At 38.3% G+C, this 52,985-nt stretch overlaps 2 protein-coding genes across 3 annotated transcripts in view; one reads left to right on the top strand and one right to left on the bottom strand.

Annotated features, from left to right (window-relative positions):
* Positions 1 to 11,703, bottom strand: part of GMFB (glia maturation factor beta) — a 16,585-nt gene extending 4,882 nt beyond the window's left edge. Inside the window, exons 1-6 of the mRNA XM_090270904.1 lie at positions 11,578 to 11,703; positions 5,204 to 5,300; positions 3,635 to 3,684; positions 2,517 to 2,566; positions 1,939 to 2,021; positions 863 to 936 (exon numbers count right to left, since the gene is read on the bottom strand). Coding sequence (XP_090127030.1) covers positions 863 to 936; positions 1,939 to 2,021; positions 2,517 to 2,566; positions 3,635 to 3,684; positions 5,204 to 5,300; positions 11,578 to 11,580 — 357 coding nt within the window. The 5' untranslated portion in view covers positions 11,581 to 11,703. The remainder of the gene's footprint in view (positions 1 to 862; positions 937 to 1,938; positions 2,022 to 2,516; positions 2,567 to 3,634; positions 3,685 to 5,203; positions 5,301 to 11,577) is intronic.
* An 8,735-nt stretch (positions 11,704 to 20,438) lies between these two features.
* CGRRF1 (cell growth regulator with ring finger domain 1) lies at positions 20,439 to 45,530 on the top strand. 2 transcript variants are annotated; one of them, XM_090272049.1, is made up of 6 exons: positions 20,439 to 20,682; positions 31,687 to 31,826; positions 38,713 to 38,890; positions 39,046 to 39,193; positions 44,004 to 44,111; positions 44,345 to 45,530. In XM_090272049.1, the coding sequence occupies exons 1-6, from the start codon at positions 20,579 to 20,581 to the stop codon at positions 44,663 to 44,665; spliced, it is 999 nt and encodes a 332-aa protein (XP_090128175.1). In that variant the 5' UTR covers positions 20,439 to 20,578; the 3' UTR covers positions 44,666 to 45,530. The 2 variants fall into 2 exon arrangements, with proteins under 2 accessions (XP_090128175.1, XP_090128176.1); XM_090272050.1 differs by lacking the exon at positions 44,004 to 44,111.
* Positions 45,531 to 52,985: the final 7,455 nt, after the last annotated feature.

Raw genomic sequence — 52,985 nt, forward strand, 5'->3', positions numbered from 1 at the left:
CTATTAGAAATTATATAATGGAAAATGAAGAACTCTTAATAGATTGAGTAGAGTGGCTTTTCTAAAGCTGCCTACCTTTTTTTTTTTTTCCTTCTTAATCTGCCTATCTTTTTAATGCTATTTCTTCTGATGAACTTAAAATTCCCATTCAAAAACACATTTGGTTCAAGACTTCTATCATTCTATTTTCAACTAATAAAAAGCTTTGACTAATTTACTGCTCTGTGCTAGATAATGTTCAACTGCATAAAAGATACTTAACTCTTCAGATTATTTTAGCTATGGCTCTGTACAGCAGTCCTCTCTCTTCAGGGGATACATTCCAAGCATTCCAAGACCCCAGTGGATTGTCTGAAACTGCAGAAAGTATGAAACCCTATATATACTAAGTTTTTCCTATACATATGTATCTTTTCACTTAAATGAAGCACTTTACAGCTTCTCTTCAGCATATCTGAATTGCTAGCACCACTAACTACCCTTGCGCTTTGGGGCAACTATTGAGTAAAATAAGGGTAACCTGAACACAAGCACTGTGGACAGTGATCTGATAACTGAAACTACTACTAAGTGACTCACAGGTGGGTTGGGTATACAGCTTGGATATGTATACACTATATCCATATTTGCTGGACAAAGGGATGATTCATGTCCCAGGCAGGATGAAGATTTCACCATGCTACTGAGAACCGTGTGCAATTTAAATTAGAACTTATTTCTGGAATTTTCTATTTAATATTTTTGGACTATGGTTGACCACGGGTAACTGAAACTGTGGAAAGCAAAACCACAGATGGGAGGAGAACCACTGTCTTCTAAGTGAAAGTATTGTCTTAACAAGCAAGTCAAATATAAATACCACCTTGGTTAGCTCAGCTGTTTGGACTAGCTTATTCTTACTTCCAGCATACATCATCTGTTGTTCAGGCTTACATCCTAAAAGAGAGATTTATGTAAAAATGAGACTCAGGTTTTGAAAAGTAATGGATTTTCATTATTTACCTTTTAAAAATGACACTTTAAGGATTTCCTATACTTTCAAGTTGATAAAAACAAGTCTAAATTTGATTCTGAGTCTTACTTGCATACTGTACAAAGAGACATAGTCAGAATACAAATAAAAAAGATTTAAGTCAGCAAAAATAAATGAGGCTAGACTTCTATAGATCCTGACTTTTAAATCCTTGCAAACACTTAAAAACTTTTTAGCATTTTCTTATTTTTGACTTTAAATATCAAGTTCAATTTTATGGATGCCTAACACAGATAAGGTTTTGGGATGGTGATGGGTCAATGGGGTCGAGAGATTTGCCCTGAAAAAAGTTACAGTCTGATTACGTATTAAGTTAAAAATATACTGCAGTATGTTTTAAGTACTAAATATATGACACAAATAATAAAGTTTAGAGAAGAGTTCATTGAGTAGAGATTTTATTGTGGGCTTTAATGGTGGTACTAGTGAGAGTTCTGGTGATACACTAAATACCAATAAGCCATTTTAATATCCAATGTAAGCTACTTTGGGACTATTTTCAAGATTATAGGTATATTATGGATCACTACTATTTTAAAGATAAATAAAAATATATATCATGATACACACAAAGTTCACACTTAAAAATATGAGAAAATGTACTTTTGATATTTTAAAATGTCATTACATTTCAACTTCCTTAAAATGTGTGTATGATCTGACCTAACAATTATACTTGTAGGAATTTATCATAAGAAAATAAGCAAATTCTATGAGATGATGCTTTGTAGTAATTTATTTCTAGGGATGCATTCACACGTGCATTCATATGTACACACAAGTCAATTTAGGTTTACTCAACATTTTTCATCTTTAAAACAAGCATACAATTATTTGTCCAGTATTAAAAATATGATTTTATTAATTATATCAGAAACAAATATGCACTAAAGAAATTCACTTACCAACAGGACTGGAGAAAATAAAACACAGAGGATATGAAACTCTTCCATCATCATGTTGATATTTATAACTATACACAATGAAGGTTTTTCTCAAGTTAAAGAAACTAAAAGTACTACTCTATTTAAGACAAGTACTTACCAAAAAAGTTTTCAAACAGACACCTGGGGAGCTAGTGAGTGGTAAATTTCTAATATACCCAGTTAGGCCACACCTTCATTATTTATTATCTTTCCACAAATTTTTAAATAAGCCCCATGATAAGTTATAAAATCATATAATCAGTCAAAAATAAATGTATTAGAAGTATGGATTTAATATGGATATTCTAATCGTTCTCATTTTCATTATAAACACATAATAATAAATGGATTTTTAAAAAGGAAATAATTCATCCCATTAATACATCAACTTTTCATTTTTCTTGGCCCACTATGTGCATATATATTTTAATATGATTGTGATCATGGTGTAGCACGAAATTTGTAAAATATGTCTTCTAAAAGTTGAAAAACTAAACTATGAATTAAATTTGACCACTAAAGAAACAAATCTTTTCAAAGCACTAAGAAAAGGATATCGAGGTTGCCGTTCAGGCAGTTCATCTTTAAGTTCATCTGGTGAAACGCCCTAGCATAACAAAGAAAAACAACTTTTAAACAATTTTTTACCTATATATCCCTAAGAGATACACCAAGCACTCAATCTACTAATAGGTACAAATTCATAACCATACACCACAACATAAAATTTTATTTTACTAAACTGTACACAAGCTGAGGTTCCTGAATCCTTAATCTAATGAAAGCCCACTGCCCACCCTTATATCTAATGAAAGCCCACCCATTATAACTAAATATGGGGCTGAGAGGCACAGTAGTCTGTGCTCATGTTCCAGTTGTCAGGAAATACTGAGACAAGCCAACCCCTCAGAAGAAACACATCTGATTTGGGGGTAGGGGAGGGCAGTTAATTTCTTTTCACTCAAAATTAGTTACTTAATTTGACAAAATAAATATTTAGGTTATAGGGCTTTAGTTTTTAATTACTAGCCAAGCAATTTAGAAGCAAGCTATAAAGTCAACTCCATGATTACTGGACATACAGCCCTAACTTCTACCACCTGTTACACTGATTCATTGTTTTAAAGGTGATTAAATTAGCAAGACAAAGCACTACACAGTAATTAGCACATGTTTTTCACACATAATGAGCATATATTTAAAGGTGCAGAACTCATTTTAGAAGTACAGTAGTCTCTATATCGTGGTTCACTTATCGCGGCCTCACTATATCACGGGATTTTTAAAAATATTATATTTCATTATTTACCACGGGATTTTGCGGTACTGTATATGTATGTTGTTGAAGTTATGTAGGTTTAAGAGTGTAGAATATGTTTAAGAGCATAAGTAGTGTTTATAAAAGTATGGAAAAGGTTAATAAGGGAGTGGGAAAGGTTAATAAGGGACTGGGAACAATTTATAAGTGTGTGGGAAGGGTTTATAAAGCCTTAAAATATATATAAATACTAAAATAAATTTAAGGTTCCTACTTTGCAGATTTTCACCTATCGCAGGGGGTCTGGAACATAATATCCACGTTAAGTGAGGGAATACTGTACATGTGTAACTAATATAACATCTTTAGGGCAATAATTGCTTAACTATAAAACTATATTTAGCTGATCAAACAAACCTCAAGCTCTTCATCCAGTACCACCAGGCGTTTATCCTTATCAATCTTCACTACAATAAAAAGACAGTATGAGTAAACTGTGATTCTAATGTGACCTTGATCTACCCAACCCACAGAGTCTCAGCCCCCTTTTTGGCATCTAAAATTAAAACAGCAAGAACACAAGCATAAAAAACTGCATTCACAGTTTAAGTTCATGGTCTATTAACTAGCTTAGCTTTTCAAGCAGTTAGTATTTAAAAGCTTTACCCATAATTTCCATCACACTTTGCTTATTTAGAACTTCATGTGAACTCCTTACATTTACTGTATATATGGAGAACTTTGTACTTCAAATGCAACTTCTTATATAATAAGAATAGGCCTGAAAGGGTGACTGTGACTGAGACTGGTCTATGTAACATGGTTAGAACTGTAAGGTAAAGTGAACCAGGAGTCAGGATAAAACAACGGTCAAATTCCCAGCTTCTCCAGGGTCAGGATTTCATGGTGCAGTATGAGCATTCTGAGAAAGTGAATTACAAAGAGCAGTGATACCTATATTTAAATATATGTAACATAACCCAAAGCTCAATTAAAATGTGTTAATCTATGCCTCTATTCTTTTCTATCACTCAGAAAAGTTGGCCATTTGTGGTTTTACACTAATTTCACAGTAAATCCTGTGAGAAACAATATGATCTCAAATAGCTTTACCCTTCTGTGGCAAAATGGCACTGATACACATTTTCACCTTTAAGAACAATGTTTTTCTATGCTGTAGTAGTTATTTGTAATAGAACCAGAATTCATGACAAGTTGTCACCACCTCATTCATTCATATCTGCCAGATGCATCTTGGCTAAGCATAGACTATACACTTGCATGTTTTACTCACCACCTCATCCTTCCTTTATATTTCTAAATTACTACCCACATATTAAATATTACCTAAGAATATAAAAGAAACCTGCGTAACATAATATACAGCACACAGTGGGAGAGGCAATATTCAAATCATTCATTCCATTGTCGGAAGTCAGTGATGCTTAAACATAGTCTCCAGGAAATTGGAGTATGAGTCCAGAATTGAAATAAGGGTGCAAATTATTTTGAAAACCAGGCTAAACTTTACCATTTTAGATGTAGGCAAAGATCTGTTTGAGGCTGAATGGCTAGGCTATTTTTAGTCCCCTGAGAAGTTAAAGGATAGAAATGGATGGGTCACAATCCATGACCAAGTGACCAAGAAGATAATCTCCTCCCGTGCTGTGTAGGCAGCGGAGGGGTAAGTGGAACATTCCACCTGTTCTGTGATATTAGCTGTTACTTATTTTTTAAAGTAATCTAGTAAAAAGGAACTTTATTTAAAAAGAAAAATAAAGGGAAAAGGAGTCATGAACAATTCAGTTTGAAAAGGGGAATGAAAAAAAACTTTACTTAAAGTAATATAAAGGTTCAATTTATTAGTGTAGCTAAAGTAATCTAAAAGGAGGAGAATTAAATATAAATGTTCAGTTTATTCAATGTAGCTTTAAGATTAAAAAATAACCTAACACCATGTAACTGAAGCAATCACTTTTAGCTTACTTATAATGGCAGCATTGTTTGTTTCTTTGCGAAAACGAAACTTCTTCAGTTTTTCCACTAAATCTTCAGCAACATCACAAACCACTAAAGACTCACTCTAGAAAAGAAAAAAAAATCACATATAAAAGCCATGATTTCAATATATGTATATGTTAAATGTTAAAAAGGTATACTGAAATCTACATATGCCACAATTATGTGAAAAGCATCGACATAAAATATATGAACACTTAAAGAGCTTCTGAATCTACCAACCTTTGTATCTACATTACACACATTTGTTCATCTTATATGTAGGGTATACTTTAACTTTCTCTTTAGCTAATAAATATCTCAAAAACTCGACATATCATAAGGTGTAATTTTATCAGAGCTGTAGAGGAAGAGAAGAATGTGGGAATAATCAAGGATCACTGTCTGTTGTTAGAAAGTATATATATTTTGTGCCATGCAAAAAGAACAGAATAATCATCCCACTGTATTTATAATTAATAAGACCCTAATTCACTTTTGGGTCTCACAACTATGAAAAATATACAAATAAACAGAAGCATGAAAAATAAAATCCTAAGAGTAAAGACCAATAACATTTATATCTTAACTAAATGACTGCAGGAAGTTTTTAAAAAGATATTTTTATTTTGAGAGAGAGAGGGGAAGGGAGGGAATAAGGGGCGAGGAACATCAATCAGTTGCCTCTCACACTCCCCCAACTGGGGACCTGGCCCACAGCCCAGGTATGTGCCCTGACCAGGAATAGAACCAGCAACCTTTTGGTTTGTGGGGACGGGATCCTACCCACTGAGCCACACCACAGGGCAACTGCAGGGATTTTTAAAAAGGCACTATTAAGAATTATGATCACAAAACCAGATAAGACAAATATAGAAACTAAAAGAAACTTTTACAAATTGTGAAAAAACATTAGAGACGCTTCTCCAGAAATCTGGTAAGAAAATGATCAAAAGCACTCTTTTTTTAGTGGTGTAAATGTATTACTGATTGCAAGCATGAGGATGGGAATCTTTCTTTTCTTTTCTTTTAATGGTTAAAGTTTTGAGCACATAAAAATACATTATAGTATAGATATGCACCAATCGCTCAGCTTCAACCATTATCAACACATAGCCAATCTCATTTCATTCAACATCCTCCATACTGCCCCATGGACTATCACACAGCAAAGGCCAGAAAGCACTTCAACTGCAAATATTTCAGTATGTACCATTAAAATGACACTATGTGCCTTTAAAAAATAAGGACAATAACATCTCACCTAAAACATCTAACAGTAATTCCAGTCTAAAATATTCAGATACAGTTTAAATTTTCCTCCCCGTTCCACAGTTTTTCTTTTCACATGTTTAACTGAGTCAGTTTCCAAGCAAAGCCCACATATTTTGGTTTCTTTTCATATATAGCCCCCCCCCCTTCAAGAAAATTAAAATCGTTCTGGACCAATGCTAAATACATGTCTCATTATAACCCAAAAGAATTAAGGCTTCCAATTTTAAGTTAAAATAAAATTTTAATAAAAGCCTGTTTTTCGACCTTTTGCTGGGTAAATTAAAGCATATGTTAAAACAAGAAATGGCTATCAATTTCAAATTGCCCTTTAAATTCAGAATACTGGTAAATATGTAAGATGTGATATACCATAAGATATGCTATTACACATAGAAAGTACATCTCACCCATAGGTACTATCCAATCAGGCTCCTCTAGAAGTCATGTCCAGCTATCCTTTTAGTTGTCTTTAGAGAAAGAGACGCTAAGTCTTATGGAGCTTCCTGAAGGCAGAATTCAACCCTAGTCTATTTTTTTCTACCTTCCAAGAAAGATATAGAAGTCAGAAAAGGACAGTTTCCATTCTCTTCTCAGCCAAAGGTAGAACCCACTAATGAAACTAATAAATATTTTAGATTTCTGTTTAGGCAAGGACCAATTTATCATGAAACTCTTATCTTCCAGCTCTGATCCCCAGCGCTGCTTGGGCAATCCTGACATTCTAAGGATCAGAAACCAAGTAAAAACAAAAAACAAAAAACAAAAAAAAAAAAAAAAACACCTTAATTTATATAGCTCTCTCTCTCTTTCTATTTCTTTCCTTTTTTTTTTTTTTTTGCATTTACACTCTTCCATTTGCACTCCTCCTAATACCATAAGGCCAAAACATTTTTATTATTATTTTTATCCTCACCAAGGGCATTTTTTTCATTGCTTTTTCTAGAGAGAAAGAAGAAGGGAGAGAGGAACATCAATGCAAGAGAGAAGCATTGATTGGCTGCATCAGTATGCGCCCAGAGCAGGGATCCTAGTCACCTGGACCAGGGACCAAACCCACAAGCCAGGTTTGTGGCCTTTTGGTTACGGTACAATGCTCCAACCAACTGAACCACCAGCCAGAGCAATAAGGCCATAAATTTCTTCCTACAAGTAAAAGGACTCAGGCTCAACCAATTCTAATTGCTTCCAGTTAGTAGCAGCATTCAGGTGTAACACCCTGAAAACAACTTTATATGATAAATTAACACAAAAAGTTAAATAAAAAATCGAGCCCAAGCGTGCATTTATTGGTTTATCCATACAATGAATATATAATGAGTGCCAGCTCCATGCTAAATTTGAGAGATATAATAATATAAAACATATAGTCATACACCACATAATATTTCAGTCAACAGCTTACTCATATACAATGGTGATCCCATAAGATTATCATGGAGTGGAAAAATGCTTATCGTCTAGTGATGTCTTAGCTGTAGCACAATGCATTAGTCACATGCTTCTGGTGATACCAGTGTAAACAAATCTACTGTGCCACCAGTCATATACAAGTATAGCATACAGTTATATATAGTACTTAATACTTGATAATGATAAACAATGACTATGTTACTAGCTTATGTATATACTACACTTTTTGTTATCTTGGAGTGTACTCTTTCTACTTACAAAAATAGGTTTGCTGTAAAACAGTAGGCCATTTTATGCTGGCAACAGCTTCATACATCTCATGTTTACAGCATCTCTTGATTGCATCCTTTTCTCTTGGGCTTGAGTTAACTTCATGTTGTTTTAAAAATTTGGTGTGGCCTAGCTGTATAGGGTTTATCAGGTCCACAGTAGCGTACAGTAGCATCCTGTACATTCATTCACCACTCACTGACTCACCCACAGCAATGTCCCGTCCTGATTGTTCCATTCATTGTAAGTGCCCTATACAGATGTACTACTGTACCGTTTTTTTGTTTTTGTTTTTTTTTTTTTTTATCAGCATTTATTTTATTCTGCATTTATGCCCAGATTGTAAGATTTTTTTCTTCAGTTCCTACTGGGATAGCTTTTTCTTCTGTGCAGCCTTCTCTTCTGATTTAGGAACAATCTGCTCTTTTTCAATAAGGGTCATCTCTGTGTGGCAGGGAGAGCTCATCTAAGGGTTAATCCACATAGATTAACTGTGAGTTCTGCGCTGCATCTTGGGAGCTTTGTTTACCTGGATGTCCTCAATGACCAGTGAACCTACATCTAAACCCTTAAGCTCAGCATTACTCTCTGCATTTTAAGCCAGTGCAGCAAAAATTCAGCACTCTATCTGGGCCACTAACCATGGGTCCAGCCCCACTGTTTGACCTGGGCACACCTACCAACTCCACCACTGTAACGACAGAATGGCACACATTGCTTCTGTAAAGTGATATCCTTCAGATACTCGGTGGCTTTGCAGATATGCATGCCTTGATGGCCTGGGCAGTTACAGGAGTGTTCTTAAAGTAAATACAAAGATTTGAACTTCTTGATTTGTAGTTTTCTTGGTCAAGTGAATGGTGAATCATTTTCAGAGGTCACTTATGGGAAGAGCCCATTTTATCTTTTATACCATATTTTTACTGTACCTTTTCAATCTTTAGATATACGACTACTTACCATTATGTTACAACTGCCTACAGTATTCATTCATGCCATATAGGTTTACAGCCTACGAGCAATAGGCTGGTTATACCACATAGCTTACATGTGCAGTAGGCTGTACCGTCTATGTTTGTGTAAGTGCATGCTATGATGGTCACATGATGAAATCACCTAACAATACATTTCTCAGGATGTATACCTGACTTTGAGTGGCACATGACTATAAATAAAAAATACAAGCCTACTCTCAAGGAGCTTATAGTATAGTCTAGTAGAGAACAGACCTACATCACAAGAATCAGGCAAAACAAACAACGAACAAACAAAAACACATATACTTATTTGTACCTGTGATAAGAGCTAGGAAGGAGAGACGCAGGATGCTCTGAGAACTTCTGACTGGTGAAGAACAGCATGGCCACAGGAGGCTTGCCCGAAAGTGGCATCTGAAGAACTAAAACTACCTATGCAAAGACCCCTTGATTCAAGTGAGCACGGCACATCACAGAGAATGAAACGCCAGTGTGACTCAAGCACAAAGAAGGAGCCGAAGACATGGTACAAAAAGAAGTTGGTAGGAGCTGGACCACATAGGGCCCAGTGAGTCACATTAAGTATTTTGGTCTCCATCCTATGAGCAAAAGAAGCTACTAAGGTGTTCTAAGCAAGGGAGGCTGGTCGGTGGGTAACAGAAAACACGATGAGATTTGCATGCAAGAAACAGGCAGAGAGCAGGGATGAACTGAGCAAGACTAGTTAACTGACGAGACTAGGTCAGGTGAGAGATGAAAAACCACTTAGCCAGGCTGATGAGGATAAAGAGAAGTAAGCGAATACTACTACTAATAATTAATATGTGTTAAACACTGTGAGAAAAACACTGTGCTGAACAATCCCATGAGATGGGAATATCACCATTTTACAAGAAACTAAAGTTTAGAGAAGTGTCTTCCCCGAAGTTACGTAATTTAGTGGCGCCAGGATTCATCCCAGACAGCCTGACCTCCAGCCCACTCACCCTCTTAACCACTACAAAGGAGCTAGTGACAGACTGGATATTGGGGTGGGGGGTGGGTTAGGATAAAAGGGTTACCAAGAGGATTCCTAAGCTTCTCACTTGTGTAGCAGACTAAACAGCACTACCTTTCACTAAGTTAAGGTTTGAGGGGAAAGAGCATGAGTTCTATTTTGGACAAACTGAGGTGGCTTTGGGGAACCCCAGCAGGGAAAAGCTTCTCAGGAGATGTTAACTAAATAGTGGGATACATAGATCTGGACTAGATCTCAGAAGAAAAATCTGAGATACAATTTCACAAGTTATATGCATACAGGTGGTAAATTAAAGCTGTGAGTGTAGGTAGGAAGAAATGGATAAAGAATACAGAATGGAAAATGAAGCACTGAGATAGAGCCTAGGACTCCTACTGTGATGTCCTAGGAAGGAGAACAGTCTGCATGGAACACGACTACCAGAAGCGGGAGAAAAACAAAAACAGAAAAACAAAACAAAACAAAAACAACAGGAATTCTGTGTCCCAGAGGTCAGGAGCGAACAGAAAGCTTCAAAAAGGAGAGTGGTCAACACCCTGGAATGCAGCTGAGAGGTCAGATAAGAATTGAAGAGTCCCTTAGATTTAGTAACCATAACAATATCTATTGGATGGAAGTGGATTGAGAAATGCGTGGGAGGTCAGAGATAGGTCAGTGGGGTTTGTATTGTGTTTGTTCCGAATTAAAGAAACAAATATATTTAAAAACCTGATAGGAAAGACCCAGAGGATCATTTTGGGCAACTGACTTAATTTTCCACTTATTTTTGAGCGCCTAGACCCAGCAAAACTGAAGATCTTTACAGTCACCTTAATGCCAAGCGCCAAGGCTTTGGGTCAAAAGATTTCCAGCTGCTGTAACTCGAAGAAAGCAAGGATAAGGAGAAATCTTTAAAGGGAAGAAGCCAAGTGACGGCGAGGCCGAGAGAATGAAAGCAGAATTCGAGCGAGCCCTCCGGCAAAAAGCTGCCAGGCGGAGGGTGCCTGCCGCCTCCCGGCCCCCGGTAGTTTGGGGGAGCCCTCCACTGGGCCAGACCGCTGGCCTCTCCAACACTTCAGTTCAGAGGCTGCAGCCCTCCACCCAGAAGGGCCCTGAGAGGTCGCCCCCCGCACTGACCGCATCTTAGTCTCACGGCCCGCTGCGGCTGATTGGGGGGTGGGGGGGAGCGGAAGGGTCTACCCGGGGCCCAGCTGGAGGAGGCTGCTGGCTGGTGGACGCTGCCCCTAGGCGGGGCTGCAGCAGCGGTGACTAGGGGAGGCCAAGTCTCAGGCTGTGAGCACCAGCCAGCGTTCGGGCGGAAGCGGCCGCCGACCCACCCCGGGCGCTGCCCGTCGAGTCCGGCTCCTGCAAACAGGAAAGCCCAGCTGGCTGGCCCAGCCCTCTGGCCCCCACCCTCCCCGGCAGCAACTCACCATTTTCCTTCCGGCAGCCAGCAGCCTCTCGGCTTCCCTCGGGCCCCTTTAAGAATGGCACCTCTGCCGCCTCCCTTCCTGCCCCGGCGCTTGGCAGAGCCACCCCCAGCGATCAGCGCGGCCGTTGCGGGCAGACACGTGACCGCGGACGGTGGGAGGCGCGGCTCAAAATTAGCCGGAACGCGGGAGCCTGTACGCCCCTGCCTGGCTGCGGCTGGAAAACTGTGCCAAAATGCATCCTTAAAATTCAAGATCAATAGAATTTGGTTCAGTTCAATAGACTTTTCTGTATCAGGGCTTTTCAACTTCAGCATATTGATATCCGGAGTCCAATAACTCTTCGCTGTGGGTGGGCTGTGCTGTGCATTGTAGAGCGTTTTGCAGCATCCCTGGCCTCCACCCACTTGAGGCCAGTAACACCTCCCCAGTTATGACAACCAAATGTCAAATGTTGCCAGGAGGCAGGGGTGGAAAATCATCCCCAGAAGAGAACCACTGTTATAAATTAATGTACTAAGCTTTGAGCCACAGAGGAAGTGCCACATTCGTCACCTGGGTCAGCTCAGCTGGAGCAGGCTTCAGGTAGCCTCCTATCATTTATTGTATAAGATGACAGAAGCCCAGCATCTAAGACCATGAGAGTTTTTTACCAGAGGCACTTAGAAGTCCAATGGGTTCAAAGGCTTAGGTTCTGCTTAGGTACTATAAGATTTTTCACAATTCCTGTCATCTATGGGATCACACCCAAATTACACATTCATACAATTCTGTTGTGCAGTGATTGCCTCAAAGTATGAAACTCAAAGTTATGGCGCTTATTATAGTCCTATTGGTGTCTCCAAAACAGAGATAAATATGCCCTCCAGGAAATAATGTGAGACATAGAAAGGTCATATAAAATGAATGAATGGCATTGGCAGCTGCGAGAAAAATATAATGCAGATGATAATTTTTGAAAACACGTTAATAAATATTGCTTTTTTTAATGAAACCCTCTCATTGGTTGGCCAGAAGCATGTATCAGACTCAAAGGAGAAACATAACTGGATGTTGGGAACGCAAAATAGAAAAAAGCAGCTTTTGACTACCAAAATAGGGTGATGAGTCCCAAGACACACAGTGGTCTTGAAAAAGCCAGACATAATTGGGAGAAAGGTTTTATAAAATTTTAAAGTTACATTTAAATTTCAAAATCCAAACCTTGGCAAAATTATAAGTGTCATTTAGTACTGAGGCTATGACAAAGAAAGTCCCTGTTGAATGGGAAGGAGGAAAAGTCTTTCCACTCTGGTCTGGTGGAGGGTGGGAGGGAGATGGAGCTTGAATAAGTACAGTAGCCGGTCATACATACCCAACCTGTTCTGGTTGAAGCCTCAGAATGGGGGACAGGGAGGGATTATAGAAAAGCACCCAAATAGATGTGCTTTTGGAGAACCTGCAGAGAATTGGTAGTCTGCTCCTCTAAGAAAGGAGGAGAGGCATTGCGTTTGGCCCTGCACCCCCCGTGAATATGACTCAGGAACAATAGTGTTCAATGACAGAAGTGGCCTACTTTAGTATCCTAAGATAACTGCTGGTCCTCAGTGGCCTGCAGGTGACATGTGGGACAATCTACATATTCATAATTTCCTCAAAAAATAAAATTGGAGATGGTAAACAGTCTGGTGAACCAGCAGAGCTAATAGGTCATGGTGCATTAAAGCTTTACAACCAGAAGTAAATGGCTGTACTCTGGGTCTCAGGAGTAGTTGCCAGCCAGTGCCACACAAGGCCAGATAAAACCAGCTTTACCTCACTGAGGACTCACAAATGTCATGCAGAGCTGAGGCCTCATTTTCTCAACCCTACCATGAGATCATGTGAATACCCAGTAGAGAAAGTATCCCTAAAATACCATCTTAGGGAGAAGCAAGAGAAGAGGCAGGAGTGAGAGAGACTAAGAATTTTCCTGAAAGAGACCAGCTACCCAAAGGGGCAGGTGAACTTGAGGAGACTAGGATATCTTTCTTTTTATCTTTTTATCTTTTGATAAATTTAGGCTTACTGGTTTCCCATTGTCCTCTCTTTTCCTCCCTTCTACTATTCAGTGGGGTGAGGCTTCAGGAGCAAAACTAAATCAGTTACAGATAATAAAGAAGAGCCACTCTTTCTGTTCAATTGAGTTATACATTTTTTACCCTAATATAAATACTTGAGGCTGCCAAGTTATCTCATGGAGAAGAATTTCCCTCCTTTTGTCCTTTCCCTCCCTTCTTCCCTTCTTTTCATAAACATGTGTTGAGACACTACAAGACATATGTTAGGTACTTTTGGCACATACATCAACTATTTGTCATTCCTGCACTCAGGGAACTGGGAACGTAGTAGGCTGCATAGACTAGTGAGCCAATGCTTTCGCCAGGGTCAGGGAAGCTCTATACAGGTCCACACTGGATGTTACGGGAGAGGCCCCTCCTCAAGGGTTGGGAAGTGTTCAGGAAGGCTTCCCAAAGAAGGGAGCTTCAGAGATGAGTCTTATGGATACCTAGAAGTTTGCCAGGAGGAGGAGGAAAGAAGAGCTTTTCAGGCAAAGAAAAGAGCATATGCACACAGCTGTGATGATTAATTTTGTCAGCTTGACTGATCCATGGGGTATTCAGAGTAAACATGATTTTGGAGTGTATTTATGAAGGTATTTCTGGAAGAGATTAGCATTGAATCAGTGTACTTGGCCATGTATTGGGTTCACCAAAAAGTTCATTTAGTTTTTTCCATAAAATAGATGATACATTTTTCCTTTTCATCACTATCTTTATTGACACTGCACAAATCTTTATTTTTGCATTTCAGTTGTTTTTACCTTTCTTGAAATAATAAAGCATAATATGCCAAAAAATGTTGTGTATTTTCTTTCATCTTCAATATTAAAATGGCTACACAAAAATTCACTAATTTTGATTTTTTAATATGCTTTATTGATTACGCTGTTACAGTTGTCCCAATTTCTTTTCCCTTTGTTCCCCTCCACCCAGTGACTCCCCTCCCTCCAGCTGTCCCCCCTCCTTAGTCCCTGTCCATTGGTTGTGCATATAGTTCTTCTCAACATCTTCCTATCTACTCCACTCCCTCCTACTATGCTTCGTAATTCCTGTACCATCTCCCTCCCTTTCCCCCTTCCCTCTACCCACTGACCTCCCCCCAAAATGTTCTCATTGCCTACTTAGTTTGCCTTTGTTTTGATTCCCTAGCTTCTGTTGTTGGTTGTTGTGATACAGTTTTCATTTTAATGTTCATAGTTTTGATTCTCTTTCTTCTAAACAAGTCCCTTTAACATTTCATATAACAGTAGTTTGGATCTGATGAATTTCTTCAGTTTTACTTTGTCCTGGAAGCACTTTCTCTGCCCTTCTATTCTCAATGACAACTTCGCTGGATAGAGTAATTGTGGTTGTCCGTTTTTGCTTTTGATTACTTTGAATATTTCTTGCCAGTCCCTTCTTGCCTGCAGAATTTCTTTTGAGAAATCAGCTGACAGTCTTATTGGAACCCTTTTGTATGTAATTCTCTTCTCTCTTGCTGCTGTTTTTAAGATTCTATCTTTATCCTTAATTTTGGACATTTTGATTATAATGTGTCTTGGTGTGGTTCTCCCTGGGTCCAGTTTTTCTGGAACTCTCTGTGCTTCCTGGACCTGTAAGTCCATTTCCTTCCCCAAGTTAGGGAAGTTCTGCTTCATTATTTTTTCACATAATTTTTCAATTTCTAGTTCTTCTTCTTCACCTTCTGGCAACCCTATGATTTGGATGTTGGCTCACTTATAGCTGTCCCATAGGTTTCTGAGCCTCTCCTCATTTTTCTCACTGTGCCTGCCACTGCCACCGCCGCTGCCACTACCACACTGCATCCTCTCCACCCCTCCTACTTGTCTGGATGAGTATTTCTTCTTTATATCTTTGTTTGTTGGACTTCCATGCAGCTTGATTTTCTGGAACTTCTGGTTGTCTCTCACTTTGAAGTAGTTGTATTCCTTCTTAGTTGTGTAGGGAGATGCAGTGTGTCTGTCTACACCTCCATCCTGGCCGGAAGTCGATGCCTTTTTTTAATGCACGCTGATAATGACAGCTATCACAATACAATCTAACAAAATAGTTTTGAATGAAGTTAAAGACAACTACGTGCTACAGAGCCATCTAAAGGGAAAAAAAACAAACCAACTCTTTTCTCAACACAACAGATTGCCCTTCCCAATAGGGGGTGAGCATCGGGCTTCAATAGAACAAAAGGCAGAGGAAAAAGCAATTTGTCCCCCACTGCTTTTTTCTTCCTGCCTGCTAGCTTGAGCTGAAACTGGTCTTCTCCTGCCTTCGGCCTGGTATTTATACCATTGATTTCCCTGGTTCTCAGGTCTTTAGATTTGGATTGGAATTACACCATCACTGTCCATGATCTCTAGCTTGTACATCTCAGTCATGGGACTTCTTAGCCTCCATAACCATGTGAGACAATTTCTCATAATCAATCAATCGATCTCTCTCCCAATATTTATATCTACTTACATACCTCTCTCCTTGACCCTTCCTCTGGAGAATCCTAATAAAATGACCAATTCTGAGATCTGAAAATAGCTTATTTCACTGATTTTGAGATTCATTTCTTCCCATATTTTAATTTCTCTGAAATCAGGGTGCACCTAATAATCCATAGTATCTTACAATTTTGTTCTTGGTGATAAAGTAAAGGTGAGGCTTAACACACATTAAAATGAATGGAGTTTACTTTGGGGGACCCTTCATTTGCATGGGGTCCTTCCAAGGCCTTATACTTAATGTGTATTTGTAAATTTGTGTTCAATCTCTTAGAATGGGTCCCTCAAATGCTATGAACTTCAGGCTTTACATACCTGCATCCATTGCTAATGTATCTAATGTATTTTTAGAAGATTGATAATTTAGTAGGTCAATGATTAGTATTTATAGGGGATAAGGGAAGGGTGATAGGGATGGGTGGTGAGAGATTAGAGATTTAGGATCTAATTTCAATGACTGACAGCTATATCCATTCATCTGGTGGAAGAAGCCAGAAACTTCAACTCCTGCCCCTCTCTCATGCTCCAATCTAATCCATCATTAGGTCCTGTATACTTCTCCTATGATAGACTCCTAGTTCTACTTCAAACTCTTGTTTTCTTCTTCTATAAGTAATAGAAACCTCTACTTTAAGCCAGACACTCTGAACAAAGACAACTTTCCAGACTCCCTTTTAGTTAAATGTGGACATGAGGCTTAGTTTTGGTCAATGGAATATGTGCTGTATCCTTAATTTCCATAAATTGGAGTCTCGTTCTCCCCTTCTCTTTCCTCCCTCCTGCTAGCAGTAATATGGACATGATGGCTGGAGTTGCAGCAGGCATCTTGGACCATGGGGTGACATTAGGAAATGGAGCTACATAAAGCAAAATAGAAGCCTGATCCCTTGCACTGTGGAGTACTACATCAGTCCTGCATTATCCACCTCTGGACTTGCACTTGAAAGAGAAATAAACTATCTCAAGATACTGTTATTATTTTTGTCAGTCAATTAAAATAATTTCCTACTAATAATCCATTTCCCTGCAAGTCCTCATCACTATCCTAATGAGAGTTACCAATATTTATTGCCTGGAATTTTAATATTAATCTATATCCCCACATTTACTAACATCCATGCCAGCCTCCTACCAATGAGCAGTGTATGCAAGAGCCAAAGTGATTGATTCAAAATGCAAACCAAATGCCATTCCTGCCTAGGCTGCCATAATAGAATAACACAGACTGGGTGGCCAAAACAAAATAATTTTTTCAGTTTCAGAGTTTAGAAGTCCAAGATCAAGGTGCCAGCAGACTTCCTTGATTTGCAGATAGCTGTCTTCTCACATGGCCTTTTCTCTGTATGCACATGCAGAGAGAACAATGTCTCTTCCTTTTTCTTTTTTATAAGAACACCAGTCCTATTGGACTAGGATCCCACCCTTATGACTTCACTTAAAGGCCCCATCTCCAAGTACAGTGACATTAGGGGTTAAAGATCCAAATATGAATTTGGGGGACATAATTCAGTCCATAACACTCCCCTTTTTCACTCATATCCATGGCTTCTCACTACTCTTAAGAGAAAAGTTGAGCAGTTAAAATGGCAAGACTCCTGTATGGTCTGGGCCCTACCTAGCTCCATTTTCATCTCATAGCATGCTCTTCCTCACTCTCTATGTTTTAGTCACAATGGCCTTTCATTTTCTCAGGTATACTATGATTTATTCCACCTTGGGGACTTTGCACATCCTGTAGCTTCTGCTCTACATGCCCCTTCTCCCCTCACTTTCTTTTGCTTGGTAAACCTCTCTCTATCAGCACTCAGATTAATAATCTGTTCTTCAGGGAAGCCTTCCTTGGCCAACCATAGATTTCCCCATTCCCCCATTATAGGCTTTCATAGCTCCATGTAGCTCTTTTTAATAGCACTTGTCATAACTTTGCTTTACATTTTGTTCAAGATTCTTTGGCTAATGTTTGTCCTTTCCATTAGGTGATAAACACGAGAACAGAGATACGTAAATTTTGGCTTATTTTTGTATCCTTAATGTTTTCTACAGTATCTGGAACATATCTGACATTCAAGGAACAGTTTCTGGCCCTGGCCAGTGTGGCTCAGTTGATTGAAGTATCGTCCTGTGACCAAAAGGTTGCAGGTTAAATTCCCGGTCAGGGCACATACCTAGGTTGCAGGTTTGATCACTGGTCCGGGTGAGTACGAGAGGCAAGTGATTGATGTTCTCTCCCCCTTCCTCTATCTCTAAAAGCAATTAAAAAAATGTCCTCAGGAAGGATAAAATAGGAAAAAGAAAAAGAAAGGAACAGTTTTTGAATGAGTAAGAGGTAAATGGGAACTGAGTCATGTAAAGGTGAACATGCCAAACAAGAAACCTGGGATTTCATCCTCAAGTATATATAGCATGACAATCAAGGATCTCCAGTGGTAGAGTGAAATAAGATCTGTATTTAAAAGAATCTATGTTGGAAGTAAAGTGACGAGTTTCAATTGTTGTAGCAGATATTGAAGTGGGAAGTAAGGACTTGAGTTACATTTGTGTTAGCACCTGCTTTTTTTGTGAATTCTTCAGTGTAAATCAGGTTTGGTCTCAGTTTTTCCCACTGCAGGTTTGGGATTTGGTTTTCATGGCCTGGTTAGTGAATTATCCTTGTTCATCTGTTTTCCATCTTTCAATATGTTGCTGCTATTATTTTATTTCCCGTTCTTCCTTTTCTGGTTGATTTATTTTTTAAAAATCCCTTTACTATAGTTTTAGTAGAATCTTGGGGGAGAAAAATTATAGGCAGGTGTTTAATATAACCACTTTAACTTGGAACTCCCTAGGTTTTTGTTTTCATTATAAAAATTCTTTATTGTTTATGGCAATAAAATTACCTTTTACAATGGCCAAATTTTACTTTAAGTTACACTATCAGGCGATGGCAAAACTGAGGATGAAAGGGTGGAAGCATAAATTGATATATTTCTGGAGAGTGGTGTTTTTCGAAAGGCTTAAAATGTACATACTTTTTGAACCTAAAGACCTACCTCTAGTAATTTATCCCAAAGAAATGATTTTGCTTTAAGAATGTTCATTTCAGTGTTATTTATAACTTAAAAATTGGCTAACAATTGGGAGCTGATGAAATAAACTACATTCTTTTAGAAATCATATATGTATTCATTAAAAATGTTGTTAAACCAAGCTTCTCACACAATACTCCAGAGAATACCCAAAACATGGTCATTTGCCGACTGATATATGAAGCCACATAACAAATTTACCCCATTTTCCTCCAGCACTAATTTTACTGGTGATTTGGAAGTGTGGCATGACCACTAGTTATCTATCTCAAGGTCCTTTGTTCCTTTCTTCCTTGGTAACCCCACCCGCAGCCCCACCCAGATTTATAGCAGGGATGTTGCTGCTCAGAATAACAGACCACACTTCCCAGTCTCTGTGGTTGCTAGGTGTGGCCTTAGGACCAAACGCAAACTAATAAAATGTCAGTGGACGTGCTGTGAGACCGCCAGGGAGGCTAACTTTATGGAGTTGACTGAACAGGAATGAAGAAAAACTGTACTTAAAAACTCCTGCTCGGTTAAAAAAAAAAAAAAAAAAGTATATATACATACATACCCGTGATACATATTTAAAATTAGTATTAAAGTGAAGATTAACACGGAAAGTTAAAAATCTAATTCTAATTTGATGAGTGTACGAGGAGGAAAAAAGGAAGGGGATATGAGAGGACAGCTGATATATTTCCAAGAGCATCTAGATACGCAATGCTAATTTCCCTCTACCGTTAAACCCAACTTGAAAAAAGGCGGACAAGGTTCGTATAAACTGACTGTGATGCTCCTTTTGGTGTTTCGTACAGCGCCTAACTGTAAGTTTTCTGGATAAAGCAAGAGCAGGTATGGGGTTATTTCACTTTGTAGAACCCAAGATGCCGGCCTTCCCCCTCCTCCCAAATTTGCCGCGGTTCTAATATGTAGGGATTCAGGATTTAGGCTGTTACGTGGATTGTGGATTGTGCTCCTCTCTCTGGCACCAGAAAACCTCACCTGAATCTTGGACAGAGTTAGCCCCCAAACCTATAGTCATTTAGAATTTGCCGCAGGAAATTGGCCGCTGGGACAAACAGGCAGGCGTAGGAGACGCGAGCTCGGAACCCAGACGCAGGAGTCTGGGCGGTGCGAGTCGTGGCCCCGCCCCTCGGTGAGGCCAATAGCTCGGGATGGGGCGGGGCGAGCCCTGCAGACGACATCGCGATTGGCAGGCCCTCTCGCTCAGCCTGCGAGGCTGCCTCGCCGTTCAGTTTACCAGAACCTCAGGCAAGTGAGAATGCACAAAGTTTGTCCGCTGCAGGGCACCGTAGTGGCTTTTACCCTGGCGGACCTGGATGAGTTGGGTTGGGCGCCGCTGCCTGGATCGGCTTAGGAGACCCTGATGGCTGCGGTGTTTCTAGTAACGCTCTATGAGTACTCGCCGCATTTCTACATCGCGGTGGTCTTTACCTGCTTCATCGTGACCGCCGGCCTGGTATTGGGATGGTAAGTGCCCCAGAGCTAGTGGTAAGAGACGGAGGGGCAAACAGCCAGCGAGTAGGGTCTCCACGAGCTACTGGGGGCATCGGAGCAGGGGCGCTGCGACGCTGGAGCACCTGGGGCTGTCCGGGAGCCGGTGCCGAGGGCTCCAACTGGCTCCGCAAGGGAAACAAGGTGGACACCATACCTGCATCACTGCTCCGCAATACCGTCCAGGAACGATCCCCGTCGCTGCAGGCAAACTGGGGTGGTGCTGGATTGAGGTATTTTATTTACCCAGCTTTGTTTCTGGGTAATAAAGCAGCCAGTAAGTGCCTGGTCTTGGTGTTGGGAATGAGGGCTTGTCCAAGAGGCTTCTCTCCAGGATTGGGGCCTACTATGTGTTCAGAGCATCCAGTCATCTGCGATACAGTGCACAACAGACATGGACAGTAAACAAGTTTTGATTGTTGTACTTCTGGACGGAGCAGTTGGCCTCAGCTTCACTTGTAACAGAACCCCATTGTATCATGTTTAGAGAAGCCTTATAGATAGAGCCAGTTGAAATCATTTAACTAGTCCATCCGTTGAAGAGAGACATGAGCTGGATTTTGAAAAATGAGTGTTTTGAAAAATAAATGGAGTGCAGTGCATGTAGTGGAGAATAGAACGCATTTCAGAGAATACGGCATGAGCAGAGGGGCAGAGGAGACATGTTAGTGAATAAAGTAGGCCGTGTGAAACGAGTTTAAAAATACCCTTTGATCACAATATAAGTGATTACTTTAAAGAAAGGATACAAGGCCTTGTCATTTTCTGACATCATGTGCCATCTTTAGGAACTAAGCAAAGTTTTAACATTTTTCCACTGCTCCCCACACTGGAAGCAGAAGAGCATAAAATTCCTTGTTTGTCTGTGGGGAAAAATTAAGACCAATTTTACACAAAATTTTGTTATTCTTGGCCCATCAGATTTTATTGCTATTGTTCTTCAAGAAAGTTTGTAATTGGTATTAGGACGCTGTTGCCCAGTTGAGAAAAATAGTCTTAACACGGGATTTTTAAATAACTGTAATGTTAATGTTGTTATTCTCTTAAAGAAATGCAATTTTTCTTTGCTAAGGGAAATAGGTAACTAGTTGATAATTGCATTATATCCTTAAATTTTAATTTTCCAATGGGCCAACTAATTAGATATCTATTGAGAAGAGGAAAATGAGTGAAGGCCATATTGTCAATGATGGCAGCAACTCTGTGAAGGGTAGTCAGAAGCATCATGTTTATATTAGTTAAGACACAGATGTTGGTATCAGACCTAGGTTCAAATCCTGGCTCAGCCAGGTTTAAGACTTGTTTGAAGACTTAATGATACTACATTTAGGTATGGCTTTTGTAAGGATGGAATTTCTAGATAATTGTAGGACTTTTGGAATTCTTGGATAAACTTTGCTGAGGCTGCAAGACCATGTCAGTGCTAGTCACTTTCATCTTGATTTGGGGCTAACCAGCCATCTTGAGCTTAACCCAACTATTCTCTCCATCTGGGTTAGCTCTATCCAGGTAGATAACCTTTTTACTAGCATTTACTAGCTAACCTAAGCCAAGGTCATGATTCATTGAGTAGAAACAATGAAAACCATCTAGCTCTCTTTGAGACAACTTTCAAATAGTACCCCAAGCAGAAGGTAAATCCATTAATCCACTATACTCTTCACCCTTGTCAATTTTTTTAACCTTCCAAAATATAATCTCTAATGGTCATCTGTCTTCTCTCTTATGATTCTTACCTCAATTCAGCTCTGAGTTTCTTTTCCATTGCTTATTTCCACTGTTCTCCTTGTCCCGCTGTGCTGTGTGGAAGTGGAGATAGAACAAGAACTTCAAACATAGAAATTCCAATAGCAATAGTGAAGAATCACGCAACTAGAAGTATGGTGTTTCTTTTTGACTACATGGTGGTTTCTGTGAACCCTAGCTCCTCACATTTATGAAACTTCTGCTATTTGCCAGGAACTGTGCAGAAAGGAGACCAAAAGGCCATATACGTTTTTTAACAGTTTCAAATAATTAGGGACCTTGACTCTGCAGCTACTCCCTGCTTCTTCCTGACTACAGGTTATTAAGCTATTGTCTCTTAGCTTCATACTACCATTATATATTCTGCTTTGTGAATCTGAGACAGAACCTCTTAATGACATTTTTTATTTGCTAGCTGGCAGCCTATGAGGCTTTGCCAGTAGGGGAGGGAGAGTGTAAGGCTAGCGGACAAGAGGACTTGCTGCTTGCTGTTTGGTTCTTTTTCTTGTCTGTCTTACCACAGCAATAGTGCCTCACTCCGACACTAACAGTTGGTCCCAGTTTTTCCAGTTTATAGTTTTCCACTCTTAGAACCAGCCTCATTGCACCTCTTCAAAGATATCAATACCCTTTCCTTAGATCTGAGTCTCTGTTATGTAAGGGCCCTTCCTCCAAGCGTCTAGACTCTAGTAACTCTTTTTCCTCTATTCCTTGTTCTAGGAGTGATAGTTGTTTCTTCTTTCTGTTCCTGGTGAATATTAATTTCTTCATTTTGCTTCAAATTGTTTATTTGAATCCCAGCTTCCTTCCCATCACTGTTGGTTCCCTGTATATTCTTCTTTATTTCACTTTGTATAAACTTCACTTCTTCCTTTATTTTGTGGCTTGATTCAATCATTTCTCTGAACATCCTGATCACCAGTGTTTTGAACTCTGCATCTGATAGGTTGGCTGTCTCCATTTTATTTAATTCTTTTTCCAGAGTTTATTTCTGTTCTTTCATTTGGGCCATATTTCTTTGTCTCCTCAATTTGGCAGCCTCCCTGTGTTTGTTTCTGTGTGTTACGTAGAGCTGCTTTGACTCCCTGTCTTAGGCTACTTGTTAAAAGTTGTATGGAGTGGGGCCTTAGGTATTTGCCAGAGAGGGGCCGTAGCTTCTTCACCACTTTGTAGCTCTGGGGGTGGGGGGCAGGTTGCAGACGGGACAGTGCCAATGCCTGGCTTCTGGAGGTTTGCCCAGCCCTTGCCCTATTTCCAGTCACTTTACCCGCTTCCCATATGTGACTGGCGCCCTTCTCACTGTTGCCCTGGTGGGGATTCCCAGCGTGGGTGGGTATGTGTACATTCTGAGTCCCTGCGGGCGCTCTAAATGGACTCCTGAGAAACCGGCAATTTCTTCTGCCACCTCAACCCTCACTGGTTTTTACAAATAGAAGTTACGAGTCTTTATCTTCCTGCTGCTGGAACCCTGGGCTGTGCAGCCTGGCCTGGGACTGGGATCGCTCACTCCCAAGGTACCCCTCCTGACTTTTATCCACCACACTTGATGGGCCTGCCCGTTTTGCCGCCGCTGGCACCTCTCCTTTCCACACGGCGTCTTCTCTGCCCCAACTCCAGGTCTCTGCCCCTCCTACCCATCTGGATGAATACGGCTTCTTTAAATCCTTGGTTGTCAGACTTTCGTACAGTTCTATTTTCTGGCAGCTCTGGGTGTTTTTTGTTTTGAGGTTAGTTGTAATTCTTGTAGTTGCACAAAGAGGCGAAGCATGTCTACCTATGTCTCCATCCTGACCAGAAGTTTATTTTAGTTTTTAGTTTTTACTTGTATCTAGAACCAACCTTATGGCACTCCTTCAGAGATATCAGCTGGCCAGAACTCCTACCAAAAATGTCTGGGTCCTAGCTCCTAGGGATCCCTTCTCTAAGTTTCTAACTTGTAATAACCCCCACTTTTTTCTCTGTATCCCCAGCCCTAGGAGTGATAACTGCTTCATGCTAGGATACCTTCATGTCCCCCTCTTGCTTTTCTCAGTCCTCCAGTACTTGGTTAACACTTCTTTATGTTTAAATAACTGCTGTGGTATCTGCCTTCCGCCAGTCCTGCCTGAAACATTGACCTTGACTCCTTCTCATATCTCTTGTCAAACATTAGGTTGTTTGTGTGTGATGAGTTTGGTGATGAGGTACAGATTTATCCTTAGGAAAGAATATGACTTTAGTTTGTATTTGCTTACGGTGCAAAATGTATGATGCATCAGCAAGAATTTTGTTGAAACATTTTAGAAGAAAACCCAAAACTCTAGAAATGGCATTTCAAACCTTAGTAGGGCCATAAGAACTTTTACTCTAACCCTTCTTTTTATAATTAAGGGTTCCAAATTTTAGAAATTGAGTTACTTTTTCCAAAGTCATGTCATTAGCACAGCAGTTCCCTCAGAGACGGCCCTCCTCCCCTACCAGGCATGTCCTCATGAATGGTTTGTGTATGCTGATCCAGTCTCAGTATCCAACTAGCCAAGTGAGACCATTTTTGGGAGACTGGGCAGGAGAGGAGGCCCTGCAAACTGTCTGTGTGTTTTCTGAAGACTGAAAGGATGATAAAAATTGTTTACTACTGAGCCAGAAACTACAGCCTCAAAGTAACTTTTATTCATGAGGGACTCCATGAGACTTCAGACACAAGGAATGGAGGTCAGTTCTGTTTTAGCTGCTGAAAAGAAGCTTAGGAAGTGTATGCAGAGTAAGATATTGTGTATACATTATGAAAAAATGTGGACAGAATTGGAAGCCCACAGGTTATTGCTTACTGCAAGTTTAAGCATTATGAACAAGTGCAACAAACAATTTAGAAATGGAAAAAAAACAGGATTATAAAAAATTCGGGAGGATTAAGTATAAAATTATAACAACAAAGAGAGTGGAAAATTCTCTTTGTGGAAAAAATAAGGAGGGCTCAGTTTATATAAAAGACAAAGTAATGAATGTTAAGAAATATTTATTTAGTTGGTATTTCATTACTAACAGTTGCCAAAATGACCTTAAGTGGAAAAAAAGATAAAGATGGAATTGATTGAGAAGAAAAATCGGTCAACTTTCTATTTTACTATTTTTATTTCTAATGTCATATCAGCCATGATCTGATACACAAGACATCGATGTCTTTTTCAAGTTTTTGATTAACCCTTTGAGTGCCAGCATCGCTGTGAGCGACGCTGACAAATTTTCCCAAAAGTGCCAGTGTCACTCCCAGCAACTCTTTTTTCAATGGCTATAAATGTAACTAACAATGGAATAATTCATATTTTATGTTATGTTCTCTTTTTTTGTACCTCAAGTTATATATTGATAGAACTTTTTCTCATGTTGATCCAAATTTTGAACTACGCATGGTCCTCAAAGGGTTAAAAATGTAGAAAAAGCCAGATGTAAGGATGGTGGCCAGAAACACACCACTGGGTCTACTTCCCAGTATTTTACAGAACCATTTGTCAGCATTTATTATGGATTGCTGTTTAACCAGTCTCCAATTTTAACCTTATTCCCAAGCACTTATGCACATTGGCTTTCAAATAATACATTAAAGACAGAAATATTGGCCCACATCAACAAGTTGAAATTGTGAAAGTTGTGGATTTTTGTACAGAAATTAGCATGTTCACGCTGGGTCAGGCATGTGAAAAGGTTTAGGATTATACTAAGCTGAAAGCTCAGCCTGAGTCATCAGTGTATCAGGTGCCCAAAAAATAGCTTACATGATCTTCGAGTACATTAAACGTAATGTTTAGGACAAGAGGTGTGGTCAGACTATGATGTCACTATTACACAGTGAATTCTACCTGGTGCACCACCCCTCTTACCCCCCAGGGCATGAGGATGTCAGGGGACCAGGGCTGGCAAAGTCAAGTATGGGCCTTGGCTAAGTGCTGGCTGCTCTAGCCATGCTTGGCTAACTGCTTTAAGAGGACAGGAATACTAAAATGTCTGACATTGTAACTGAGAAATGTAGCAGTTTTAGGACATAATTCAGATAAGGCAGGAAAGAAAAGCCAAAGAGCAAAGCCATTAACCTTAAAGGAAAAGGTTAATAACTTCGTGTTAAAATTAAGAACTCTGTTTATCAAAAGATACCATTGTGAGCATGAAAAGACAAGATGTAGAAGGGGTGAAGATAAATCCAACAAAGGGCTCATATTCAGGACATTGAAAGAATTTCTATCAATAAGCAAAATAAAGACAGACCACTAGAAAACCAGGAAAAGTACATGACAAGGACTTTCACAAAAGACATTCAAGTAACAATAAGCATAAGAAAAAGTGTTCAACCTCACTAATCATCAGAGAAATAGAAATTAAAACAAGTGCAATATCATCACAACCTACTATGATGGCTAATAATGTTCTGGCAAGGATACAGAGCAAAGGGGAGCACTTATTCATTGCTGGTGGGAGTGTAAATTGACAGTACTACATAGAACAGTTGTTAAGCATTATCCACTAAAGTTAAAGAAGCACAGACCTTGTGGCTGAAAAATTCCATTCCAGTGTACACCTAACAGATGCATGTATGTGCACTGAGAGTCTTGTATGAAAATGTTCACTATGCATTATTTATATTGGCCAAAAAGTGAGGGCCACTTAAATGTCCATTAAGAGTAGAATAAATAAGCAAATTATGATATGTTTACACAACAGAATGCTATACATCCACAAAAATGCACTAAGTATACCTTTATGGTTGAATCTTCAAGCAAAATGTTGTAAAATAGGAAATAAAAGTATACACAGCATACTTCCTCTTATATAAAATTCAAAAGCTAAATTACAGTACCCGAAGTCAGTACAATGGAGAGGGAAAGGGTAATGCATGGAAGTTGACACAAGGAGACTTTCTGAGGACATCGTTTTGATTTTTAACCTGAATAACAATTACTTTGTAATTCACTGAACTATGTTTTGTGTACCTTTCTGTATGTATATTATCCTTCACAGTAAGAAGTTTACATAAGATAAAAAGGTCAAAGATTAAGCAAGATTCATAATACTAATTTTAAAAGATGTATATGAGTTAAATCAAGGGCCTTAGGATATTAGAAAATGTAGGCCTAAGATTATGCACGAGGCAGAGAAATAAAAAACCTAGAGAAGTGAATTTCTTTTAATTATAGGTGTGCTTTGTCAACTCTCGATGTAATGCTGGGCCAGGCAGCCCTGGATAACCATGCTTAAAGAAAAGCAACACTTTACCTCTCAAATTATTTGTTTCATTCTGTAGCATATACAAAGCCAGAGAGCATTGATTTTATGTAAAGATTTGAAGACATTTTTTATATTAAAATCAGATATATCATGGAGACTATAAAGCATATTACAAAGGAATTCCATGTTCACAAGAGGCCGCTTCCAGTTATTTCCCCAAAGCCCTGTGTTTTGAAGTTTCTGACTCCTGTATCTTTAAGAATTATTTAATTGAAAATTTTAGGTCCAATACAGTCAAGTACCTGAACTACAGTGCTTGAAACTACAGTAGAAATTAACTCTATGAGATCTGAATTCTAGCTTCTACTGCTGGTAGTGTGGGTATAAGGATCCAGGCAGGGGGAGTAAAGAAAAAAAGGGTGGGGGAGGTAGGAGAAGAATTAAAATGATGAGGAAGGGGCCAGAAAATGTGATGAGTATGCATAGCGTGGTTTTTCTTCATTTGTTCTTTTCACTCCACGGGATGAAGGAAGGAAGGGGGAGGTGCTGTCTTATGGCTGTCATAGGAAGGTTATGTCTTGTGTCCTGCCACTCTGTATTCCTGACTGAACCTTCAGAAGGCGCTGGGGCAGTGAGCACTGGAGGCAGAACCTGTGGGGTAATTGATTCTGAATGTCAAAGAGGAGAAGTTACTGGATTTTTTCTCTCTCTAGTCCTTCTGCCAACTCTTAAGTCTACTCCATCATCAGCATCATCATTGCTAGCACTTATGTAGTGCCAAGCCCCGTTATAAACTTTTACAGGTGTGGTAACAGTAACACAGGGGTTGAAAGATTGCTTAAGGACACATGGCTATTGTGTCGTACCAGTATTACTGATTTTAGGAGGAAAGCAGTTTTGCTAGTATGATGTGAACTGAACATTTTTTATTGCTATTGCTGCCCTTTACCAGGTTAAGTTCCTTTACATTCCTAGTTTGCTGGTAGTTTTTATCAGGAATAGACAATAGATTTTAGCTAGTACTTTTTCTGCATGTATTGAGATGATTGTATGTTTTGTTTTTTTACTCTGTTAATATGGTGAATTACATTAAAATTTTAATGTTATGCTAAGCCAACCTTGCATTCCTGAGATAAACCTCACCAGGTCATGATGTATTAATCTTTTTATATATTGTTGGATTTAATTTGCTAAGAATTTTTGCATCTGTGTGTCTGATTGATATTAGTCTGTAGTTTTCTTGTACTGTCTCTGTCCCTCCTCTGCAGACTTCAGTTACATGTCTATTAGACTGATTGAAGTTGTCCCTGAGCTCACTGATGTTTTGTTGTTCGGCCTTTTCCCCTCTGTGTTTCATGTGGGGTACTTTCTGTTGCTAGATCTTCAGAATTTACTAACCCTTTGATCTGTAATGTCCAATTTGCTGTTAATCCCACTCAGTGTATTTTTCATCTCAAACATTGTATTTTTCATCTTCAGCAATGGATTTGGGTCTTTTTTCATATCTTTTATATCTCTGTATAATATGCTCAGTCTTTATCATCTTTTATAAGTATAGTTAGAACAATTATTTTGATGTCCTTGTCTACTAATTCTAGTGTCTGTATTGTATCATTTCTGGGGTCTATTTCTGTTGATTAGTTTCTCTCCTCATTGTGGGTCCTGTTTTTCTGTTTCTTTGCATGCTTGGTAATTTTTTATTGAGCACTAAACACTGTGAATTTTACTTTATCTGATGCTGGATGTTTTGTATTCATAGAAATATTCCTGAGCTTTATTTTGGGGTGCAGTTTGGAAATAGTTTGATCTGTTAGAGGCTTGCTTTTCAGCTTTTTTAGGCAGAACCAAGACAGTCCTATCCAAATGTTATGTAAAATTAAATTCATCAGGAGTGAAATTTTATTCCATTTGTTGATTTTATTGGCTTTTTCTTGACACTCAATTTATTCATCTTGTTTTGAAATTTTAGTTTGCAATCGAAATTTTAGTGGAAGTTTTCTCCCTCTATTTATTCTCATCCTTGCTTTTTAACCATTTTACAGTTGCCTCCATGGAGATTTCTAGACAATCCCCTGCTTTCTAGTCAGAGACCAGGGCTTATAGTGACAGTTCTATCCCCTATTGGTATTGTCCTAACCCAGCTCCTGAATTCAAGTTGTGAACCTGGCCCTGGCCCTTGTCTTGAGTGGACAACCTATAAGGCCCTCTTACATGGGAAGACTCAGTTACCACTGTCTACTGCCAGACTTAGAACCCATGAAACCATGGCATAAGCCTTACATATTACTATGTTTTTCCCTTTTCGTTCATAAAGATGTCTTTGAGCCTATGTCTCTTCTTTCCAACATTTTATTATTACGTTTTTCAAACATACAATGAAAGAATTATACAGTAAACACACATATGCCCATCACTTAGGTTCTATATCAACATTTTGCTCTAATGTCTTTATTACGTGTCTGTCCTGATCCATCCATCCTTTTATCTACACATCAGTCCATCTTTTTTGTTGATCACTTCGAAGTAACTTATACTGTACCCAAAAGCATTGCATAGCTAGAGTTCAATATTTGTTTTTGTTTTTAGTAGTTTCATTGAAGTAGTATTTATTTACAATGTAATGTATGAATATTAAGTATTATCAAACACATCACCTGTACAATTCAAACCTCTATCAAGATCTAGAATATTACCATCACCAGAGTTTCCATATCCTTTCCCAGTCAGTCTGTATACCCCAGAAGCAACCATTGTTCTGCTTTTTATTTCTATCATAGATGACTTTTGCCTGCTCTCAAATTTCATATTATGGAATCCTAGTATGTACTCGTTTGTGTCAGGTTTCTTTTGCACAGCATGTTGTTTTTGAGATTTATCCATGTGGTTGTAGCAATAATTTATTCCTTTTCATTGCCAAGTTCTTCTGTTCCTTTGTTTACTCATTTCAGCAGGGCCTTTTTTAAAAAAGATTTTATTTAGAGAGAGGGAAAGGGGAGGGGGGCATCAATGTAAGAAACATCAATTGGTTACCTCTCACACACCCCCAACCAGCGACCAGCAACCCAGGCATGTGCCCTGACCGTGAATTGAGCCTGTGACCTTTGCTTTGTGGGAGGACTCCCAACCAGAGAGCCACTCCAGCCAGGGCTCAGTGGGGTCTTTTTATTTCTCTTTTTATTTTTGTCTATCACTACTAAGTGCTTGGAGAAAAGAGAGTACGTCCAAGTATGAACCTAACAGGCAGCTTAACCTAAACTCCCTTGGGTAAACTAATGTGTGTTCATTTTCAGTTATTTTATTTAAATTGAATAAACTTAGCTGCTTTCTTATTTTATAAAGAATCGAATTTAGTGAGCCCTGGCCAAAAAGCTCAGTTGGTTAGAGTGTTGTCCTGATATGCTAAGGTTGCTGGTTCAATCCCCAGTCACAGCACGCACAAGAATCAACCATTTAATGCATAAATAAGTGGTGCAACCAATTTTTGTTTCTCTCTCCACAGTCCTTCTAAAATCAGTAAATAAAATTTTTGAAAAAGAATTTAGTCCCTTTTATTTTCCTTCTAAATCAATTTAGTATGCATTAATTACATTTTTAACATGAAATGTAAAAGGAGAAATATGCTATATAATGTAGAGCTATATTTGGTGTTTATAAGTTCTCTTGTCCTATAAATAATATCAAATAGTCTGCATATTAAATACGTATTTGTTTTTCATATCATTATAAAAATTTAATAATTCTGTCATGTTTTTGCTGTTACATTAGGTACAATTTATAACCGATATACTCCTTTGTTGTTAACAGTAGAACTCAGTTTCGGGAGTATGTTGATTCAGCCATTAGAACAGTATATTGCAATTGTGTGGGACCTCTAATCTCTCTTAGATTAATTCTCTAATATAATGTAAACTGAGTAAACTAACCTCTTTTTCTGATACTTACATTAAAAAGATTAACTAATGAAGCATACATTCTACACATAATAAAGTTTCAACCTTTGTCAAAATTATGTATTAATTTATTTTTACTTTTCTTCAGGTTTGGTTGGGATGTTCCAGTAATTCTGAGAAATTCAGAAGAGACCCAGTTCAACAGAAGAGTTTTCAAAAAGCAAATGAGACAAGTCAAGAATCCTTTTGGCTTAGAGATCTCTAATCCATCTTCAGCTTCAATTACAAGTTGGTAGCTATTTTCCAAAGATTTTTTTTCTCTGTGTCCCCTTTTTAGCCTTTTAATTTTCTTTCTCTATTGCTTTCTTTTCATTAGACTTAACAAACGTTTATTGAGCACATGTTTTGTTCCAGGAGCTGTACTGAATACTTGGATACAAAGATTAATAATTCACAAACCTTGCTCCTAAGGAATTTATCAACTAGCAACAGAGGCATTTGAGAAAAATAAAGTATCACAGGTGTTGATAGGAGAAGTCTGTTAGCACACTGTGCTATTTTCATAGGTCTTCAGTATAGTGGGAAATGTAAGAATGGTGTAGTAAAACTATACTTAATGTAAGGTTGCTAACCTTCTGAAGAATAGCTGTCTTATAATCTGAAATTATGGTATTTTGGTATAAAATTATTTTGAGAGAGGGTAATAATAGATGGTAGGTGTTTGTACTTGTAAAGAAAATTGTTTGCAAGGCTGTCTAGGAACCAGTGCAGTGAAAGAGAAGGAGTGTGTTGGGGACAGGTAAGACAAGAGTCGAGGACGACTCAAATTCTTTGCTCGAGTCCTTCATAGATAGGTCCTTTCACTGAGGTGAGGTATACAGGAGGAACAGCAGGTTTTGGAAAAAAGGTAATGAATTCAGTTTTGAACTTCTGGACTTGTAAATGCTTTTGTGACAGTTCAGTAGAGATATAGAATAGGTATTTCTAGATATAGTTCTGTAGCTCTACAAAGTTTTCTTGGTTGAGACTCTATCACCTTTTTACTTCACATTTCTGGTATTTAAAAACAAACAACCCAAAACTTTCTCAACTTTTCATCTCATTCTAGCTACTATCCTATTTCTCTTTGTCCCTTCCCAGCCAGGCTTCGTAAAAGTGGTTTGCATTTGCCTTCTCCTTTTAGCCTGCTCTCCTTTTACTCCTTAGTGCAGTATAGCCTGGTTTTTACCTATATGAGGCCTGTCCAGAAAATATCCAGCCACACTCTATGAAAAATAGAGACATTTATTGAAGATACAAGATACAAGAAGCATTGTATATAGAATAAGGACACCTCAGTCCGCTTCAAAGTTGGCATATGGGGACCTCACACAGTTCTCCCAATAGCTGCCCCGTCTTATTTTCCTGAACCTCATCAGTAGTCTGAAATCTTTTCCCTTCCAAAGGTGATTTTAGTTTTGGAAAAACCCAGAAGTCACAGGGCACCAAATCTGGGCTGTAGTGGGGCTGAGTCACCTGGGTGATTTGATGTTTAGCCAAAAAACTTCATGAGATGTGAGGCATGAGCAGGCACATTGTCATGATGAAGCTGCCAATCACTAGTTACTCATAGCTGCGGCCTTCTGAATCATCTGAATAGTTTCCATAGAGGAATGTTCAAGCATAACACAAAATTTGATGCAGATTTATTGTTCTACTCAGTCATTTTGAATGTGACAGCCACACAGTACACATGCTCGCTCAACCCTGCCTACCACCCCCACTGACTAGTACAGTAAGTCGTCATTGTTTACACACGCACATTCCAGTCCACTCTCCTTGGCTGCCAGGTTACATCAATATTGCACAGACAGACCTTGTATCCCTCTACTGAAATGACTTTCTTCAAGGTCACTAATTAGCACTTATGTTCCTCATCTTGGACCCACAGCAGTCATAAAATTTACTGGATGCTTTTCAGGCCTGAGTTAGTGTTCTCTCTGCAGTGTTTAACAGAGTTGACCAGTCCTTTCTTCTTGACATCCTGCTTCCTTGCCTTCTGTGAACTTTCTTGCCTCGTCATCTTCCTGCCTCTAACTTCCAGAATCAGTTGTCAAAAATTAGTGTACTCAATCAATAGGGATCATCAACCTTAAGTTGAGTTAGAATGAGAAAATAGAAAATTTCTTACTCTTCTTCCTTAGCTATAAATACTATACTGTGTATGCATGCATGTATGTATGCATGTATGTATATGTATGTGAATGTGTGTGTATATATGTATGTATGCACACACAAAATCTATGAATTGAAGGGAACTAAGGACCTTTTTCCCATAATAGTGGATAAGGAATTCATTCTGTAACTTTTTTACCAAAAATTTGGAAAACCAAATTTTATGATACGACAGAGAAAACTAACTTATTTAGAAAACATGTTGAATAAAAGGTACAGGATAGTGGTGATTGGTTATTTCTGCCCTATGTGGCCATGCACTTGGACCTGCTATAGTTTCACATCTGACTCTTGAGCAGGACCGCCATGAAAAAATTCCACTAGTACAGGCCCTGGTATGTAGCTCAGTTCCATAGAGGGCCGTCCCAATGTGCCAGGATTGCAGGTTTAATCCCCAGTCAGGGCACATACAACAATCCACCAATGAATGCTTAAATAAGTGGCACAACAAATCTATGTTTCTCTCTCTGCCCCCCACCCTTCCTCTCTGTCTTAAAGAAAAATTCCAGGCGCGCCAAGTGGTTCTTGCCACAGCATGGGTCCACAAGCCTGGAGCCACTGAAAAAGTAAGAACTGATACCTTGTGGGCAAACAAACACAGCATACTTGAGAGCTAGAAAGTGTCAGGAAATCCATCAGTCTGATTTAAAGGCAGAAGGAGTTTAAATAGAGCCTGCCCTGTAAATGTCAGAAGCAAATGAAAAGATATCTACTAAGTAGAAGACTTCTCAACTATGCCTAATACACCAGATGCTAACCAATAGTAGCATTACTGAAGTACATGAAAAAAAGTTTATATGTGTGGACTTACAGCATGCTTATTGAAGTATTTTACTTTTTATTTTTTTTTTTATTTTTTTTTTTTTTTAATTTTGGTTTTTCAATTACAGTTATCCCCTTTTCCCCCAATGTATTTTACTTTTTAAATACCAATGCATAGCATTCATTATCTGTCTTCTATGGGGAAATAATGAGAAGGATTTTGGTGGGAACTGTACTTGGCAGAATGAAATTCATGTGTTTAAACTGTGGAACAGTGGGTATAAAGATGTCTAACCTGAATATTGAAATAATATTCAGAACAATAATTGTGCCATTTTAAAAGATTATTTCATTTGATGTATAGGTAGTTTTAAAATTCAGGTATTTTGTGTTTTGTTTTGTTTTTTTTAATCACTCTATCCAAGGTGCCTGGCACATAAAGGAGGGAAGGGGAACATCTAGAGGCCTGATTCACTTGGAAATGAACCAGAGGATAAGTTTTAATCTTAGTCGTTTAGTTCTGTTTACTAGGGGTGGGCTTGGGGGATTTTTGTTGTTGTTGTTATATAATGATACTGTATTTGGATTTATGATGTTTCCTGGTCCCAGTGTAGAGGTTTTAATGAAACTGAAAGTAGGTATTCAGGACAAATTAGGTGAGTTGTATTAATTCATTTCAGGAATTCTGCTGTCCTTTTGTAAACAGCTTCCTTGTATTTTGACTTAGTCACTCTGGTAAAGCTAACATAAACAAAAGGGTTAAGCAAAATGACAGCATTTTTGGAGAAATTTGAACCTCTATTCATTGCAACCTAAAATTTTTATATCCCAATATCTGGTTTTACTATCCTTATGAAGTTTGTGGCTTTTCTGCCCCATTGTTTCTCTTTTTTAATGGTTCAAGTCTTGACTATAGTCCTGATTTTTTTCAGTGTTTTGCAGGGTTGTCTCTTACACTGTCTGTTACAATCCATTTGGTTGTTATAGGTGGGCAGGTGAGGGCAGTTTGAGAGAAATCACACCCATGCTGCTTCACTTCATGTGAATTCTGGATTTTCTGCGTTATGTTTATATTCCAGTTCTGCTAATGTTATTGACCTAAGATGTCGTTGTGCGTGCACTGAATTTTAGAAGACTAAGAAAATATAAGAATGGGAATTAAATATAAGGATCTTTGCAGAAACTCAAGGGAGAATAGTTTTGCCTATGGGTATTTGAACTATTATCAGTTAATGTAAATCAATGTATTCTTAGTCTATGTAACAGACAATTTTATGAAAGATTATAGAAAGCAAAGTTTTATAGATTCTGTAGTTCTTTTTCATTTACTTATCATATTACTATCAGAGATGTTATATTAAAGTCTGGTTAATATCCAGTTATCAGTAGTTGCTGCCACTCCACATTTTAGTCAAGTATACAAAGTCTATAAACAAGTTTTATTTAGCTCTGATTTTCTGGAATTCTGACTCTTTTTACAAAGCAAATAGACTGGTAGGTGTGTATGTTCTGTAAGTTGAGTTTGTTTTTTTAAGGCTTATCCTTTCATTGTTCTTTTTTAGTGTAAACAAAAACATATATTTAGATATTGTCTCCTGTGAGATAAACAGTGGCATTCTATATGCAGGATGGGGCAAAAAGCAGGTTTACAGTTGTTCATATGGAAAATAATACAATAATAACACAAGAATAAACGCTGTTTTGCATCTCACACCTGTAAACATACTTTTTTTCTACACCTTGCTTTTTTCATTTAAGATATACCCTGAAGCTCTTTCGACAGTAGTACTATGGTTCTAAAGTGACATAGAGAAGAGTATGTATGATTTTTAATATATATATTTTTAAAATTTGTATTAATGGAGTTTTTCTTCAACTATTTAACAGCTAATTGAAAAAAATAGCTAATTGAATACTCCATTCTTGAATTAATACCTGATGATTGGAGTCATACAAATGTGAAATCAAATTTTGTATCAGTTATGTATACAAAGTTTCTGTCAATTAAAATTTTTGCTTAACTATGATTAGAAATTTCTCTTTGTCACTGCTACTATACATACTCAGAATCTGAGAATTTGTACATGGTACAATATTTGGTATCCTGTGGATCATCTGGTTGTGTTTGTGTATCTCCTTCTAATACATTCTCTTGATCACCTTTGAAAAGATAGGTAATGCATTAATCAGAATTCCTATTAGCAAGAAATAGAAACAACTCCAATAAAGGGATATTGAATAGCTTACAGGCTTGCCAGTAGGCTTGGAAAACCAGAATCAGAGACCAAGGCTCTTCAGCCAGAAACAGCTGTCACCAGAAAGGGTCTGGGACTGAGGTGGGTCTACCCTGGCACAGTCCGGAATGTGCGGGTCTTGACTTTGTGCAGGAAAGATTTCATGGTTTGAGTGCAGGTGATTTTGAGAGTATGTTTTTTAAAGCTGGGCACAGTGACACAAAGCAAAGGCTTAAGATCACAGCAACAGGGGTGAGCCTCGACTGAGCTGCCTAGACTCAAGGGGAAAAAGTCACAGTAACACAAGTGCTCCAGTCTGGGCTCTGTGGACTCAGGAAAGGAAGCCACAGTAAGCCATGCTGGGCTGTGTGAACTTGGGAAACAAATTACAGTAATAGAAGTGAACCACACTGAGTTGTGTGAATTCGGGAAAGGAAGTCACAGAGGCAATAGGACCGCCTTTGGAGGCAGGTTCAGGGGGTTAGCCCAGACAAGTTGCCACTGTGTGCTGCCCCCCTGGTTTTAAGTCTCCTGGGAACCTTTAGAGCTTAGAAAGAAAGTAAAAGTACACACCTTGAGGAAAGGTGGGCGTGGGCATGCTCAAGCAAGAGCACACACTGTCTCCTTGATCTTGAGGGGTTTTATTTGTTTTCTAAAGGTGGGAATTTTAGGGGAGGTCTCAGGAGAGGCTCTCAACAGAATATGCAACAGCTTTCCAGATGTGTCCTTTAATATGCTGATGCATCAAAATGAGCATATAGGGGAGTTTGGGATCATTCTCTGGTCAGCTTCACCACCTGGGTCTCCCTCCCTGACTAGGGTGATTTAAGCTACTTTCTCTGTGGTTGGGGAGGAGAGGTATAAACCATCTGCTCCTGAGTGTCTTCAGTTAGGAAAGATAGGACCTTGTGATTTATTAACAGGCTGTTAATTGCTGGACATTGTTTAGCTATCTTGTTTCCCTCATTTCACTTGGAAGAAATTTTCCTAGCTGCTTCTTGTCCTGCCTCACAATGACCAAAAACATTTGCTTTTGTTTTAGCAAGTACACCTCTGCCACTGATCACAAGATGTCACAGCTTGGCGCTGCCAGCAATGAGACACTGGATGGGTCTGCACTTGAGCTTGATATTGCTACAACTGCCACGAACAAGGGGGGAAAATCCTATAGGTGGCACATAATAAATCCTAATTAAGGCATAAACATATAGGTAAAACTATGTAATGTAATTTGTCTACTTATAAGTTACATATCCTCTTAATCAGCGCTACTCAAATTATAATATCTTATTACACTGAAAGCAAGCAAATGAATGAGGACATCACTATTAAACCCTCCTTGTTTGGGAATCCTCACTCTTTCCTCGGTATTTTGCATATTACATGGGACATTAACTGTGTGACAAGAATGTACATTAAAGTTGTCAAGAATGTATATTAATGTTGTCAGTGTGTATATTAATATTAGTAAAGTTCAGTTTCTTTTAAATATTTTTCCTACTCCAGTGATCATCTTGTGTGTATCCGCTTTCAGAGGCAGCTCTGCTCTGCTTTGTAGTTACAGGGCTGTGTATTTGTTTTTGGAAACAGCTCTACTGTGTCCTGCAGTTAGGGGTATAGACACTATTAGAGTGGTAGGTTAACAACAGTGAACTGTGTTTCAGTTTTGAAAATCTATATGGGAAAAGTGTTGAAGTCAATAGAAAAATTAAGTTGATCATTTCCTAGCATAAATGTATAAATAATGAAGTTTACTGGTAGTGCTTCAAAATTGTGCAGACATTAAGGTTTTTATACCTCCTGTTTTAGAGATGAGTTCCTTCATACCCTTTAATGAGTTCCTTTAGCTGCCAGCAGCCTGGCCCACATCCAAAAAGAAGCTTTTGTTACTCACTGTGTATAATAGTATTAGAAATTACGTTAGGTAATTTTCTTCTCTTTGTCTTCTTGTTTGTTTTCTACAGCTGGCATAACTTTGACAACAGATTGCCTTGAAGATAGCCTTCTTACATGCTACTGGGGGTGCAGTGTTCAAAAATTATATGAGGCTCTGCAGAAGCACATTTATTGCTTCCAAATAAGCACTCCCCAAGCATTGGAAGATGCTCTGTATAGCGAATATCTCTATCAAGAACAATATTTGTATCCTTTTATCTTCCATCCATTAGGACATGGAAATTTTAGACATTAGACTTTTTATGGATAAAATAGACTGTTGCTAAATTACTATTGATCACCTTTGGTATATTATTGTATTTTTGGTTATAGTGACAATTTACCTTTACATTTTCAAAAAGTATTAAAAAGGACAGCAAAGAAGAAATATATTGCCAGTTACCAAAAGATACTAAAATTGAAGACTTCGGTACAGTGCCCAGATCTCGCTATCCATTGGTAGCCCTGTTGACCTTAGCTGACGAGGATGACCGAGAAATATATGATATTGTAAGTAATTTTAAAGTTTTGGAAGCATTACTTGTAAGTGATTTGGATAATGGTTCTTAATTATTTAGTGATATAGGAAAAAGTTTTATTTTAATTTCTGAGGGTATACATTTGGCCTGGATACATGTGTTTTTTTTGTTTTTTTGTTTTTTTGTTTTTTTTTAATGAATACCTGGGAAGTATACCTGTATGATTTTTATACATGTAACAGCTCCTTCAGTGTATGACTTTTTTTTTTTCATATGGGTTATTAGACTATTTAGAAAATAAAAGCTGTATTATGCAGGGGTGGTGAAAAGTAGGTTTACAGTTGTAATACAATAATTAATAAATAATAATAATAATACAAGTATAAACTCTGTTTTCATGTATTCAGAACTATAAACCTAGTTTGGCCTACCCTGTATTTGAATTAAGTTAAAATCATCTGTCATGTTGGTTACATAGAAAAGTCTGTTGGGAAGCATATTTATTTTTAACATTTTTAGCCCTGAATAAATGAGCATTATAGTGTAGAGATCTAAAATGCTCCATTTTAAGACAGTATCCACTCTAGTCTTTGCATGTTTACAGTCATCTTGTTCCCATCATAGTTTTTGCTGCACCTGCATCTTATATATGTTTGGTCCCTATATTTTCAGTAATTATAGTGATAATTACTCTTCTCATTATATTGTAATTATTTCTTTAGTCTGGTAGTTTATCCCTATTAGGAAAATAAAAGCATCTGAGAGATCTAAGAGGACCTGAGCCCTGACAATCCTCTAAATATGGTAGAAGGTTATACATGAAATAAACTTTTGGTGAAATCGTATCATGGCAAGAATGACCTTATACACAATTTACTACTTTTCTGAAGTGCATGATATAGATATGTTTATTAATAAAGATATAGTAACATCTTTATGAACTTTGTAAATACAAAGTGTGTTCACTAACATTAACTTATTCCTTCCAACAACCTTGTGTATTAGAGCAAATGTCCTCATAAGGACTGAAGCAGAGTATAAAGAAAAAAATGTCAGTCGTTCAGGAAATGAGAGGTGGGTTTGATCACGAACCTGTGTAGTTCTGTGCCATACCCACCCCCCACCCCCTTTTTTAACAGGAATATCTCCCGGGAAACAAGCGTGCATTGAATTTGGAAGGTGTAGACCCTTACTGAGAAATCTAGACCCTGCTCACATGCGGTTAAGCCAATTTAGGTTTTGGGGTTTTTAATCTTAACAAATTGAAGTTCCATTGAACTGAAGTCAGCTTGTTCTTTTTCCAAATAAAAGACACACCAGCAGTAGTGTATTTTCAGAATCTACACAGTGCCTGAAACACAGCAGGTACTCAGACTTAGTCAGTGTGAGAAAAGTCATACCAAGCAACATCAGTGAGCCTCCTTCGTTGCCTGTGCATGAGGAAGTGTCCATGAGAGGTCTGGTATCTCTCCCACCTATTGTAACAGTAAAAAATCGCATTTCAATAGTGTTAGGAACCAGTTTGATATTATAGGTAGATAAAGGAAAGCAAGGATTGTTACTGCAAGATTTTGACTTTTAAATTTTTTTTATTTTTACATAATTACATTTGTTTGTTTTCTGTATTACTCAAACAATTCATGTTTATGGCAGGAAATAATACTAAAAAATCTAGATAAGCCAAAAGGAAAAATGGTATAATCACTTTTATTCCATTATCCAAAGATAACCACTGTGAATATTTGTCTGTATCTTTCCAAACCTTTATGTATGTAATTTTTAAACAAAAATGGGATCAACTGGTACACACTATTTTATGACGCATTTCTATTTAGTATTATATTATTAACATCCTTTCCGCATGAAATATATCTGTACAACTACATATATATTTATAACTAGCATTATAGTAGCTGCAGAGTCTTTTAATATTAAATCAGATGACAAGATTGTTAGTATGAGGCGATAACATTACTATCTTTTACCAATTGTTGATACAAAATTGACTTAGTATTAAAAGCCTTTGAAGCCATTGCCAAATTAATAAATCCTTGTAAAGCTGTAAAGAATATTGTATGTTTATAACTATAGTAGGGTGTTTTTTAAAAATCTTTTTATTTGGACATAATTTCAAAAACTTGCAAATATAAAAAAGCAAAAGAACACCCATATATCCTTTATCTAGATATGCTGTTAATTGTTAACATTGCACATTTTCATTATTAGTTGCCTTATATGGTAGGTATATATATGTGTATAGATATATTTTTTAAATGAATGATTTGAGGGTAAGTTGTATGCATGATAAGTTTTTACTCCTAAATATTTCAGTGTGTATTCCTTAAAAATAGGGATGTTCTCTTATATAATCACAATGTATTTATCAACTTTATAAATCTAACATTGATATAATATTTTATTTTATATAATCTTTACCTTTATTCCAATTTATTAGTTGATCTAACAGTATTCTTTACAACCTTTCCCCTTCGGTACAGATTCTAGTCTAGAGTAGATACTGTATTTGTCATGTATCATTAGCCTTCATTCACCTGGAATATTTTCATAGCTTTTCTTTGTCTTTTATGACATTAGCATTTTTTGAAGAATACAGTCACACACACACACATTCTTTTTGTAAAAAAGAACACTTCTCATTTTGTTTTGCTGGTCTTACATCATGGTTTCACTGGAGCCCTGCATGTTCAGCCAGCATCGTGCACAGGTGGTGGCAGTACGTGTCCACAGGGCCTCACCGTCAGAGGCACGCAAGGTTCTCTCCTGTCACCGGTGATGTTGCTTTTGATCTCAGTCAGCGTGCTGCTGTCTGACTTCTCCACTGTTCCCTTTTTCCTTCCTTTGCAGATCATGCACAGTCTGTAGGGAGGTACTTTAAGACCATGCAAGTATGTCCTGCTCTTTCCCAACATTTTCCCCAGCATAGAATATCCATGGATGGTTCTTACTAGATTTTATCTTTACCATGATGGTTGCAAAGTGATTAATTTCCAGCTTCTGCCCTCCAGTCAGTCTTCATTCAGTAGTCTCTAAGTGAGAGACCTCCCTTTTTTTTTGTTTTTTGTTTATATGTTTTCTTGTGGTTTAATTACTGAATTTAATTATTTTTGTGCTCAAACTGTTGTCGCCTGCCAAAAAATGAAGGTTTATAGTAAAACACTGTGTTCATAAATTACTTGAATTAGTTCTCCCAAAAGTCAAAAACTGTGGTAAGTGGTATACTCAGATGTAGCTGTTTTCTGTATACCTTCCCCTCACTCCCGCACCCCAATCCTGGAGACAACCAAGTTCATTGTCTTCATTATCTTCTGGTTTCTCCTTCCTCCTTTCCCTTCTTTTCTACACTGAGGTAGCACACACTGTGTATGCTGTGTATGTTCTTCCTTCTCTCACTTCACAATATCTTTTAGAAATCAGTGTAAACCAGTTCATAGAGATCTTCTTCACACTGGTTTTGTTTCCCCTTATAGCCACCTAGCACTCCGTTGTACGTAGGGTGAACAGGTACCCTTCATTTAATCTCCTGTGTTTGGACATTCAGGTAGTTTCCAGTATTCTGCACTAACAAATAATCTTGTTACAACAACCTATGCGTATGTATTTTAATATTGTTGAGGTTGTATCGTCGAAGGGTAAGTGCATGTCATTTGTTCCGAATTGCCAAATTCCCTTCTATCGGGGTTGTGCCTTTGGAGTTGAACCTTCTTTTTTTTCTTTTTACACGTTTCCACCAGCAATATATATGAGTGATTATTACTTTATGGAGTGTATTGACAAACTTTTGAATTTTTGTTAATCTGATGGTATAATATGGTTTCTTAATGAATTTCTGATTTGCATTGATCATGTTGTGTGTAAAATTAAACATATTTTAATATGGTTAAGGACCGTATTTATATCTTTTGTGAATTGTCTCTGCATGTTTTTTGCCCATTTCTCTAGGGGATATTTGGTCACTTTTCAATTTTTAAAAGTTGTTCATAAATTAGGAATATTAACTCTTAGTCTGTGATATACATTGTGAATATTTTATTCTAGTTTGCCATATATCTTTTAACTTTGCGTATGGTGCTTTTTGTGATGCAAGTTTTTAATTTTTATGTAGTCAAATTTATCTGCTTCTGGGTGTGAGTTATAAAGTCTTTCCCTACACTGAGACTAAAAAGGGATGCACATGTTTTCTTCTAGTACTTGTATAGTTCTATTTTTTGCAATTAGATCTCTTATGCTTTTGGAGTTTACTTTTGTGTATGGTATGAGGAATAAATCTAATTTTTGTTTTTTCCAAGTAGCTATTCAGTTGTCCTAATACTTTCATTAAAAAGACTCTCTTTGCCCCATGATTTGAGATGCCACCTTTACCATATTTGTATATATAATTGGGTCTGTTTCTGGACTGTTTATTCTGTTTTAGCCATTTGTCATGTGCTAGTACCACACTGTTTTAACTTTAGAGGCTTGGTAGTTTGTTTTAATATCTGACTGGGCTTAGCCCCTGCTAATAGCCTTCCTTTCAGTATTTTTCTAAGAATAGTATGTGTCATTTTTCCTTGTGAGAATTTTAGAGTCAACTCAGGTATAAAAAAGCTTAATGGTATTTTTGTTGGAATGACATTAAATTTGTAAGCAAGTATAATTAAAATAACTCCGGCAAAAAATATATTAAAAACTATAACTGGTTCCTCTGTAGTGACTGATTTAAATAAATTATTGTAAGTTATCCAATTTATCAGCTTATTATTTTTATTTGAGACACATTTTCACATATCTGTGAAATAATATTAAGAGGTTAAGTACTGACTGGTGTTCAATTTTTATTTTAGATTTCCATGGTGTCAGTAATTCATATTCCTGATAAAACTTATAAACTATCCTGTAGAATATTATATCAATATTTACTCCTGCCTCAAGGTCAATTTTATGATCTTAAGGTAAGTTGTACCCTGTAGTCTTATCTTTGTCTCTTTTGTTTGCAGTTTCAAAGAATGACCATTTATAAAGGGATAATATTTTTCACTTAGTTATCATGGAAGTTAGCTATTATTTGCTATTGGATTTGCTAGCTCATAAATTTTGAGCATCTCTTATGACCGCCCCTCCCCCCCAGGTTTAAAGAGTAATTGCTATTTGTAATTGTCTTTAAACTTGTTTCTTTGATTTTCAGCAACTGTTCATGTCTGCAAGTAATAATTCCACTCCTTCCAGCGATTCCTCTCCTGAAGAAAACAGCACAGACCAAAGTTTGTTGGAAAAGGCCGGACTATCTGAAAGTGAAGTAGACCCTCCAGAGGAGAACAGCAAGGACTGTGTTGTTTGCCAGAACGGGCCTGTGAACTGGGTGCTCCTGCCATGTAGACACACATGCCTGTGCGATGGCTGCGTGAAGTACTTTCGGCAGTGCCCGATGTGCCGGCAGTTTGTTCAGGAGTCTTTTGCACTTTGCAGCCACAAGGAGCAAGATAAGGACAAACTGAAAACTTCTTGAAGATGTTGTTACAGCTGAAAAGTATAATTTCCACGGAAGGTGCAGAAATTTGTGTTCTTGGAATTAATCATAACATGGAACCTACAGTGTTGACTGACAGTGAAAATTCTGTTTTAGCTTCATATTTGTACAGTACCTGGATGATGAACTGTAATTATTCCTTCCTATTCCATGTGGTAAATACTGGAATGCCATCTGTGTTAATACATAAAAATGCATTGAGTTCTTGAGAAGAATGTAAATGTTTGGCCTTTTATCAGCTAATATCAATTAGAAAAATTCCAAAAAGCAATTCATCTACAATTTGAGGAAGTAAAAGCCTTAAGATTTCTGAATATTTTTCCTTTGCCATAATCTAGAGTGCAATTGGAAAAATTAAAGTAATTGTATGCTTCCCAGTTTACGAAGGAGTTGAAAAGGGCTTCTAACTATAAGTCCTTTCCTGAAATATCAGTTTTTATAAATATCCACCTGTTTGTTTCCTAATTTTCCTGATAATCATAGGTGCATAATACTCAAGTGTTAATTTTTAAATATAGATTCTTAAATTATAAATGCAAGATACAATTCTTGATTGTTCTTAGTGTGTCATAGGTTTGAATGATACTCATTTATAGAAAGCAGATATATAAAACAAGAATAATAAAATTTCTTGGATAATTAAATTTACTGTCATATATGATTAGATTAGCAGGCTGTGATATACCAGGGAAGATCTTAATGCCTTACCTTAGATTTCCTCCTGTACAGCAAGTCCATCCAAAACTGGAAGGATTTAGAGCCAGAAAAATCACTAAAAGAAATGACTATTTTTTCCTAGTGTGTTTTTATTCTAAATAAACCCCATATCCTTCTGAATGGTAAATTACTTTGTTTATTCCTTGTTATATCCTCCTAAGAGTTGAGGGACCTAATGGGCAAAAAGGCCGCACCCCCCATTCTTTCTAAGATGACTAAGAAGAAAAAGGTGAATCAGAGCATCTTGTGTCTTCAGTGGAAATTGCCTTCAATTCACAAAGAAATTAGATCATAGCAAATAAACTGTGACATTCAGGGAGATTTTCAAGCTATTTTTGCCTGCCTGTATTAAGAATAATGTCTTATCTTTGTATCAGTGTTTTTACATAGTATTATTCCATTCTAATCAAATATAGCACTCTCAAAAAGGCATTACCTATTCTTCATTCTATAAACCAAATCAAACTTTTATCTACATTCAGTAGCAATGTAAGAAATACCTTCTAGGTGCCAGATACCTTTTAGGAGTCTGGGCTACAAAGAATCAGAATAGGCTCCTGGCTTCAAAGTATTTGTGCCTGAAAGGAGCTTTGGTGGCTTATTAGAAGCACAGCCCCACCTCAGAAATCCCTCACGCCCTGTTCTAACCCTGCCACTGGAAGCAGGGCAGTCAGAAGCTGCAGCCCCGGCTGTAGTTAGCTACCATTATAACCACTCATCTGAGGAACTCACTTTGTGGTATAAATTGGAGAATATTCAGAGATCATGTCCCCCATTCCAGCCCTCCTGCTTCCCTTTACAGATCTGCTAGTACCCAAACTGTCCTGGACACATTCTCCGATTCCACCTGTAATCTTACTCCATTTTTCATAACTTTTTTTTATTGTAGTAAAATACACATAAAATTTACCATTTTAACCATTCTTAAGTATACGATTGAGTGGCATTGAGTACATTTACAGTTGTACAACCATCACCAGTATCCATCTTCAGAATCTTTATCAACCCAAACTGAAACTTTATACCCATCAAACAATAATGCCACATTACCCCTTCCTTCAGTCCCTGGTAACCACCATTATACTTTGTGTATTTATGAACTTGAGTATTCTAGGTACCTCATTTACACGGAACCATAGTATTCGTCCTTTTGTGTCTGGCTTATTTCATTGAGTACAGTAGTCCTCAATATTGCGGTTCACTTATCGCAGCCTCACTGTATCACAGGATTTTTAAAAATATTACATTTATTTATCACAGATTTTTTGCTATATCACGGGATTTTGCAGTACTGTAAATGTATGTTGTTAAAGTTACATAGGTTTGAGAGTGTAGAATAAATGTAAGGTTCCTACTTAGCGGGGGGTAGGTCTGGAATGTAATACCCGCAGTAAGTGAGGGGATACTTACAATGTTTTTAAGGTTTATGCTATAGCATGTATCAGAATTTCCTTCCTTTTTGAGGCTGAATAATATTCCATTGTATATATATATACCACATTTTGTTTATCTACTCACCCATCATTTTCATAATTCTTAAAGATGATTTACCCTTAGCTTCTCATGCTGCAGTTGGAGTGATTGTTTCTTCTGCCCTCAGTGAAAATAAATATGAGGAATTTAGTAGGTAATCAAGTAAAAACAAGTAAGCCGACTCTTAGAGGCTTATGTCAGAATTTCCCATAAGCAATGAATAGTGACATTTTCATTTGAATGGATTATTAGATAAAATATTTGTTTTACATAGATTAGTTGCTAGTTCCCAACAATCGATGTAGGGATGTCAAAAAAACAGGTGAATATAGTAATCTGAAGTTCAGGGGAGAGGTCTGACTGAAGTTATGCATTTGGGGTCATCAGTGTGGTAGTCACAGCCATAAGCCTGTGTGAGATGGCCAAGGGCGTGAGCACAGGAGTAGAGGTGTCCACTAAGTGTCGGAGGGGAGACTCCAACATGCAGGAAGATCTGCAAGAAACCAGTAGTCTGAGAAGACTGAGGTAGGAAGAAAACCAGAAGAGTGGTCTTCACAAACCATCCCAAACAGAGTGGTATAAAACAATCACCGTTTTATTATGCTCATGGATTCTGTGGTCAGACAATGAAATAGGATATGGCAGGGTTGGGCCTACCTGGGACCTTAGCTGGGTAGACACGGGTTATTGGAATTGGCAAAGGCTTCTTCACTCATGTATGTGGTGCATGGGCTGTAATGACTTAAAAGCTCGGCTGAGCTAGGACATGTGGCCTTTCTATGTGGCTTGGACTTGGTCACAGCCTGGTGGTCTCACAGTAGTCAGTTTCGTAAATGGGGGTTCAGGATTCCAAGAGTAAGCGTTGTGGTGAGCAAGGCAAAATCTGCATGGCCTTTTTTGTTCTGTCTTTTTTTTTCTTTTTAACAGCTTGATGGACATACAGTTTACACACCATACGATTTCCCATTCAAAATGTACCATCAAGAATTTTAATGTACTCAGAGTTTTTCAACCACCACTACAGTCAACTTCAGAATATTTCAATTACCCTTAAAAAAAACTTTGTGCACATCGGCGGTTATTCCCAATCTGCACCATATTCCCCCAGCCCTCGGCAACCACTGATCTACTTTCTGTCTGTAGATATGCCGATTCTGGACTTTTCATGGAATGAAGTCACATGTAGAATCACAATGGAATCACACAATATGTGGCCTTTTGTGACCACAAATATCACTTAGCGTAATGTTTTTAAGGTTCATCCATGTTAAAGCATGAATCTGTTTTATTTCTTTTATTGCCAAATAATATTCCATTGTATAGATATACCCCCGTGTGTTTACCATTCATCAGTTGATGGACATCTGGATTTGTCTGCTTTTTGGCCATTAAGAATAATGCTGCTGTGAACATAGGTTAGAAGAGTTTCAGTTTTAGACATTTTTAAGTTTGAGATGTGAAGTTAAGCCTACTTTGTTTATTTTATTTAGTTAGTTAAACCTCCAGGCCTTTAATCCCATCTTTTTCATAGTGAGGTCCTATAGAAATTCTGCAAATCTGTACCAGGCACAGGACTGAGTCAATTAGGTTAGGAGGAAGAGCACTAGCTGTCATACATTTTCTAAACTCTGCATGCTTGGTATTTGTGCCAGCAATTAAGCTATTGTCTCACAGCTCCAAACCCACCTCTATACTCTGTGGCGCTGCGTTAGAACTCTGCAAACCGCACTTAGCTTTGCCATCTGACTCCCTATGAGGCTTTGCGAATCAGAGCAACAGGAGACAGGAATATAGGAGGAAGAAGGGATTTGCTCCTTCCTGTCTCCTGGGGCTTTTCAGTTCCTCTGAACATCACTCTACCTCACTTCTTTACTTTGGCAGTGGCGGTTGATTCCAGTCGGTTACAGACGAACCTGCTTCCTCACCCCCATCCCCCTCAGGAAACCAGCCCCAGTTCGGCAGTGCCCAGTCCTCAAGAGGTCTGAGTGTTTCAGCTTTGTGGGGCCCCTCCTCCAAACACCTACATTTTTATAATTTCAACTTCACTTTGTTTCCCCCGCCCAGCGGATGGTAGTTGCTTTCTAGGATACACTCAGGTTTCTCTTAACACTTTTCAGTTAACAATGCTTTGTATTAATATCTCTGATAAAATCATTGTTGTCTTTTTTAGTCTCCTGGCTACTCTCAGATGATATAATTAGGTATTATATCCTGTGATCCTGGCTCAATTTACTAAGGTAGGCAGAAAACAGACCAATTGAGGTTAAATAGCCCAGATCAGACAGCTACTAGGAGGTAGAATTGGGATTTAAATCGAATTTTGCCTTGTTGTTTTTGGTTTTTTTGTTTTTGTTTTTGTTTTTGTTTTGCCCAGAGCTGTGCTCTTCACTAGTCACCTTCCTACAGAAAAACGCATGGTTTTTCAACATTGAACTGTAGGTACAATTTTAAAATTCGTTCACCCTTTGTATTGCTTCTCTTGAGCCTATTCTCAGACCCAGCATTTTCTAACACATGTCCCAGGGAACAGTACATATGCTTTAAGACCTGTTTAGAGCCTTCCATATACTGTACTCTCCAGAAGAGGTACAATGAATATTAGCATAATAAAGGTTTTGAGAAAATTTGCAATAAAATTTAACTATAAACCAGGGAGCTTCTCACAAATTTTTTGACTGGGTACATTCCAAGGATGTGTAAAATGTGGGATTAATCGATATCTAATCTAGTGGACCCTGTGCAACAGTAGTGCCTGGTTAGGATATAAATGTCAGTGCCGGCAATTGTGGGACACTCTTGTCATACAGAAGTGGCTTTAAACCATATAGGGGAAGGTGATTCGGATCTTGGTAAGGTTACTGAACTATTATCTTAGATTTATACATTTAAAATTTTCAATTGTGTAAATCTGTGGATACATTTCAATTGCACTTTCAGTTGAAAAAGATATTGGTAATTCTTGAATCAATAAACAGGATCAGAATAAAGATTTTATGACTTATAGAACAAGTCAGTTATACTTTTTTCTCTCATGCCAATCTGGGACAAGTTACCCCTCCGAAGTCCTAAGGTACTGTTACAGAAACAGGGGAGTCCAAAAACAAACCGCAGAGTTTGCGGCTGGGAGATAGGGAGCAGGAAGCAGCTTTCAGGATGCCCTTGCATGCCTGGAGCTAGTGGCTGGATACATTGTTGCAAAGATCCGCTTACTTCCAAGACTCAGGAAGATGGGAGGGATCTTGAACTGTGGGCTGGTAGGGGAGAAGCAGACTGAGCCTACGTAGGGTTCTGTGAATGGTCAGAACTGTTTGCAACACCCACTGCATGAGAGGACGCAGGAGGAGAGAGGAGGCAGGGAGGAAGAGAGAAGGAGCTGCGGACATTTTGGGCTGGCTCTGGCTCTAGGAGGCTCTCTCTTTCAGGCTCTCTCTGGCCCTCACGCCCTCACTCTGGCTCTTGTGGGCTCCCTCCATCTGGCTTGGAGCAGGGGTCTCCAGGCGGCTTTAAGAAGAGGCTCTTGCCAGGCTGCTTTGAGAAGGAGAGGAGAGCCATGCAGTTTTCAGGAAGAAGGCAGTTTGCAAGGAGGCTGAGAATCCAGACGGTCCTGCATTGAGAGCTGGAGGGCACCACAGCACAGAAAGGACCTCCCCAATCAGAACTGAGTGATTGGCAGCTACTGGTAAAGCTGAACTGTGCCTAGGAAGTAGGGAAACGGTGTTTCTGACTTCCCTAAGACTGGCCAGGTCTGGGAGGGGTAGGCAGGGCTTTGTGTAAATAAACAATTCTTTTTCTTTTCACCAAACTCTGGTATTGAGAGTTATGATTCTGGCGGCGGGCAATCGGACCCCTAACTAAACAGCCCGTGGGTTCTGTTTCAATCGCAGCAGCCCAGGGGTTCTGTTACAGTACCGCTTTTGTAATCCTGACTCACATAAATCCTATAACTAGGAGTAGTTTTGCAATGCTTACATTTAACCTCTGGATTTTGAAATACTATCTATGACACCTTATAAGATGTTTTACTGTAAAAAGTTATAATTAATACTTAACACATTTATTTATTTTTAAGATGTGTGAACCCATCTGCATTTGTGTTTGAAACTGTGGTTCATTTGCTTGTGTTTATATTATATTTAAATAACTGTACCAGTTAATTGGTTTAAATGCTACTGTTTAGAAATCAGTTAAAAATAGAGTGCACTTGACTAAGTGTTCTAAAAACTAGAGTTAACTCTTTTTCTCTAACTCCACTCTAGAGAAAGCTGTCTCAAAAGTTTTCTTCATGGAATATTCATCCTCAAAAAGGAAGGAAATTCTGGTACATGCCATAACATGGATGAACCTTGAAAACATTATGCTAAGTGAAAGAAGTCAGACACAGAAGGACAATATTGTATAATTCCACATATTATAAGGTACCAAGAATAGGCAAATTCTAGAGGCAGAGTAGAATAGTCGTTAGCAGGGACTGAGGGGATGGGAAAATGGGGACTGAGTTTCAGTTTGGGATGATGAAAAAGTTCTGGAAGTGGTTAGTGTTCATGGTTGCATAAACGATGTGACTACTCAATACCACTGAGTTTTGCACTCAAGAATGATTAAAGGGTAAATTTTATGTTAATTGTCTATATCTTACCACAATTGAAATAAAAACATTTTCTTCATGGATTGAACACCTTTGTCCATTTGACATTCCAGTTTGACTCATTAAGAATAATCATAAGGGGTCATGGCATTTGGGTAGTGGCATTCTATATACATAAAATGGGTTAAGAAGCCTTTTTTTCTGAAAGAAGTCTCTAAACTGAGGAACTGAAGGACATGCGAACACTATCCTGAGTATGGTAAGAACGTTAGTGAAAAGTGAGAGCAGAGTCCTCAAGAGCTCTACTGCTCCACCCCTGACACCCGCCTGAGAGGTTCACCCTGTGCCAGCTTTGGCTTAAGATTCGGCCGTGGTTCCATCCATGTAAAAATGTGCTAGGGACAGAGGAAATTGGCCAGGCAATTACCACTCTGCCCTGGCTGACAGAACGCCAACTCTCTAGCCGACTGTGTGCCCCTGCCAACACACGTATTTCTGAGCTGCGTCTAGAGAGATCTGAACTCAAGTTTAGTCTTGGTAAGCCATGGCTCCTGGGCCTTCCCCGGCTTGCCTTTCACAGTTGCTATCTGAGCAGACCTGTCTCCTGATTTAGCCTTCCCACATTCCATCTGTCACCAGGTCTGCAGTTCCTTCCCCCACGTCTCTCTCTTCATCCCATTGAATCCGGACTCAAGCCCTGGCAATCCTGTCCTGGGCCTCATTAAAAGGCTTTTGACAAAGAACGTCTTTGAAGAGCAAATAAAGCATGTTTCTGTGTGGGGCAGACCCAAGATGTAAATTAACCAAATTAACACACTCTAATCTGTGTATAAAAAGAAGGGAAAAAATTAATATTTATCGTTTCTACTATGTGCCGAGTAATGTACCAGTTATTTTCAGACCTCCTAACAAGCATATGAGAGCCAGCATTACAATTATTTTTAAATAATATTTTTTTAATCCAGAGGCTACTTTACCATAGCTGTGCCTACTCTTCAGGAAGCACACTAGATCCTAGTGGCAAATATAGAATTCTATCTGATGCAGATGCCAACTTGGCTCACTTTAAATCAGTCTTCATATTTCCTCAATCCTGGACACTTCTGTTCAGTCACCCAATTCTACTCTTTTAACAGTCAGTTCCTTCTCTACAACCTGACCTGAATAGCCTACTATCTGCATGCACACCAGTGGTTCTACACCTTTACTGAGTATGGAGTGCAGAGAATCACCTGGGCTCGTCTCCTTCAGACAAGAAATAGTTTCCCTGCCTGCCAGCCATGTTTGTAGCTCACCTCAGACCTATTTATCCCATTTCACTATTTCACTGCCTAATCATCTGCTTTATGGGAGTTAGAATTTGCACTGAAACTCATTTTATATTACATGGTCTGATACTACAAATTGATAACCCTAGGAGACCGTCAGGTCTTTTAAAATATGCAACTTTCAAAATATCTATGCATCTTTCACTTTTTCCCTTGAACCTATCAGGTCTTTCTTTTCTTTTCTTTTTTTTTTTTT

Source organism: Furipterus horrens, unplaced genomic scaffold, assembly GCF_987537825.1.
Source record: "Furipterus horrens unplaced genomic scaffold, mFurHor1.1.pri manual_scaffold_3, whole genome shotgun sequence".
Classification (NCBI taxonomy): Eukaryota; Metazoa; Chordata; class Mammalia; order Chiroptera; family Furipteridae; genus Furipterus; species Furipterus horrens.

Excerpts from the sequence above, each read along its gene's own strand:
- CGRRF1 (XM_090272049.1), top strand. The coding sequence starts at position 20,579 with ATGGCTGCGGTGTTTCTAGTAACGCTCTATGAGTACTCGCCGCATTTC. Across the intron at positions 39,194-44,003 it reads ACCGAGAAATATATGATATT|ATTTCCATGGTGTCAGTAAT; the intron begins GTAAGTAATTTT and ends TTTTTATTTTAG. Across the intron at positions 44,112-44,344 it reads GTCAATTTTATGATCTTAAG|CAACTGTTCATGTCTGCAAG; the intron begins GTAAGTTGTACC and ends TTTGATTTTCAG.